We start from the raw sequence: 72,089 nt of genomic DNA on the forward strand, positions 1-72,089 counted from the left end.
ACTGACGAGGCGCTCCGATGAGACATGACCAACATAAGCGGGTCGTATTTCATTGACAAGATCAAGCAGATAGGACTATCCCACATAAATTGTTGAATACAAAGATTAATTATGTTTATACAAAGGTAGCAGCTCAGCGTAATGGCGCGCTGGGGGAAAGCGAGTACCAGAAGGACACACCAGCCCAACTACCAAGAACCAGGGGCAGGCCTTGTTCTCAACACTTTAGACGATTCAATACTGAAGTAGCATATCACCAGAAGCCGACCATCACGGACCTAGTGGTCCAATTGTTGCATACAACCTGGCCCAAGCCAACCCCAGCTTTGCGCACACAGCCATAGCTATCTACTCCACAGCTCCCGGCAACCTTAGATCTATCACCATGGCTCCTAACTTTGCCTACCTATTCCAGGGCTCTTGACAACCCTTGATCTATCACCATGGCTCCTAACCGTGTCGATCTTGCACCATGGCTCCAGCCTTGTCGATCTCGCCCTATGGCTTATAATCGTGTCGACTAAGCCCATGGTACTCCAAACTTCAAAGCATCCAACGACGGAGCAGAAGACAAGGTTTTATTAGCAGCCCCTACTAGTGAAAGACTTAGCGGTGAAGAAGCTTGTAATCCATTCAAATTCTTAGCTGATCACCAACCAAGCCTCAGAAGGGCACACGATGAAACATATAACGATGGCACAATATTTGAAGAAAGTCTGGAAGTAGCTCGATGCATTTTCGACTTACACCCTTACGTAGGTTTCACAAGCAGTTCGAAGTCTCAAGAAGATTGCCAAACAAGACCTAGCAGGCTGAGGATTATTTCAATTTTCTAGCAGTCCAGTATTCCTCAACTGCACTCACGACAACGACTTTCATGCTCTCTAGTGAGAGAGGGTAAACTAATCCCCCAACACCCATTTAGGTTTGCTCTCCAGTGTGAGGATAAACTAATTGTTCTCCAGTGCGAGAGGGTAAATCAATTCCCTAACACCCATATAGGTAAGCTCTCCAGTGCGAAAAGGTAAACTAATTGCTCTCCAGAGCGAGATGGTAAACTAATTGTTTTCCCCAGTGCGAGAGGGTAAACTAATTCCCCTACACCCATCTAAGTAAACTCTCAATGTGAGAAGGCCACATAGCCCAAAAGATCGAATGCTTGAAGAACTAGGCAACGAATAGTCAAAGGGTCGCAGCCACTTTGCACTCAACAGTTCGCTCATCTGACACTTCATCTTTAACAACTCCGATCTTGGTAGCTCCATCTGTGACTGCTCCATCTATAGTAGCTGAGAAATCAAACTCAAGCAGTTTCCTCATTTTTGGTAAGCAGCCCAAACCGTGGCACATGGCAAGCCAACTCCTGGCCCTTGCCAGCCGATATGTCGCACCACGCTGACAGCTGCCCCGTGACAGCACCACCTAAGAAGAAGCCAAGGAGAATTAAGTTTTTCTTACATTGGTGCGGCGCGAAAAAGACAAAGAAATCAACGGAAGACGGTTTTTTGCATAAGCAAGCAAAGAATAGTGCTAAAGAAGGGGAAACAAATATCCTCTAGTCTTCTTTTTTTCTTGTACGGATAAATAATTGCCCTCCGAAGTTGATTTAATCTCGTACTTAAGGTAGGCTTAAATAGGCTTTGGAGGTGAATTATTTCCCTTTCCTAGAAGAATCTAACTCCAAGTCTAAGTGAGAATCTACATCAAAGTTAGAAATCTCTACACCTGTTGCCCTTTCCTATGAGTAGCCCAGCAGGTGTGAGGGCATTTATGGAGCAAAAAATAATCGAGAAAAATTTGGAGGCGACACGTGGATTCTAGGGTACAAAAAGAGAAAATTACCCTCAAGGCACACCAAAGCTTCTACGCGCAAGCAGCGGACAATCATGACCCAATCAAGGTCAAAAGTGATCAAAATAGGTATTTATTCAAAACCTATTTCATCCATCCTCATCAAATCTCCCTCACAAGGTAACTCCCAAATTATTTCTCCTAAATTATATTAATTAGCTAATTAATTAATTTATCACTGAATTAATTTATTAATTAGCTAATTAATTGTAAATTACACCTAAAAACCACTAAATGTGGCCGGTTCCCATCTCTCCCAAGGGGGCCGGCCACACCCCTATAAATACCACCCCATTTTCTTCAAAAACCTAAATTGAATCCTCTTACAAAAATTCTCTAAATTCTCCAAACACTTTTCTCTCAAAATTCTAACTTTTGCATTAGAGGTTCTTCGGCCAAAGCCCCCCTTCCAATTTATCGTGGGCGTGTGAGGCTCTTGGCCTTGACCTAAGGTGTTAATTGTTTTTGCAAGTGCATTTTCGTCTAAGAACAAGAAGGAAGAAATTTGCATCCACACAAACTGTTGTTTTGCTTTTTTATTACATAGGGCAATCATATACTTTTCTTAAAAATAATTTAATCTATTTTGGATAAAAAATTCTATCACATTTTAATCGCTTTTTCAATATTTTTGTTAATTATTTTATTTTGCAAAAAAGAAGAAGCTAAGATTACATTGTTGTCAGACGTTGCACACAACTTTACTTCTTTGTAGTTCGATTCACTGCCCCAACCAAGAATTGCAGTTTTTACGAGCTTGAAAGTCAAGCTATTTACAGGTATATATTTGAATCAAAAAATCATTTTTTTTCTGTTCTTTTTTTAGATGTTTTAGTTTTGAAATTTTGTTTTCCTCTCTTTGCTAGACAGTGTTAGATGGTTTTATTCAGTCTTCAACTATTTTTGAAAATAAGTCTGGGTGTTCTGTGCCACTATAACACAAATATTTTCATGTGTGAAAATAAAAATTGTTATGTTGTTATGTAGTGTTTGAACAACACAGTGTTCATACATATACTTTGTTGCATCTGTTTTAATTTTCTTCTTAAAAAATGAGTGTAGGTTTAAGTTAGTCATTTACATAACTGCTTATAATGTCAACTGATACATCTTTTTTCCTTATTTCTATTTTCGTTTCCTTTTTTATCTTTCTTTTTTCTTATTTTTTTCATTTTTTGAGCGTAGACAACATCATCCTCAACAGTACCAGTGCAATACTTTTCTTTGTTGATCCAAAGACTCCAGAATTAAATTCATATAAATCATAACACACCTAGAATTATTAAAAGAAAAATAGTTATTCTTTTTATGCTCATTTCACTAATGTTAGATCAAAATTGTTGCAGGTTTTCTGGCTTGTCTCACCCTATTACAACACTCCCTCCCTCTAATTAGGCAAGAGAAACTGAAGTTTTCCAGACTGGAAAAAAGGTCACAATTGAAGAGTTGGGCTATTTGGATCCGGATTTATATACGGTACACATAATGCTTTTATTTTATCATATTAAATCAAAACAATCTTATTCACTTTTTACTTCTTTTACATAAGCTTTCTATTTAATGATTATTAACCATCTAAACATCTTTCTGAATATTTCACAGGATGATACATTTTTGTGCAAGGTATCAATTAAGCTGTTTAACACAACATATGAATAGTGATATGCTGCTTGCCTTACATGTGCCAAACAAATGTACAAGGGCCCAACGACTGTTTAACTGATGTGTCAAAAAGATCCAAATCAAATGCTGACTCCTTGGTAATAAGTTAAACACTATATTTCGGTTTTGTCAATTGATCATTGTCTCATATCATTCTTAAACTGAAACTTATCCTTTATTTTGTTTTTAATTACATATTTTCAGTTAATAGTTCATTGATCATGTAACCACATTACAACTTAAAAACTTAATAAAATTGGAATGCAACTTTGCACAGCCATCCTTTTATTTTTCATATGATTAGTATTAACAATCAGCTATAACATAAAAAAAATCTATGAGATTGCAGTTTTTGACTTATTACACCATTTATCCTCTGTAATTAATGTTTTTTTTTTTCTATTTGAATGAAGGTACAAAGTGTTCTTAGTCCTTGAATACGAAACAAATGAAATCAGTGCTCTCATTGTCAGCAAATCAGGCGAAAATGTCTTTGGCATGGCATGCAAAGATTTGGCTTTCAATCAATGATCAACAGATCAAAAGCAATTAACAAGTGAGTTTCTCAAACTTTTAGGCCAAAGGAAAAAAATTTCACCTCCGGTTTGGAAGCTAACAAAATTTGTTGAATTCAAATGATTTCCTCATCTCAAATGTTTTTGAGGACACAATGATCCAACCAACAACACCACAGTCTATTAGCAGAGAAATTGCAGTGTCTTTCACGACAATTTCATCGTCCACTACACTGATTGAAAAAACTGGAGAATCGTAGAAGAGAAAAAGAGATTCAATCAGGAGAGCCCTTTTTACAAAAGCTGAAAACATGTTATATTCTTACAACATTTTTTTCTCAATCTCTAATTATTTTCAATCTGACCTAAATCTATTTTTCCAATCTCCTTAATATGTTTGGCACAGCGAGACAGAGGAAATCTCTAAAGCAGATGTGCACAGGATTTTGATCAAGTTATGATCAAATTGTTGAAAAAAAACAGCTTCTCCAACTAGCGTGAAAAAAAGACCCTCCTCTACAAAAGAAAAACTAGGCAACTTTGCTTCATTCCCATTTTTTATGTGATGTAACCATATTTACACACACTTGATTACAGCTCAGTTAGCATTTACATTTTTTTTTCTCACATTCTTTTATTTGAAGTCACTGCCAGAAGGAAAAAACATTTGCCACTGTAGAAAACAGTCTTACCATCTTTTGTTAAAACAACAACAGTGCTTCTCCATATTTTTTGCGTGTAAATAGTTCGTTGTAACATCAATTCCCCTATTTTTTGTGCACATGAACAATTTGATGTTTTCAAATCTTTCATCTACAACTACTAATGCTGATAAAGACCTAGCATAGCTACCAGTGGGAAATATTAGACTAATCATTTTTGTACATCAATGTCAAAATGTTTCTTGATGTTTTTTGTATAAATTGTATAACTGTAGATAGTGGCCTGTAAAAAATATTCACTACATTATGTATGCAGTCTTTATTATCTTTATGTTAATGGTGTTAGTCTACATTTCTATACATCTATATTTTTGGAACATCTTCTATAGTTTTATTTTCGTTCCTGCAACAACGTGCGGGCACAATTTCCTAGTGTTTCCTAAAAGCGGCGGATGGAGCCCATAACTCCTTTTATTTCATCCAATTTTCAAGGATAGTTATTCACTGATGTACCTTAATTAGTTATTCACCATGTGAATTGGATTAGAATTTTCTCTTCTATTTCATTCTCATTCCCTCTTTTCTTCTCACACTTTTTATTTTATCTTTTTCTATAAAATATATTAACATGACTTAATAATGACTATTCAATTTGGAAAAAAGGGAAGTTTCTTCTCACACTTTTTATTTTATCTTTTTCTATAAAATATATTAACATGACTTAATAATGACTATTCAATTTGGAAAAAAGGGAAGGAAAAAAAAAAAAGAGATGAGAATCTTACTCCCTGTAAATTTGACCCACATGCAATGTATGTACCCAATAAGAGAATTACCATTCTAACCCCATGGTCAATACATTGAGAATTTGTGAGTACACACACGTTCACTTTCCAAATTGAATTGCACATTCCCTTTTTTACCAAACAGATTTGGAACCAAAATTTCCGCATAACCGTCACACTGCTCCGTGATGTTAGTTATCAATTCAATATCAAGACAGAATACCTTGTTCATTTATCACATGTGCCAAATGCTAAAGAAATTTTTTTGTATACTCCTACTCCCTACTGGTAAGGTATACGTGTTATTATATGAATGAAGAATATAATTGATATGGCGAAGAAAACAATATAAAAACAAAAGAAAGCGAAAGTAAAAGGAAAGGGGGAGTGAAGGGTCACCACACCAAGTAATCGAAAGGTGAATAAAAGCAGCGAATTCAGATCATGTGTCAAAAGAATACAATGGGAACCCGATCCGGCAGCCAGGCACAACAACCAGGTCTGTAGTAAATAAATAATCAACAGAAGGGTAGGCAGGACAAAAGATTAAAATAATGACTGCATAACAACAAACACCGTCCCTCCTTCCTCTCTTCTTCGTTTAGTATAATGCCAATACTGCCCATCCCAATGCCATGGATCCCATCACCTTGAGGGACCTGATCGTCATTGCACCACTCTGCATTTCCAATATCCACAGAATAAAATATTACAACAAACCCCAAGAAATAATCTTTTTTTAATTTAGCATATTAATAATTTCCTGCTATCAGGTGTTTACCACAATGACACTAGACACTACCCCTCATCTGTCATCTCTCAGTAAGATTCATTTCTAAATTTTTTGACCTAGGGGTAATTAAGTAAATTAATCACATATTTAACCCAACCTAACCACTACCAATGGTGGCGCGTGAGTAGTATGTAGAGTCGGTATGCCGTGGGTGGCGGGACAGTCCACCGCCCAGATCAACAGATCTGATGAATGTACAATAGGGAAAAACGTCTATTACACGCTTAAGGGAGCGCGTGAACAAACAGAAAAACAAAACGCGGCGTTTCGAGTGATAACAAAGGATTAGCGCGGCCTTTACAGTGACGTTATGAATCCAAGTAAATTTTGAACTGAAAATTCCAGATCTGGGTGCGCATTGCACCAACAGCGCATAATAGATCTAAACAGAAAACAAAAGATTAGAAACAGAGAGCATACCTGGTCGTCAGCTGCAGTTGAAGGACTAGGAGACGAAGCATCAGGGCTCGATGACGGTCCCTCCGGCGCCGGTGGGCTGGCAGTATCCGGAGTCGGAGCAGCCGCCGGAGACTTGTGCTTCGACTTCTTGCTGGGAGCCGGGGAAGGGACCTCAGTAGTAGTGGGTGCCTCAGCTGCGGGAGCAGGGGTGGCTGACGGAGGAGATGTGGCCAGTGGTGGGGAGCTGACCGGAGCCTTAGCCGGTGGGGAGCTCACTGGAGATGGCAATGGGGGTGAGACGGTAGCGGTAGGAGGAGTGGCCGCCGGAGTTGGAGCAGTGGCGGGCTTGGGTGGAGCCGACGCCGGAGTGGGAGCAGGTTTGGGGGTGGCAACTGGAGATGGTGACTTGGGCTGAGGAGCTGCAGCTGGTGTAATAGCTGGAGGGGTGGCGGATGGTGTGGCAGGAGTTGTAGTGGGTGCGGCGGATGGAGCCTGGCCTCCGACGCCGGCGACAAGAAGGCAGATGAGTGCGATGGTGAAGATGTTGTTCCGCTCCATCTCTATCAGATTTGCTATCGCAGGATTCAGAGAGAAAAATATTTAGAGAGAGAGTGAGAGTGCAATAGTCTTGACGAGAGTTTATATATGCCTGATCTCAACGGGAAGAAAAGGGGGTTTAATCTGGAGCGTACATCAAGCTGGACCGGTTTGGAGATGAGCCCGGATTAGCCGTTGGATGGATGCACAAAGACGAAGGGAAGGTTGGACTTGGGCCTCACAAAACAGAGCATGTATGCGAATGTAACGCTGTACAGTGTTGTTTGGAGGCGACACAGTCTGGCCTGGGACCCATCGGCTTCACCAGACGCATGTGACACGTCCACTACTAAACATACTTCTTAGCATCTCCAACCGAATGAGAGTTAAATGAACAGTGTCAGGTCATATTTCTTACCATCTTCAATCGAAAGGGTCAAAGGGTCATAGACCAAACATAACCCTGTAACAAAAAACCATCTTCAATTAAGGGGGCCAAAGGGTCATAGGCTGAATTAATATGGTTACTTAAATTAAACTACCTCAATAATTTTTTGATATGTAATCTCAATAATTTTTCAGATAGGATTTCGAATGATATGTGTCGTTACAGTGAGTAACTCTCCAGATTTCTTGTCAATATGTAATCTCGACAAAAACCATGAAGTAGACGTTTAAGTTTTATGTTGTTAAATGTTTTTTTTAATGTTGTTTAAGTTTGAATAACTCCTCCAAGTAGTACTAGGATGGAGATTGGGTTATTTAATATTGTTTAAGTTTAATGTTATTTAATGTTGTTTAGGTAGTTATAGGCAAAAATTAGAATTTTTTATTTTTATTTTTAAAAATTGTCCCAACAAAAAAAAAATTCAAATCCCACAGTCACCTAACGCTAGGTAGCCGTTGGATTTGAATTATTAGGCCAGCTCATGGCTAGTTGGTTCGGGCAAGCCGGTTGGCCGGATTTCACATTTTTTGCTTAGTGGGGCCCATAAGCCCTTTGGCCTAACCCTTGGTTGGAGACAATTTCGTGTCATTTCGAGCTATTTTTAGCCCTATAGCCCTTTGACCGGGTTGGTTAGAGATGGCCATAGATTATTTTCAAAAGAGATGTCAAATCTTAAGTGGAATGTCATGTAATCAAATTTGAAGGTAGGAGTTAGCTCGAACCGATGGATTGACATATGAATTTTCATATGTCAAATTTGACATATGAGAAAATGTGATGTCAAATAATTTTTTAATTATTTTATTGTGTGGATTTCATTAATGCTCAAATTATTTTTTAATTATACATTTCCATTGGAAATGCTCTTAGACTGTGAAATTTTAAACATAAAATTTAAGTTTGAAAACTTATGTGGCACATTGATTTTTTTTTAATTGTGTTCTCTAATCGAAATGTCAAATTTAAACTATTATTTATTACATTATTTACTTTTTATAGTTGTAATTGGTATTTTAAAACAAAAGATAAGTATAAAAATTATGATAAGCATTTTTTAATTACTACAAATAGATTTGAAGCCAATAATAACAGTAAAAAAAGACAATAACAATATTTTCCAACCGAGAAGCTAAATCTATGTGGCATGACATGAATGACATCTCTCCCTCTTGCTGTCAAATTTGACATCAGCTTTCATTACCAATGGAATGTTTAAATATTTTTATACTTTTTAATTCATTATTTTTCATTACCAATGCAAAGAAAACAAATATTGTCACACCCCGGCCCCAGGCAGATCACTTTCCGAGTCCTCTCTACCACCGTAGCACGATATAATCCGTTTTAGGCTTACCATTCCCTCACGGTTTTGTTTTTGGGAACTCACGAGCAACTTCTCAGTGGGTCACCCATCCTGGGAGTGCTTTAGCCTCCTTCTCGCGCCTCCTTCTCGCTTAACTTTGGAGTTCCTACGGAACCTGAAGCCAGTGAGCTCCCAAAAGGTATCGTGCTAGGTAGGGATGAGAATATACATATAAGGATTACTCCCCTGGACGATGTGGGATGTTGCAAATATGAATTTTTAGTTTATGTTTAAACTTTGACATATCGGATGGAGAGCAAAACCTTAAAGATGTCAAAGTGCCACTTAAGCTATCAAATTTAAATTTTATGTTTAAAATTTAACATCTTCTTTAAAGATGATCTTACTTATTTTTAATGATGACGTAACATCAATTATATTCTTATATGAAGCATACAGTTTACACTTTGGCTATAAATTAAATGTGCGAGTTTGTTTGATAATCATATACGATGTAACAACCATTTCGTTACTTGTCACAATTTTACTCTATACAAACAAATGAGGTAGCACATTTTTTTTTTTTTGGGTGTGTGGATTTTACTTATTCCACACTTTTTTTGATTTCGGCCATTAGATCGGATGAATTGAAGAAGATCAACGGACATAAATTAATAAGGGGTGTGTGGATAGCACAACCTTTTTTTTTTTATATACAAACTTTAATAAGGTAGCGGAGTTTAAATTAGGACTTCATAAGTGGTCATTTTACCACAGTGGTGGAAAATTATTGAGCCTTGCATGAGGGCGTGGGTTCAAACCCCATCAGTAGCTGATCTAATCTTCTAAAATAACAAAATCTATTGTTTGACAAAAAAAAAAAAACAAAAAACAAACTTAGGACTTCAAAAAACTTTGTGTGAGTACTTGTCCCAATGAAAAAACAGTAACTTAATTCAGTTAATCTTTTAAATGAAATTTAAACTTGAAGGGCATGCGCGTAGTTTTCTAATAGAAAAGATCAATTGTATTGGCGAGTTTGTGAAAAATTTGTTGAAGTTTACCTTTTTTTCTTGCAAATGGTGGAGTGCTAGGTGAATATGGTGTACCTCTTTCATACCATTTGTTACAAATTCCAACTATTCCACTTCTTCATTTATGTGTATTACATTGAACAACTTTTTCAATAGCAACGAGACTTACTTTAATTAGCGAGTTATCTCTGTTAGAGAATAAGTCCTACAATATTGTACACATAAATGTGGTCTCCTTCAGCATTACTCTTTTTTCTTTCAGTTGTGACAATTTAACAAAAAATAAAAATTATAAAACAAGTTAATGATAAATAATTAAAAATTCTTGATATAAATAGCAAAAATAGAAACTAAAAAGAAGGGCAACGGACCAGAATTATTATTTGGCATATTTTAGTCACAACTGGGTTTTGTTACAGCTGGTTCGTTTCAGATGGGGTCATTTGCCAGTTTGACAGACCACTTGGCGGCGGCCACGTGGGTCGTCGTGACAATAATATTATGTGGGGGTTTACTGTTGTTTGGCAACTTTAGTTGGATTTCTTCAGCACCGCCAAAAGTATATGGGCCCGGGATATGTTTGCCTCGGAAACCGTGATCAGGAAACGCATATTTTTGTCTGTTGGGTTCTACCTGGATTCTTTAATTTTTTAATAGAAAATGATGAGTTTTATTCTCTTTTTTTAATTTCTTTTATTTGTTTATTAAGAAGAATAATAATTAGGGGAGTCATAATGTTTCTAGTTCTCCCAGTTGACTTCCTTTAGCCAAACCGTAAATTTTCTTAGTGAAACTACGTCGATTGAAAATTTAAAGCTTTGTAGATGATATGAGAGTAAAATTTTACTTTAATAATTGTCCATCTTCTTCACTTAAGACTAGTGAACTTACCAAATGTTCACTTTTCAAAATATTAGGTAGTTATTTGGAAAGTTTGAAATGTTGTAATCAATTTAGAATCACCCCTAAAAGTTAGGTAGTTATCCCGTCTTTAATTTTTTTCCCCTCTATTTCTATATGCAAGAGATGAGATTCGAACTAGTCTGTTTCAAAATTGAGAAGATAGTTCTAGTGTTAATCTAAGTACAATGTCTTTGAACTAATTAAATACAATCATACAATGTCATATATTCTTCGAAGGACTACATACAATTAATCATTTGCAATAAAAGTATTTCTTATATTTATTCCAACAGTTTCCTCGTATGGTTTTTGGACTAAAATATTTTCAATGGATTCAAGTTTATTCGGTTAAGCAAAATAAGAGCCCCTTTTTTTACAATCTCGATAAGTGCAAATGTGAGCTATGCCAGTTTATATTGGTTTAAGGCATTGCACGCTTTCTTGCACTCTTTTACATTTTGTTTCTTATCTACCGTTATATGAATAGAGGAAATAAATTGGTATCGAACTCGACATTTACAAGATTTAAACGTAACACTTCTCACTTATAATTAAAAGGGAATACTATTAAACCGTAATACTGAGTGACCTCCCTCGTCATACATTAGCATACTGTAAAAATAGATGAGTTTTTCTCTGTTATGACAAAAAACAGGGTTGTGGATTAAAATTTCCATGCCAAGACAAAAATAAAAAACTTTAATCTTCTCTCATTAGTTACGTTGTAATTAATTTGTCTAATTTTTTGTATGGTTTAAAGGCCCTCGCTAGTCTGATTTTCTAGCTCTACTACTGATTACATCTGATTTGAACAAAAAAAAAAAAAAAAGAAGAAAGATTATATGTGAGGGGCTTTGGACTTCATTAGCCAGACATCAAAGGAATGGTAGGTATCACCAATCCAAGGCCCAATATCTTCGAGCCCAACCTCAGTTAAAGGGCTAGACAATGTATTGGTTTGGTACTGAGATCCTTTTATAAAAAGTGTGTATAAAAAAAAAATTGAGCTAAAAAAAGTGTTTGGTAAACACTTAAAAATAGCTTATTTTCACAGTTTTGGGTGAAAAAAAAAACTGAAAACGTGAAGCATACAAAATAAGCTTATTTTCACAACGCAACAGATCAGTTTTTTTTTCAAAGAATATCAATACCAAACCAGCCCAATAACATGTAGCCGCAAGTGGACATTTACTATAGTGGTGTAGAGGAATGTTGCCATTACACTACAACATGGATTCGAACCCCGTCGGCTCTCTAATCTAACAAAGTTATTCTTTGACCAAAAATAAATAAAATTAACATGTAGCTTGCCTTGTCTTTCTGTTCGTAATCTACAGTCTGTTGGACCTTGAAGATAGACAATAAGGGGATATGGGAAATCTCTGAAATGACTTTAATTTAGAATGTGTTCGGTAACATTTCGTAAAATAGTTTTCTTTTATATATTTTTTTTCACCTACCTTATATTATTTTTTTATTTATATTTTAGTTATAAGGCGATGAAAAATATGAACAGGATCAGCACGACAACACTCATAATAGTTGAGTTTTCAAAAAAGAAAAAAAAGGAAACTGTTGATGCACAAAATCAGCGAGGACTTTGGTACAACAAAAAGTGTTAAGTTTGTGACATTCGCTAGATTGCTCCGGTCACTAGTGTGGATAAGTAAATAAATGGATAGGGACAGGGAAGCAAACATAAGATGTACGTGGTTCACCCAGATTGACTACGTCCACGGAGTAGAGAAATTCTCATTAATTGTGAAGAGTTTACACAAGTACATAAGTTCAAGCTCTCCTTTAGTGAGTACTAGTGAATGATTTAGTACAAATGACATTCGGAAATATTGTGAGAGAATGATCTCTATTTATAAAAGAGAGTTTCTAGTTTCATTCTGACATTGACACGTGTCGTGTTGTGATTGACTTTTGAAGTTGACATGTGTCGCGCTATGATTGGCTTCTGATGTCGACACGTGTCGCGCTATAATTGGCCTCTTGGTTGGAGGGAAACTCTTCTGGGTCCTTAACGGTATAACGTTGACCGGTGCTCAGTAGTTTCGGGATTGGTCAAGTATGGTACAAACAGTGCTTCCTTAAGTTCTCGAGTGAGGGAAGCTCCTCGGTTAGGGACTTGCAAGATCTAAGCTATTGAGTAATCATGAAACTTTTAATTACTGAAGTGTGGTATCATTTTCACTTGCCTTATCTGTCTCATATGTAGATGTGACATCTTCTCTGGAAGTACTTTTCCTCCATCCAGGGGTGGTATCTTTAACCGATGAAGATGCACAAGGTAATGTATCAATTTCACTTGAATCTTACTTGTCTCATATGTAGATGTGGCATCTTCTCTAGAAGTAATTTTCCTCCATTCAGGGGTGGTAATTTTAACCGATGAAGATGCACAAGGTAATGTATCAATTTTACTTGAAGCTTACTTGTAGTTTTAGGCCTGGTCAAGTGCGATACAAACCCTATAGTAGGAGTCCCCCAAGTTGCCGAGCTAGGAGATTTGCCGAATGAGGTAACAGACAAGGTAAGCAATCAGACTTCCAAGCAAGCAACCTGGATCGGAGGTTCGACTTCGGCTTCTGGTTGATTGTTCTCCTTCTCCTTGTGTCGTAAATAGCAACAAGGATAAGGAGAAGCAAATGGAGAAGAAATGATATGAGATACTTTTGCTTTTGAAGAAGTAACTTTCCACAAACTTATTCTTGAACTGGGCTAGAGTGTTTTCAGGTTTCCTCCAGAGCATAAGGCCGACTCAAGAATTTGAGGGTCAAAACAAGTCCATCAAATCTAGAGTACGTTCGACCCTGATGATATGGGATACTTTTGCTGTTGACAAAGTAGTGGATGTATCGGCACGTGTTCTGTTACGCTTGTCTCCACATGCTTCCTTGTATCATTCTCACTTGCCCTATCTGTTTCTAAGGCAGATATGATATCTTCTCTGGAAGCATAAGATGTTGAAGATGAATACTCGAGAGCAATCCCAGGTAACAACAAGTAGTAGTGCTATTCCTTTGGCCTTGTTTTGCAGGTAAAAACAAGGCCAAAGGAAAAGACAGGGAAAAAACATGATATGAGATACTCTTGCTCTGGTGTGGCTTGTTTGCAGAAGTATTATCGGGAAGAAAAAAAGCTGAGTATTTCGAGAGACTCTGCTGAGAATGCCCTCTCGGATGTGAAGAATAGTTGAGCATGGATGTCGACATATATAAGAGTCTCCCTAACAACAAGTAGTAGTGTTATTCCTTTACACTTCTTGGTCATAGCAATGTAGTGGGAGCTGCAAGCTTAACGTGTTTTTACTTTGTTAGAGCAATTTGAAAAAGTGGTATGTGGTATCTGGAAAGCTGATGTTGCGTGTGAAGATTGCAGACAAGTTTTATCCAAGGAAATCTGGCTCTCGAAGTTCAGAGTGCGGTGCCTCTTCGGTTTTCGAACAAGCAATCATGTCGGAGATTTGGTTCTCGAGATTCAGATAATGGTGCCTCTTAGATTTTTGAGAAAGCAATGCTGTTGGGAGTCTGACTCTTGAGATTTGGAGAGCAGTGTCACTTCGATTTTTGAGAAAGTAATCCTGTTATGAGTCTGGCTCTCGAGATTCGAAGGGCGGTGCCTCTTCGATTTTTGAGCACGTAATCCTATTGGGAGTCTGGCTTTCGAGATTTGGAGAGCGGTGCCTCTTCGATTTTTGAGAAAGTAATCCTATTGGGAGTCTGACTCTTGAGATTCGGATAGCAGTGTCTCTTCAATTTTTGAGAAAGTAATTCTGTTAGGAGTCTGACTCTCGAGATTCGGAGGGCGGTGCCTCTTCAATTTTTTAGCAAGCAATCTTGTTGGGAGTGTTTTCTCGAATGTGAGTAAAGGTTGGCATTTTTGCCAGTTTGCCTTGCTACGGAGCATGAAGATTGACACACATTGAGACTTTCTAGTTATCAAGCAGTGGTGCTGTTCCTTTACCCTTGTGGGTAATAGTAGGGTAGCTGGACCTTCAAATTTATGTGTCTAAACTTTATCAGAGATCTTTGGCAAAGTTATATGTGGTACCCGAGAAGCTGATGTTGCGTGTGAAAAGTGGTGCCTCTTCGGAATCTGGAGAGTGGTGCCTCTTCGATTTTTGAACCAACGGCCCTATTGCCCTTTCTTTTATAAGGGCACCAATTATGTGCAAGAAGTACATTCAGATAGTTATTACTTGTAGGAATTTTCCCCTTACTTCAAAGATTTATTGCACCTCATTTCTCCTTCATCATTTCTGAGGATGTTTGGTCCATCCGACCGTCGTTTTGACTTGAACTTTGGTGAAGAGCCAGCCATGCCTTCTCAAGACAACATATGGTGCCCATCCTTCTTATCCCCTACTGGTCCTCTTACCTTTGGGGACTCTGTGATGAAGAATGATATGACAGCTGCGGTGGTGGCCAGGAACCTTCTCACTCTCAAAGATAACATACTACTTTCCAAACGGTCTGATGAGTTGGCTGTTAAGGATTCTCTGGCTCTCAGTGTTCAGTGTGCAGGTTCTGTGTCTAATATGGCCCAACGCCTATTTGTTCGAACCCGCCAAGTTGAATCATTGGCGGCTGAAGTGATAAGTCTTAAACAGGAGATCAGAGGGCTCAAGCATGAGAATAAACAGTTGCACAGGCTCGCATATGACTATGCTACAAACATGAAGAGGAAGCTCGACCAACTGCAGGAATCTGATGGTCAGATTTTACTTGATCATTAGAGGTTTGTGGGTTTGTTCCAAAGGCATTTATTGCCTTCGTCTTCTGGGGCTGTACCGCGTAATGAAGCTCCAAATGATCAACCTCTGATGCCTCCACCTTCTAGGGTTCTGCATAGTACTGAGGCTCCGAATAATCACCCTCTGGTGCCTCCTCTTTCTGGGGCTCTGCCGACTGCTGAGACTTCTCATGAGCAACCTTTGTTAAGGCTCCCTCTTGTTTGTTTATTTTGATTCATGTATATATACATATTTGTAACTTATCGGAGATATCAATAAACAAGTTTTGCTTCATTTCAACGTATTGTGTTAAATACATCAAGGCCTTCTTCACTAAGTTCTTTGAATTTTTCCTTTTATTGAAGTTTTGTGAGTGAAACATGTAGGTTGAGGTAGTGTTCCCTTAATTTCCCGAGTGAGTAAAACTTCTCGTTTGGAGACTTGAAAAATCTAAGTCACTGAGTGGTCGTGAGACTTCCGGGTATCAAGGTGCAGTAGCATATGGTAGAAGTCTCCCAAATCTCCGGTCGAGGGAGTTGACGAATGAGGCATTTCCTTTCTAAGTGGTAGCCCAAAATTCCTTCTTCATATATATTTGTTATGAAAGTTGTTAGGCCCAAATTAGAGGAGGCCTAGACAATTTTTTTTTTCGAATTTTTTTTTTGAATTTTTGAATTTTCGAATATATATATATATATATATATAATTTTTTTTTTTTTTAAAGCTTTGTAGGTGAAGTTTTGATGTTGAAACCTTGTAGGTGAAGCTTTGAGGTTGAAGTTTTGTTGGGTACCATGAATTGATTTTGCTTCACACTATCTTGATCAAGATAGTGTGAATCTTTTGTAAGTGAAGTTTTTGTGTTGAAGCTTTGTAGGTGAAACTTTTGTGGGTGAAGCTTTTGTGGTGGGGGAAGCTTTTGTGGGTGAAGCTTTTGTGGGTAAAGCTTTTGTGGGTGAAGCTTTTGTTGGGTACCATGAATTGATTTTACTTCACACTATCTTGATCAAGATAGTGTGAAGCTTTTGAGAATTTGTAGTTGTCCTCCATTGATGAAGCTTTTGTTGGTGAAACTTTGGAGTTGAAGCTTTTGTTGGGTACCATGAATTGATTTTGCTTCACACTATCTTAATCAAGATGGTGTGAAGTTTTTGAGAATTTGTAGTTGTCCTCCATTGATAAAAGCTTGACCTAAAAAAGCTTGACCTAAAAAAACTTGACCCACAAAAGCTTGACCCACAAAAGCTTCACCTACAAAAGCTTGACCCACAAAAGCTTCACCTACAAAAGCTTCACCCACAAAAGCTTCACCTACAAAAGCTTGACCCACAAAAGCTTGACCTACAAAGCTTCAACACAAAAGATTCACCTACAAAAACTTCACACTATCTTGATCAAGATAGTGTGAAGCAAAATCAATTCATGGTGCCCAACAAAGCTTCAACCTCAAAGCTTCACCTACAAAGCTTCATCTACAAAGCTTTAAAAAAATATATTTATTTATTTATTTTTTCGGAATTTCGAAAATTCAAAAATTCAGAAATTCAGAAATTCGAAAATTAAAAAATTCGAAAATTCGAAAATTCAAAAATTCGGAAATTCAAAAATTTGAAAATTTGAGAAAAAAAATTAAAAAAAAAATTTCGAAAAAAAAAAAAATTGCCCAGGCCTCATCTTCTTTGGGCCTAACAACTTTCATAACAAATATATATGAAGAAGGAATTTTGGGCTACCACTTAGAAAGGAAATGTCTCATTCATCAACTCCCTCGATCGGAGACTTGGGGGACTCTTACCATATGCTACTGCACCTCGATACTCGGAAGTCTCACGACCACTCAGTGACTTGGATTTTTCAAGTCTCCAAACGAGAAGTTTTCCTCACTCAGGAAATTAAGGGAGCACTACCTTAACCTACATTTTTCACTCACAAAGTTTCAACAAAAGGAAAAATTCAAATAACTTAGTGAAGAAGGCCTTGATGTATTTAACACAATATGTTGAAATGAAGCAAAACTTGTTTATTGATATCTCTGATAAGTTACAAATATGTACATATACATGAATAAAAATAAACAAACAAGAGGGAGCCTTCACAAATGTTGCTCAGGAGAAGTCTCAGCAATCGGCAGAGCCCTAGAAAGAGGGGGCACCATAGGGTGATTATTAAGAGCCTCAGTACTAGGCAGAACCCCAGAAGGAGGAGGCACCGAAGTTTGATCATTTGGAGCTTCATTACGCGGTACAGCCCTAGAAGACGAAGGCAATAAATGTCTTTGGAACAAACCCACAAACCTCTAATGATCAAGTAAAATCTGACCATCAGATTCCTGCAGCTGGTCGAGCTTCCTCTTCATGTTTGTAGCATAGTCATATGCGAGACTGTGCAACTGTTTATTCTCATGCTTGAGCCTTCTGATCTCCTATTTGAGACTTATCACTTCAGTTGCCAATGATTCAACTTGGCGGGTTCGAACAAATAGGCGTTGGGCCATATTAGACACAGAACCTGCACACTGAACACTGAGAGCCAGAGAATCCTTAACAGCCAACTCATCAGACCGTTTGGAAAGTAGTCTGTTATCTTTGGGAGTGAGAAGGTTCTTGGCCACCACCGCAGCTGTCATATCATTCTTCATCACAGAGTCCCCAAAGGTAAGAGGACCAGTAGGGGATAAGAAGGATGGGCGCCATATGTTGTCTTGAGAAGGCATGGCTACCTCTTCACCAAAATTCAAGTCAAAACGACGGTTGGATGGGCCAGACATTCTCATAAATGATGAAGGAGAAATGAGATGCAATAAATCTCTGAAGTAAGGGGAAAATTCCTACAAGCAATAACTCTCTAAATGTACTCCTTGCACACAATTGGTGCCTTTATAAAATAAAGGGCAATAGGGCCGTTGATTCAAAATCAAAGAGGCACCACTCTCCGGATTTTGAAGAGGCACCACTTTCCACACGTAACATCAGCTCCTCGGGTACCACAGATAACTTTGCCAAATATCTCTGACAAAGTTTAGACACATAAATTTTGAAGGTCCAACTACCCTACTATTACCCACAAGGGTAAAGGAACAACACCACTGCTTGATAACTAGAAAGTCCCAATGTGTGTCAACCTCCGTGTTCTGTGGTAAGGCAGACTGGCAAAAATGCCTAACCTTTACTCATATTCAAGAAAACACTCCCAACAAGATTGCTTGCTCAAAAATCGAAGAGGAACCACTCTCCGAATCTCGAGAGCCAGACTCCCAACATGATTACTTTCTCAAAAATCGAAGAGACACTGCTCTCCAAATCTCAAGAGTCAGACTCCCAACATGATTGCTTTCTCAAAAATCGAAGAGGCACCATTCTCTGAATCTCGAGAGCCAGATCCCCGACAGGATTTCTTGTTCGAAAACCAAAGAGGCACCGCTCTTCGAACTTCGAGAGCCAGATTTCCTTGGATAAAGCTTGTCTGCAATCTTCACAGGCAACATCAGCTTTCTAGATACCACAAACCATTTTTTCAAAGCGCTCTGACAAAGTTAAAACATGTGAAACTTGCAACTCCCATTACATTGCTATAACCAAGAAGGGTAAAGGAATAGCATTATTACTTGCTCAAAAATCGAAGAGGCACCACCCTCCGAATCTCGAGAGCCAGACTCCCAACAGGATTACTTTCTCAAAAATCGAAAAGGCACCGCTCTCCGAATCTCAAGAGCCAGACTCCCAACAGGATTGCTTTCTCAAAAATCGAAGAGGCATCGTTCTCCGAATCTTGAGAGCCAGATCCCCGACAGGATTGCTTGTTCAAAAATCAAAGAGGCATCGCTTTCTGAACTTCGAGAGCCATATTTCCTTGGATAAAGCTTGTCTGCAATCTTCACACGCAACATCAGCTTTCCAGATACCATATACCACTTTTTTAAAGTGCTCTGACAAAGTTAAAACACGTGAAACTTGCAGCTCCCACTACATTGCTACGACAAAAAAAGGTAAAGGAATAGCATTACTACTTGTTGTTAGGGAGACTCCTATATATGTCGACATCCATCCTCCACGGACAGGCAGACCTGCAAAAATGCTCAACTCTTCCTCATATCTGAGAGGGCACTCCCAACGAAGCCTCTCGAAATACTTAGCTTTCTTCCCCCCTCAATAATACCTATGCAAACCAGCCACACCAGAGCAAGAGTATCTCATATCATAAGGGTCAAAAGCAAGAGTATCCCATATCATGCTTTTTTCCTGTCTTTTCCTTTGCCCTTATTCTTACCTGCAAGGCAAAGAGAAAGAGAGCAATCATTCAGCACTTGGAATCAAGCTTCCAGTCAAGAATTGATTGCCTGGAACCCCTTGCCTGATTACTTACCTGGCATTGCTCTCGAGTACTCATCTTTAACATCTTATGCTTCTAGAAAAGATACCACATATGCCTGAGGAACAGATAGGGCAAGTGAAAAGGATACAAGGAAGCATGTGGAGACAAGCGCAACAGAACACGTGCCGATTCATCTATTACTTCGTCAACAGCAAAAGTATCTCATATCATCAAGGTCGAACGCACTCTTGATTTGATGGACTTGTTTTGACCCTCAAATTCTTGAGTCGGCCTTATACTCTGGAGGAAACCAGAAAACCCTTCAGCCCAGTTCAAGAATAAGCCTATGGAAAGTTACTTCTTCAAAAGCAAAAGTATCTCATATCATCTCTTCTCCATTTGCTTCTCTTTATCCTTGTTGCTGTTTACGACACAAAGAGAATGAGAACAATCAACCGGAAGCCGAAGTCGAACCTCCGATCTAGGTTGCTTGCTTGGAAGTCTGATTGCTTACCTTGTCTGTTACCTCTTTCGGCAAATTTCCTAGCTCGGCGACTTGGGGGACTCCTACTATAGGGTTTTGTACTGCACTTGACCAAGCCCGAAACTACAAGTAAGCTTCAAGTGAAATTGATACATTACCTTGTGCATCTTCATCGGTTAAAGATACCACCCTTGGATGGAGGAAAAGTACTTCCAAAGAAGATGCCACATCTACGTATGAGACAGATAAGGCAAGTGAAAATGATACCACACTTCGGTACTTAGAAGTTTCCTGATTACTCAATGGCTTGGATCTTGCAAGTCCCCAACCGAGGAGCTTCCCTCACTCGGGAACTTAGGGGAGCACTGTTTGTACCATACTTGACCAATCCCGAAACTACTGAGCACCGGTCAACGTTATACCGTCAAGGACCCAGAAGAGTTTCCCTCCAACCAGGAGGCCAATCACAGCGTGACACGTGTCGACATCAAAAGCCAATCATAGCGTGACATGTGTCAACATCAGAAGCCAATTACAACACAACACGTGTCAATGTCAGAATGAAACTAGAAACTCTCTTCTATAAATAAAGATCATTCTCTCATAATATTTCCTAATGTCATTTGTACTAAATCATTCACTAGTACTCACTAAAGGAGAGCTTGAACTTATGTACTTGTGTAAACCCTTCACAATTAATGAGAACTCCTCTACTCCGTGGAAGTAGCCAATCTAGGTGAACAACGTACATCTTGTGTTTGCTTCCTTGTCCCTATCCATTTACTTACTTATCCACACTTGTGACCGGAGCAATCTAGCGAAGGTCACAAACTTAACACTTTCTGTTGTACCAAAGTCCTCGCTGATTTTGTGCATCAACAGAACTTATTTATTTATAGGGTTGAATAGATTATGGAATTGTTGATCCTAAAAACTACCAAGCCTACGTGGCGCACATGCTAAGTAATTAATAAGCTAACTACATCATTCGGTTGTGTGCGGGGCGTGCCAACTCGTCGGCCGGGGAGTAAAATGTGTTGGTGTGGCGTTGATCGCATTGCTGACTTCTTGATCTTGCGACTGTGGCTGAGGAAGGAACACACTGAAGATGTGTTGGCGGAAAAAGAAAATAAAAATCTCAAGGTGTTTGAGAGGTTTGCGCAAGGCAATTTGTGTGTTGAATTGGACAGGGTTTGAATGTTGCACCCTCTCTTCTATTTATAGTAGCAAACCTCTCCCTGGCCGAGCTAGACTTATACTTGGACTAAAACTCCTCATCCTAATCTGATTAGTTTTTGCCGAATCTTAAACCCACTAGAACTTTGAACCGAGTTCTCAAACAAACTAGATTCATTTCCTAAACCTCAGCATCTTTAGCCTTGAAACTCCTTGTTGCATTAGGTCTCGACTACCTCATCGGAATGCCAATTATCTTTCAGATTAGTATATCTTTAATTATGTGAAATTTTATTTGAACTCATATTATCTTTTTCTACATTCAACTTATTTTCTATACCTATATTATTTTTAATTAAATACTTAATATCTCTTTAAACCCAAATTTACTACCTACACTAATCTCACAAACCCAATTCAAAATGTAAATTTATCTTTACACCCCTTTAGAAAATAAAATCTCAAATTGAATAATTTGGTGAAGCTTCTACTTGTTTATGGGAATTATTAAAGCTTTTTGGAGTTTGACTTCTGTGGGCAAGTTGAATAATTTGGTGAAGTTCGAACTTGTTTATGAATCTTCCATATATACTAATAATAATTTCATTTTTAGTTTCCCCTTCAGATTGTATAGCTTGAATTTGACAAACTATTGTGTTTGTTGAGAAGACTAGATGCACGGCAATGGCAAAAAGTTAAAACAAACTTCAAATTAATTAAAAATATATCCAGAAAGAGTATTAGAGTTTTTTTGTCGAATTTGAAAGAATATTAGGTTAAAAGGGTGAAAATCCTTCAGCCTCCATCCTCATCAACTCAATGCCATTGCTACTCCTCTGTATACTTCTCCATATGTAGAAACGTGGAATTATAATATTTGCCAAAAATGCATGAAAGAAATGAGGCAAGTAGTATATGCCTAAAGCTTCGAGGAAACCAAACTGCATGAAAGGATGAGAAAACATGAAATTATAAGATTTGCCTAAACCTTTGAGGAAACCAAATTGGTAGTGTGGAGGTTTTGCCACCATATACATTGCGAAACTCAAAAACCCATCTTCTCCACTCTAAAAAAAGTTTTTTTATTTTTTCATTTCTATGAGAGCTCTTGGGGTTTTAACCGGAATGAAGGTAGGATAAACATTGTATGATGGTAGGGTTTAATTTTTGGGAGTGGGTTTATTGATAAATATTAGTTTTATTGTTAATTATATTTGTACTTGATGGTAATTATGCAATAGGAAAAAAAAATTCACATTTAAAGTTTAAGTTGGGTGTAGAGAGAAGTTATATGGGTCCAAATAAAATTTTTCTTAATTACACATGGCATACAAAACCCCATTCAAGAAAGAACATAATTATCTGGAACAAATCGATTGATTTCAAAGACTATATGGACTATATGATATCGACATTATATCAATACCACAGTGTTATAAAGGACTATTTGCTAATTGCTATGGTATAGCGTTATTTGAGAACATCGCTACCGTAAGTGAATACTTGAGAGCATTTCCCAAATCAATTTGATATCAAAAATACTATTCTTACTATTTATTTGTATCATTTTTTTAATAAAAATAAAATCCCGACAAACCTTGCCTCTATTAAAAAGATGATACCCTATAGGTGTTTCGTTTTTCACAATCAGTCATTTTTTCATGAGACCTCATGACCCTTTTAGACAAGAATTGGAAACTCGTGACCCTTTTTGACGCTAACTTCGAACCCTCAATGGTGTAAGAAGTATTTATTTATTTTTTTTTTTGAACAAGCGATATTATCTAGGGTGAGAAAATAAGCTTAACCTCACAATGAACTGACAATAATGTAGTTCGAATTCATCTTTAACAAGAATCGAACCTAAGATCTCTCACTTAAAGGGAAGAACAAAGGAAAAAGAACAGAGGAAACACTAGAGAGGGAAATGCGGTCAACAAGGTCCCAAAAGGGGAAAAGAAGGTGAAAATAAATATGTATATCATGACAACTATTTATTGTGAATTGGAACTGCAAAGCAAATTTATTGTGATAAATAAAAACAAATGACGGGGCAACGAAAATAAAAATTACAACGTTATTGTCCCAGGGATCTGTACAACAAATCAAATAAGCGTATAACATGCATACACGTTACAATGATATAAGCCGGTGTAAGATTGGAAGAAATCTTGCCTCAAATTGACTCTCTCTCCGAAGAATAAGGCAAACAATCTTCCCGCTTACAACATTTTGCTGCAATAAGGTCAAATTCAGAAGGTCACGACATCGTATCAAATGATGCGTATATTACATGTGGGAGCTTCATTTGGATACTTGTATGTGCAAAACATTAGGCATCGTTCGGTGCCTTGGATTGAATTGGAATTGGATTGGGTAGCTCGTAAACTCTTAAGATATATTGATTACTGAAGGTTATTGGTGAATGGTATTTACATTTTTAGGGGATTAGACATGACGGAAACTTATCCCTTACAATCCCGCCAATTTGGGAGGGAGTGGAAGGGATGAGTTTCCGTAAGAAGTAATCCATTTTCAACCTTCAATTTGGCCACAATTTATTCATTTCTTCCTTCAACGTACCTTGAATCTAGTGGGGGTTGCGACGGTTGTCCAATCCACTTCAATCCTAGACACCAGATGAGCCCTAGTTTTGAGCAATCAGACATGTATACTATATTCTCATTAGATCTACTGATGCAATGAACTCACCTCTTCAGAACTTTCAGAAACTCAGTCATCATAAGTGCTCAGAGCAGCAACAACTGAACCGGTTGTGGCGAGAGTTGATTGCACATCGGGATGATCTTTCCAGGATGTTGTTGCCTTCAAACATGGATATAGCCAAGTCTTCATCGAATAAACAAACGAGTCTGGATCAGAGTTCAGAATGGCTTCCCAATCTACCTGTAAACCTTGTGGGATATTTCCTATGAACTCCATATTAGCAGCAAGAAATAATCCGAGCATAACAACAAACCCCACAGCAGCAGAGCCTCTTGAAAGAGGCATAAAATTGTACCTGAGACAATTACGTATGGATGTACTCTTTATTTAGAACTATATAATTTCGGAAAGACACACATGCCATATGTATGCATCAAGGTCGAATGATATACCAGTAATATGTCATCCTTAAGATCGCATCTCTCACTTTTTCAACCACGGTGAATTCATTAGATCCATAATTTTCACCGCAATAAGTGTTGCATATAGCCTGCAAATATATAGTCGAGACATGAACATTAGCTATTCATTCAGCCAAACAATTTGAAATAAATAAAGAAAAACACCATCAAGGATTGTTGATACACCGAGTGAAGGGCAAACAACAATATAAACAAATATTTTAGCATCTGTAGCTATAAAATTCTGCTCGTTGGCACCAGCCTAAAGCTCCAGTCTATCCAAGAGATTCACTCATGAAAGAAAATGTGGGATTGCATCTTAAGGTTCTGCTTAAGCAGGATATATGGTGGCTACTCGGGTACATAGTTCTGTTTATATATTAATTTATGTAGTGTTAGCAGTCTGGAATGAAAAAAGTATATCATCAGGAATGCGGGATTACTAGGATTATGAGTCTTGCATAATCCAAGAAGTAATAACTCTGGGAAGGTATCAGTTTTGAGCAATATGAAAAATGAGTGTTCACAAAGTTTGCAGAAGTGAGAGAAGTATAACACTTCAAAGAACATTTTGTTTCATGAGTCAGGCTACGTTACAGGTTGGATGTACGATTAGCTAGATCAAATTCAGATATACTCTATGCAAGATCTTGTATGAGCATTTCACTGGCCAACGCAATGCTCCGGAGATGCTATACATACAAAACTAGGGGTAGGGGATGGTAAGACGCACTTCTCATGTCTCACATTGTGATATCTGTTCTTCCCATACAAATGTATTGCTCGTATCAAGGATACAGGGAAACAACTTAAGGGATTTAGCATGTTAGATTACCCATATCTATTAAACAAAAGAAGGGACAGAAATACAATTAAACTTATTGGCTCGCATAGAAGGGTGTAGGGTAGGGTAACATACTTCCCATGCCTTCGCCATTTCTGCATCAAATTCATCCCACCTTGAAGGCGTACAAGGTGTTCTGATTGCAAATTCATATTTGTTCTCCCCCCTGGAATAGACATTTGATACATCCAGAAATTGAAAAACGAAAATAAGTAAATAAGGTGGAAAAAATAAAAGAGAAAGTTGCAAGCCAAGGAGCAAAAGACTACATTTTTACTAGGGTAATCCTTGTTCCTTCAAGTTGCCTCCTGAAATAAGTAGCCAGTCAGAAATTAGGCGTGACATGGAATTAAAATGTAAGGACATCAATTTTAACAATATGTAATCTTACCCCTCAAAGGCAGTACTATCGCACCAAGTAGACAACCAGAAGTCCTCACCGACCACTCTGTATAAGTCAGCGCAAGATTTTGCTTGCATAATCTGCATGGATATAACTATACTAGTGAACAACTATTTACATATGAAAGAAATTATTCTTAAATGAGGGTTAAACATGAAAAAGAAAAGCAAACAGAAATTACGTATTAAAAGTGACAATATTATATATGAATTTGATAAGAGTAGTCTTCAAGTCATAACATAAGATTTTTAAGAGTATAAATATAACATTGGTGAACTCACATCTTGCAATTTCCCATCCCTGGATAAATCAATAAGGTTATCGACCTTACTATACACATAAGATCTTTCCTTCATAATAGCCTTGGCGACATTTAATGTTCTGCCACATTGACAAGTGATGAGCAATCAAGGAAAGGCAATTGTTTGAACAGTTCAATACTAAATGGTACCAATATAGACCTTCACCTTTCAAAATTTGGGAAGTAGCGAACAACTTTTGCTTGGCCTAGGATCAATGGTGTATGAGACCCAAATCCAGCATTAAACTCTTCACTGAGTTGTGTAGAAATCCAGGTTCACATTAGAAGACAACATAGAAGAATATTTGACCATCTTATTTAATCATTAAAATGGAAATCAGATGGAATACCTTAGCTTGTTAATCCACACAACAGGATCGCATGGCTCAGAAATCTGCCGCCATTTGACAGCTATCGAATAAACCTCATGCCATGACATCATTGACCGTGCAGATGAATTAGCTTCTGTAATTCCATATGAGGTTGAGGTCTCTGAAGAGCTACTCGTACTACAACCAGCACCACCTCTATTCTGGCTGGGCAAATTAACTCTTTCCCTTCTCCGGCCTCGCTTACCAGACTTTGAGATGCTTTTATTATTAGAATATTTCCATTCCGCTTGGAAGGAACGCCATGCTTTTGAAACCTTTTGAGCAACCTCAATAGCAGCCAATCCTGCCATACGATGCTGGTAGACATAGAATATGAGAAACTCAATAAAATTATTGGTTGGTTAATTCAAAGACTTCATGGCATGGAAAACTAGACAAACAATGAAATACATTAAATTCTATGCATGCAGAGTTGAATGCTCAAAATGAGTCAACTGAAGAATGCCAAAAGCTACGACGTAATAATAACAATCTGAACGAAAAAAAAAAACAAAAAAAAAGTAACAAAAAAAACAATGCGGAAAAAGCTTACCTGTTTTCTTCTTAAAAAAAATATGGAAAATGCAGAATTTAAGTTTAACTTGTCTACACCAACACAATAGGTCAAAATTAACAGATTTTACAGTCAAGTACAGATATTAGCTCCTTCTTTAAAACTTGTTTGGAACAGAAAAGTTAATTCTTGTCTTTAAATTGGTTCAGTACAAAAGTAAAGTCTCAAATTACCCAACAAAAGCATGAGCACTTTCATTCATCAATTTTTGTTTGGGACAATGAGGCGGATAAACGGACCATGTAAAAGATGCTTCAGTTAATAGTGGAACCGTTCTTGATGTGCACCTCTGGTGAAATGTTTTGCAAATCTTTCAACTGAGCAATTTATTAACAGATGAAATACCATTTTCATCTTAAGTATGAGATAGGTGAAAGATTATGGGGCTTGAATGCATTGCAACATCTGCAGCTTCAATTGAATCTAACTGATCCAGATTGTTGAATTTTAGTGGGAAAAATAGAGGTGCAACTATTCCTCAGGCAATACAATTGCTTAAAATGATAAAAAGTTGAAACTAGAGAAAATGGAAAAACAGGAAACAAATACAATTAAGAAGCCACAATAATTGTAGACAAACTTCAAAGTTATCCAAATCACCTGACGTCGATTCGGTAAGAAGCCAGGACTATCATATTGGATTTTCCTTCCAATTGAATCCGCAGCTTGCAGAAGAGCAGCCTTCTGCTTTGTAACTGAAAATTCTTGCTTTCGAACCTTGCCCTTCTTCAAAGATTCACGCAGGGGAGGTTGTCGATAGACCTTTTCGCATACATTCTTGGGGTGCAATCTCTTGCACCAGTACTCCTGAATATTTGATATTGAACACACAATAAACATAACGTAGGAGAATTTGGAGAAATTGGTTAATGTTCCATTTGCATGTTGATTTGTAAGAGGCTGTGTTTAACCCTCTATTTCGGAAAACATGGTTGCATTTTATAGCTAAAAGAAATAGAAGTTGTTTTTAGGTCCTCTTTGAAAGCCATGACTATTAAAGTGTGTTTGGATGAGGGACTTTAAAGTTCCAAGAAACTTAAGGCTAAATGGTTAAAAATCACGACAAGAAGACTACCAATGCACTATTCAAGCACTATCAAGCTTCTTCTAGCACATCACAAAGAGACTAAACAAAGAACTTCCAAATGACACCTAGAAAGGTGTGTCATTTCAAAATTCAAAGTTTTCTTAAATGTATTGCACCTAGTTATTTTCTTCCTCTTATCTAATTGTTGCAGTGCAACCTACCAAATATAGCCCAAGATCCATGTTACTTTAAAGTCCCTAATCCAAACGTGCCATTAAAGTCACAGTTAGAGTTCCCTTTTTGAAGTAATAATTTAATAACTTTAGCATGGTTATATTTAGCCTCTTTGAAGTGGAAAATATTACATCTTGAAAGTTTCATATTTCAGCTTCAATTTCACAATTTGTCAGCTAAAAGAGATAAGGGAATAGCTTCCTGTGTAAATTTTATATTTCTCAGATGTCATTTTATACTTGATGCCTTTTGTGTAATTATTTACAATATGTCAATATGCATTTATTCAGGTATAACTGTGCCAAACAATGTAAAGTTTCTGATTTGAGAGGCATGCACTTGCTGAATGATATGTGATGCAATATTATCACAACAAACCTAGAATCAAGATCGAATATAAATTCTCAAGAGAGAATACCTTGAAAAGTGAATCAATATCTCCATCAATATCAAACCAGTAAAATTCACTGTTGATTTTTGATGCTGTGTATAGAGCAATCTCTTTCTGAAAACAAAACAAAATAACAAAGTTAAGCGTTTTAACATATAAGCAATGACTAGTTTGAGTTCAAATCAGGACATTGTCATTCATCAGTTCCCCTTGTGTGATGTCCTTGTGATTTGTCATGCATAAGTTTTCACTCATGAAAGGGATACTAATGTTTCATTCAATATGTTTGACAAAATCAAATAAAATGCGGGATGGAGCAAAGTGTCAAAGGTTTATTAAAGACATATGCTAGAACATGGAACTGCACACCAAGAGTTAGGCATATTACTCCGGATAAATTAAACCTGATAAAAAGCAAGGCATTGCAACACAAACTTCTCCATAGAGTCTAGCTCCAAATCAAGCACAGCATCGTAGTCCTTGACCTGTGATCAATATATAACTGAAATATGAAAAATATGTAGCTGATATTCCAAACCCAACCAACCAAAAAAATAACTTCTAATACCGCATGTCCATATTCTCCAAGGGCATGGTAGCAGGATGCCCGCAAATACAAGCACTCAATATTGGCACCCTCAATGCTCAACCCAGTTGACAAATCCTTAATAGCCTTGCTGCAGGATAGAATTCAGCAATAAATTACAGACTATTTCAAAAATAGCACCATGCTGCATTTCACTAACATGATACCACAAATTCAGACAGGCATCTCCAAGCGACATTAGCAACTTTTTCATCTAGCAATATCGTCAAATGTCATCATCCTTAATATAATACTAACTACACCCAATATGTATGGAGACTAGAAAACCAAGAGTATAGCACCCCACCACAAAAAAATAAAAAATAAATAAAAAATAAAAAATCAATAAAGGCTATTGTGCTTGTGGACTATTGTAGTGCCTAATTGGATTGTTGTATCACAAAAAAAAAAAAAATATCGTTCTTGCAACTGAGGATCACAAATTACTAAATCTATATATGATCAGTGCTTAAGTGGATTGTTGTATCACAAAAAACATATCATCCTTGCAATTGATGATCACAAATTACTAAATCTAAATATGATAAAAAAACACAGGTAATATCCAAAAATCATTTATTCTTCAGAAGATCATGCAAACATGTTAGGAGTAATATGGTTAATGGTTACATCAGTCAACCACTGAATCCAAATATATGATTTGGTAGAACGCACCTGTGTTCTCCCATCCCATGAAGCAGGAGTCCACGCAAATGATATGCTTTGGCAAACCTTTCAGATTTAGACAAAAAAACAAAGAAAAAAAATATATATATATATCTCCAATGTTAACACCAAGCACCTGAAGATCATCATAAACATTACAAACATGGATGGCTTAGTTCAGACAGAAAATGCTCACCTTCCATCAATTTGTAGAGCTTTCTGCAGACATTCCAAAGCCTTGGTTGGGTTTGCCATATCTTGATAGAACTGGAATAACCGACATGACAGAAGAACAATATTCGTTATAAGTTCTAACTGTTTGATTTGTATCAACCAAAATGGCAAGTCCTATTGACTCTATGAGTAATTAGGAGTGAACTAATAAACTGCTACAAAGCATCAGTTATGAACCTATTCTTTAGATTCTAGTTTACTATGAGTACTATGTCGTCATAGAGACATTGTCCCATATTGATTCCATGAGATTCTGCTTTTCACTATGAATGATGCCATTGGAATTGAGGATAACCAATGAAATGAACTAGGCACAAAGCTTTCTCAAACCTTGATGGAAATGCATTTGGCCTTGGTAAACAAAGAAATTTCTCATGGATACCTGGGTTAGCTGCACCCATGCCTCAAGAAAATTCTGATCCAGCTGAATTGCTTTCAAATGTGCCTCCTCAGCTTTTTTATATTCACCGATAGAAGACAATGCCAAACCCTAGGGAAGCCAATTACAATTTAGTCAAGACTAAATAGTACAAGATATATTCCAGGGTAAACAGCGTGAACAATCACTAGACAACAGAATCAACAGGAAACTGAATCTTGGAAGACTCACCAAATATGTGTAAGCAGATGTATTATCCTTGTCAAGTTTCACGCATGCAGATAGATCTTCAATGGCAGTGTAGAAGTCCTTGAACTTGAAGTTGGCAATTCCTGCAAAAATTACAATGCTACTGTCATTATCTGTCTATAAAAAAATTCGTTCTTTTTGGCTACTAATAAAAATACAGTGAATAGATTTCCCAATATGTGCAGTTCTAATGGCTATTGTGTCGTAGTATTGAGGTTATCATGCAATAGTCTCTATCACTTGCATATAAATTATCATTTAATATAACTGAAGACCTCACAATCTTCAATATCAAGCTTGTCAGTTATTAGACTATCAATGTCTCTAGAAAATTGTTTGCCTGCATCATTCTTAACATCTTAACAGCACTTAATGCATCAAAAAAGACAAAACGAAATACTGAAATTCCTGTAATACAATATCATTTTGTTCATATAAAAGATGAAGGCATTATATTAGAGCATTTGAAACTGAGTCCTAAGATATGATGATTAATGAAAAGATATGGGGGTTTGAGCTAGTTACCCCTTTCGTGCAAAATATCAGCTGAATTTGGTTCAAACTCTAATGCCTTGGACAAATCTTCAATGGCCTGGAATATGAGGGAACAGTACATGAAATATGCATGGCAGTTCTTGTCATAACAAAAAACTAGATATTTTTCTATTATTTTACCAATAATTAAGTCAAAGGAACAGTGTACGACCACGACCAAAATTTTCATTAGTTAAATTCAAAGACGATATGGTTACATGGAAAGACTAAGGTAGCATAAACACCTCAACAAATTCTCCCATGGCAGCTCGTGCTTGCCCTCTCCGTTTCCATGCCTCACAAGCTGATGGATTTGATTCCATGGCCTGAACAACATAATCAGATCAACTACTTGCATGTGAAGCCAAACTATTTTTATTCTTCTGTCAGATATTACTTAGTCAAATACCTTTGTAAAATCAGCTATCGCAGCCTCAAGTTCCCGTTGGAAAGCATAGGCTGTCCCTCTCCCTATTAGTGCCTCTGGATAGTTAGGATCCTCTTTCAATATCTGTGCATATAATTATACAAAAATGCAAATGCTCATAAAACTTGCTAATTGGCCCATAAAACAATGACACTCTAGCCCTGTTGTTCCCTATCCGCACACCAAAAAAGAAGAAGGGAAAAGAATACAAATGGAAGTCAAAGAAAAGCAAGGAAAGGTATAGATGGGAAGGCAAACTGAAATTGCCAGAAAATGTTTAGGATGACTCGCATGGAGTGAAGCTTTACCTGGTCAAATATTGATATGGCATGAGCATACTTCCCTTCATTAACCTGTAAAAGAGTTACACTATATGTTACACAGAATATAAGGTTTAAACCACTGGAACCTCAACATAAACAATAACTGTGCTCAAACAGAAAAACCGTTACCAAATAAAGCATTATAACATACCTCTGCTATACCCCTTGATAGTCGAAAATCCACACTTATTGACTTGGTCTTTGAAAGTCTAGCAACAGAGAACTTTTTATTTTTCTTGGACTCCTCGCCAATTTCATGACGTATATCAGATTTACTACTTAGTTTAGGGGGTGTGGGAGGAGTTTCTATTAAATCACTTGACTTGCTACAAATCATAGGTAATTTACTGCATGTATCACTTAAGTCTTTGCATGATTCAGAACTTAATTTATCATGACTATCATGATTCCCATTCATTTGGCTATCAAACTTCTTACTCCCTCCGGCTTTATCACCAATTCCATTCAATGCAACAAAATTACCATTAGACTTTCTATGGACCTCTGAGGTAACCGTTGATTCACTGCATAACTCTGATTCACCACTTAATTTATTGTCATTCTTATAAGTTTCACTAGATTTCCCATTAACATGAAGTCTTGCTTCGGATGCAAGGTTAGATGATGTTGAGTCTTTTGCTTGGTTTTCATATCCATTACTTTTGTCCTTCTTTGCAATTGTTAAAAGCTCTTCCAGTTCTAGCAACTGCTTCAAATCTGTAGACTGACGGAAGGCATGTTCATAGCCTTGCTCCCAAACCAAAAGAGCATCCTCTTTCCTTCCCAAAGCAGAAAATGCACGACCTAGACAACAAAAACCAATTCTAAGATCACAAATGCCTGAGACCCGAGAGTACTTCATGTCGAATAAAAAAAAGCATCAACTAAGTGCACACTGTGAGTGCACAATTATGCATGTAAAGAGCCATATGATTCTAACATAATGGAATTTTAGGTCAATTATAAATGTGCTGTTTCGGAGAGAGCATGAGTGTGTACATACAAATACATACATACATACATACATACATACATATATATATATATAATTCAATACTTTCTGTTAAATGTATTTTCGTATACAATGATATACATATATAAATAATTCAATACTTTCTATTAAATGTATTTTCGTATACAATGACGGGGAGTAAGCTCCTAATTATTTGAATAACTAACTATAAAAATACATAAAATTCAAGTTCCAATTTCCGACAGAACATTCATTAAAGCATTTTGAAGTAACTTTTAGATTAACAAAAAAAAAAAATTCTATATACAAGGACCGCTACAATCAACACCGCAAGTCATCTAAACAATGCAATTGTGATTCCTTAATATCATGCTTACAAATTCTATGAACTTTTCACTCTGCATCAACTAACCACTCACTTAATCACATATTCCATACACCTAAAATTCAAATTAAGACTACATAAAATCCATCCGGAATCTCTAATTACGAGTAACTAAACAGTTGCACAGTTAAGCTATAATCATCAGCTAATTACTCTAATAATCCTAAGTTAAAAAAAAACGATATAAACATTCCAAGTCAAATAAGAGCTCGAATTCGAGGAAAATGATCGGAGGAAAACCTTTGAGGATGTAAGCTTGAAGAAGCGCGGAATCCAGCTGAAGCGCCCTATCGCAGTCCTTAATCACGTGCTTGTGGAGCTCCAATTGGCTGTAACAGAAAGCTCTGTTGCTGCAATACACCAACATTCACAGCCACACAAAATCGATCAGAACACAATTCGATTAACAAATTGAAGATCAGTAGAAATCGAACGAGCGAGTGAGAGAGATATGGAGAGAGCGGCGGACCAGATATCTTGGATGGAAGAGGACTGGGAGAGGAGGGAGTCGAGGACTCGGATGGCCTTGGACCAGTCACGTGAGCTGCAGAGCTTGGCGAGCTCCGCCCTCTCGGCGATGGCGGCCGTCATTTCTGAGTCGCCGGAGCGAGGGATCGGGATGGCGCGGGGTCTGTGAAAGTCTCGAGTTTTCTCGCTTGTGTGTGTCTGTACCGTGTGTTCCTTTCTTCGCTTCAACGGCTCCAGCAAGAGGAGGAGTTAAAGAGGAATAGGGGTAAAATTGGGAATATGGAAAAAGTAAAAGTTGAAAACTGCGAAGGGGGGAGGAAAGAGAGGAATGGCTGTGGATGGGAGTGTGTGCCTACACGTGCGGGTCGCACGTGTTTCAAGATTTGACATGATCGGTTGTGGTTTGGCACTTTGTTTGACATTTTGTACGGTATCGACCCGGTAAAGTTGCAAACCCATAAACCTTGTTCATGTTGGATGGGCCTGATTTAATTTGGGTTCGTATGTACTTTGGACTGTTTTTCTCAGGCCCATTTTAGTTATCACAAGAAAATACAACAGATTTATATTAAAATTTACCAAACGATATGATGCAACTTTTTACTAACCACTTACCATTTATACTCCAAAACTTATTATTTATCAAAAGCAGTTTATGAAAAAGACTACTACAATACTAAACTGGCCTTCAGAACTTTTATGCGATCGTTTGCTAAGGTTAGGCTGGAATATACCTTTACTCGATGACTTATGCTCTAATTGTAAAATAGGAGAATGACTTGCATCAAACATGTTTATTGTCACCTGACGCTCCAGTCCAATAATACAATATTATGTGTAAGTTTTCTTATAGGAAATTGCATTATTTTTTTTCCTTAAAAGGATGACAACTGGTGGCAAATCAAGGTGATCCACCCCTTTCGGGGGCTGAGAAGACTCACAAAGGCATTTCAGCTTCCCCCTGGCCACAAGCCTGGTTTCCACACCAGCAGTGGGTTTCACACCCAAGACCTCCAATTTTTAGTTTGAAGGAAACCTCGTAATCCATCATTTATCATTGAGCCACCAGCTCGTGGTTAAGAAATTGCATTATTAGATCAAGACATGTCATGTGTGACAGTAAACATGTAATTTTGTTCCCAAAATATGCATGTTTTGACTACAACGAATGTGGGCATCCACAGATCAGCAAAGGAACGACAACATGCTATATAACATGCATGGCTCCTTGGGAACAAGCTTTCATACTTCCATGGTACAAAGTGGGAGATGTGGAACATTTACTTCCATTCCTTGTTATGACGTTGTCCATGTGTCCGATCGCATCACAAATTATCCACATAACTTAGAAGTCGAACCAACAGCCAACAAAGACAATGATTTTTGGAGATGCGTAGAAGCACAATTTACATGTAACAAATTCACTGACGATGAAAGTACATGTTCAATAATAGAGCTTGTATGTTTTGATCCAAAAAACGTTACATTATGTCATTATCGAATATGTCATTATCGAATCAAAACACCAAGTCGCACTCCACCCGAAGACCTAAACCCAAATTAACAACCCACCTACATAATCAGTTGGCTTTAATTATGCCAATTACGCTTTGAAAAATTATTACAATTACACGGCTATGTCATATCTGATGTGCTTGAGCAGCACCGGATTCACAATCTCCGGCGAGCTCAGTTGCGGAAGATGACCGTCTGACGACATGACCTCGACGATCGACTGGCCGCCAAGATTCTGGTGCAAATACTCGGACACAACCACAGGGACAGCAAGGTCTTTTACACTCTGTAATATGTGACATGGCACCGTGATCAACCCAAGCATTTGTCTCAGGTCGCTTTGGAATATGGTTTGTGCCACGCTAAGGGCAATGTCCGGCCGCATGTTGAATAGGGTCCGGCTGAACTCCTGGACCGCCACCGAGTCCATGTCGCCGCCCACCGCCAGCGGCGCAAATCCGGAGCACCATGCCTTGTAGTTGGACCGGATCGCCTCGAATAGTTGCTCCAACTCTTCTTGCTCGAATCCTCCGTAGTAGTCCACGTCGTTGAGATACCTATAAAAATGTTTCATTTTAATTAGTTGAATTGTTAATTGTGTTTAGAAAGTGCAATTAAATAACATAACAATGATTGAGAAAGATTGGAGAGCCAATATACTAATCAAAAGGTAGTTTTCGAAGATTAAGTAGTTGGGTTTGTGGGACTTCAGCTTAATTGTATAATTATTAAATTAATTAATCAATTATTTGAACAGACATGAACTAGTTTAACAAAAACAAATATATATCACATAAGAAGGTAAAATTGGAGAAATTAGTTAATAATTGATGGATCCTGTCGAACAAAGTTTCGAACAAATCAGTCTCCACTTTGTTGGACAAAGTAGGGAGAGGTCGAACTTCAAAACTCTCCAAATCACAAAAATAAAAAACTAATATCTTATTGGCAAAGGTAAATTTAGGATGATTAAGTAATTGGGTTTGTGGGACTTGAGCTGAATTCTATAATAATTGACTTCGTTTAGTTCCTAATTAAATGGATTAATTAGACGACGATATTTACCTAGGGGAGGCGGCGATCATGACGAGCTTGGTGAAGAGGTCCGGTCGGGTGATGGCGGCTATGGCTCCGATCATGCCTGAGACGGAGTGGCCGACGAATATGCATGACCCGACGCGGAGCTCCTCGAGAATGGCGAGGAGGTCGTAGGCGTAGCCTTCGAGGGTGGAGTAGCGCTCGAAGTCGAAGTATTCAGGGTTGGTGGTTCCAGCGCCCATGTTGTCGTACATAATGACGCGGTAGTCGTCGACGAGGTGGGGGACGAGGTGCTTCCAGACCGACTGATCGGTGCCGAAGCCGTGGGCCAGGACTAGGACTTGCTGACCCGACCCTAAGACGCGCACGTTGTGAGCTTCTTCCACTATTCCCATTGCGGCTCTCTGTCTCTTCTTCCGCTTTCTGTTGCTTGATTGTTGGTTAGTTTGGCTGACAAGTCCCAACTGGCACCACATATAAGAACCCTGGTGATAAGATCAGTGGGGGGAGTACTAATCAGCTACTGCTGGTGTACTGGAGCTTTCTGTGTGTTCTATTGACTGTTTTCACCCGAGTCTTTTGACAAAACTCCTAAGCTATTGGGCAATCCAATCCCCCAACCCCCAAAAATGGTTCATCCCTTCCTAATAGCCTGGGCTCCAGGGGAGCTCGACACAGCCCCCAGTCCCTAATCGCCTGGCCTGTGACTAGGTGGAGTATCGTTAAGCTGACGTCACGGTAACGTCAAGCTGACATCACGGTGGCATCAACCATGATTTTGATTATTTTGCCCCAAGCGTGTGCAATTCACTGCAATTAAGGGCGCCTCCCTCGACAGGATTTCAAGGGTGGGCCCACATGCAGGTGCACTAAGTGGCTCCGAATTAGGGGCTAAGTGGCTCTTCCTCAACAATTGGATTTTCAACGGCTATATTTTTGGGCCCAACGGCTAGATGACTTAAACACTTTGGACCATTGGATTTTATTTTATTTTTGTAATTCAATGGTCCAGATTAATTAAGTTAATAAAATTATAACAAATTATTAAAAAATTCAAACAAAAAAAATTATTTGGTGTGTTTTTGTAAGTTTATGTGTTAAAATATACCCACAAAGTACTTCTGGATAATAACATGTCGCGTTCTGAGATTAGTTAAAAATTCTATCTGAAATTAAAAATAAAATTATTTTTTAGTATCTTATAAAAAAAGTATATTAATACGAATTGGCTGGACTTTTCAATTTAAGGGCACAGAAGCACTTAAGCATTTACTGTTCACTAAAGCCAGTAATTGTTTTGCTTAATAGCTTGGGTGGTAATAGCCTAGGGTATATTTTAGGGGTGAAGTTGCTCTTAGAGCAAATCCATCGTTTCTAGGCCTCTTTGTGGAATAGCAACTCAATCCCTTTAAAAGAATAGTAACTGCCTGCAGTGATCAATAACTACTTAAGTGCATATCCACCCCTAAACTGAATAGTCTAGGCAATTCGTATTAAAATATATTGTATTTTTTATTTATAAAATAATTAAAGATACTTTATTTTTAATTTCAGCCAATAATAAAAGATTTTGTTGAAAGTATTTGAAAATATTGAAATGTAGTGTAAAGTGGAAGAACATGGTTAGTTATTTATAGAAAAAATTATAATTTTTATATTTTTAATCAATTTTTTATCTTTCTATAATTTTTTTTATAATTTAAATTGTGCTTGACGTCATAATGACTCAGCCTTGAGTCACATAGCCCAGTCACTTGGCCAATGGATTATTGCATGACTTCTCCATTGGGCTTGCCTTGAACCCAATTACCCAAGTGGGCATGAGTGTTTTGGAGAGGGGAGGAGTGGATGGGGTTGCCTATCCCTAAGGCAATTAGTAATGGTGGAGTTGCTCTTATAGGCCCTCGATTTAGGACAAGAGTAATACTACATGTTTGTACTATACTTGACCAACCCTGAAACTACTAAGCACTGGTCGACATTATAACGCCAAGGACCCACAAGAGTCTCCCTCCAACCAGGAGGCCAATCACAACGCGACACATGTCAACATCAGAGGCCAATCATAACGCGACACGTGTCGACATCAAAAGCCAATCACAGCACGACACATTTCAATGTCAGAATGAAACTAGAAACTCTCTTTTATAAATAGAGATCATTCTCTCACAATATTTCCTAATGTCATTTGTACTAAATCATTCACTAGTACTCACTAAAGGAGAGCTTGAACCAATATACTTGTGTAAACCCTTCACAATTAATGAGAACTCCTCTACTCCGTTGACGTAGCCAATCTGGGTGAACCACATACATCTTGTGTTTACTTCCCTGTCTCTATCCATTTACATACTTATCCACACTAGTGACCGGGGCAATCTAGCAAAGGCCACAAACTTGACACTTTCTGTTGTACCAATGTCCTCACTGATTTTGTGCATCAACACTACACGTACCACACATTTGTACCATCTATAGGGTAATGCTAGAGAGATCAAGTTTCTAAACCATATTTTGTAAATCAAATGATGTGGATATTGATGATTGTATTATTACTTAAGTGTTGATTAACATACTTATTTTCTATTGGTAACACATCATTTGGTTTGCAAATTTAGTTTAAAAAGTTGGTCTCCTAGCATTATTCATCTTTCTAATAGAGGTAGGGCCTACTAGCACATATGAGTGCCATCGTTGTTAGAGAGATGATATAAATATGTGATAAAAGTAGCATTTTTGTTAGGACAATTATAAGAACGCTAGTTGTACTTTTTGAGACGCTAGTTTGTAGCCTAGGAGAATTGACATGAAACAAGGACATTAAGGTGGTGGCGTTTTAATTTTTTCTTGCGATGTCAAGTTAAAAACACTTAGAGTTCATGCCCTTTTATCGTTAGAAAGTCCGCTGAATTGTTTTCTAAAACAATTACCAGAAAATCATGTATAAAAAAAGCTAAACACATGACAACATATTAGGTCATCTTTAACCGTAGGGGCTATGTTTAGCCCCTGTTCAGATTATAGCCTTGCAAGAAATTATTTTTTAATAAACAGTGTCAAACCATATTTCTATACCATCTCCAATTGAAGGAGGCTATTTTTTAGCCCCCTCAATAATTTATTATTTTTAATTTTGTTCTTTAACTTTATTGGTTAATTGAATTAAACTACCATATTTCTAAATAGTAATTCTCCATATTTCTTATCTTTATGTAATTTTAATAATTTTTCGGAATGCTATGTTTGTTTTGCTTCAAAAAAAAAAGAACAAAAATAATTAATTTCTCGGATAGGAGTTTAAAGAATGTGAAGAATTGAAATAAAATAAGGTAAACGAGTATAGAAGGGTGAAAAGGATGTGAGAAATGGTGTATAAATGGTTTAGATATTTATAAGAAAAAAATTAGATTTTTTTTTTAAATTTTAAATTTTGTCTTTAAAAAATCGAATTCAATGGCTAGTTAATGTCATCTAGCAAGTGAGTTGCTAACAGCTGGGCCCAACATTTGGGGTTGGCTAGCTAGTTAAGGATGCCTAGCCCGCTGGCCCTAAGGTTGGATTTTGGCTCGTGTGGTCTCAATTTTTTTTGCCCAGTTCTCCATTAGAGATGAGTTTTGTGTCAAAAAGGGTCATATTTTGGTCTACAACCCTTTGACCAGCCCGGTTGGAGATGACTTTATAGGATTGACAATCAACGAATTTGGTCTTCTCAATCCATATAGGTCTCCCTCTGCAACATAGTCCGACTATTTTTTATTGGGAAGAGATCCCCTCTGCATCTATCACCAAATCCTAGGGATCCGGAGATCCGGGCCCTTAAAATTTGATCCAACGGATACAAACAGGGGCTCCTCTAAATATTATAATAATTGTAATCGTTGGATCAAATTTTAAGAGTCCAAATATGCAGATCCCTAAGACTTGCTGGGAGAGATTCAGAGGGGATCTCTTCCCTTTTTTATTGACCACATAGTCATGCTTGAGGATAAAGTCAAAATCTTAGGTTCGTCTTTCTTAAATGGAAAACAAATTGATTCACATGTTGAAATACGTGAAAGTACAAAGATGCCAGGCTTAACTGATTAATAGGTAGATGTATCACTTAAATATTGATTTATGACCACTTTAGTTGTATAATTACGTTGAGATACTGAAACTAGTCACAATTAAATATCGAGTTAGATTGTCTACCTTCCTGTTTGGGGGTTCTTCCCATCCTCTCCTATTTTGTACGGTCACAGTTAAACCACGTCAACATTTTATATTAATTTTTTTTATAGAGATAATAAGACAAAAAATAATAAGAATATAAAATATTGACATGACTTAACCGTAATTGCAAAAATAGAAATAGATGGGAAGGGCACCTAAATAACAGACAATCTGCCTCCATCAAACTCACTATAAATATGCGTTGTGCTTGCACTCTAGTTAGACCTGAGACCTCATCTAATAAAGTAGAGGACAACCGCTAAACTCAAAGATGATTTGGTCCCGATATACATGTGGATTAGGCTTTTCATAGTACTTTAGGTGAGTTTGATTTTTATATAGAAGAATTTTGGACCATATAATCCCTACAATATATTGTTACATTAGTGTGAGATGCGAGTTATGTTTATTAATTGTGAGTTATACCTTTTTTTTTTTTACTAATTTACATTTGATGTATATAATCAATTTTTCATGAGTTTAATATATTGAACTTATATATATATACACCTTATAGTTATAGAGTGACCGTTTACACATTTTTTCGGACCAATGTACTGGATTTTTCCCATTATGACAGTGAAACGATAAAAAAAAAATGCCGATTAGAAAGGCAAGGCCGACGCTTTATTAATAAGGGCTAACCTTAGATCATGTACCTTGACAGGTGCAGCCACGACAGCTTGTTTCTCAACCCCAATAGCTCTTGTTCTTCTTCCTTCTCAGAGGTCGATTAAGCAACTTCAGTGACCCCCATGGTTAGTCTTTGTATTCTTATGGGCCACTGCTTCCACAACAGGACAGAAGTAGAAGTGAGTGTTTCACAGGTAGAAAAGCTTCGACACGCTCAACCGGGTTTGGATCATTTGACTATGGCTCTGCATTCTTTACAGTCATAAGCTCGATCACAAGGGTCCAAGTCAGGGTCTCCATTCCCATACCCCAGGTATGTGTATAAAGTTACCAACATAAGTTTACTATTGTACAGAACCAAAATATAGTGCACATCTAGATGATAATAATTATATATATATATATATATATATATGTATGTATGTATGTATGCATTGAACTCAATAACTTAAATCACTATAAGAGAACTTAAAGTTATATTACTATAAGAGTTTGATTCTTATTTAGCATAAAATTTAATTTTCGGGTCCACTGTGAAACAATAATTATATATTGTATGTCTACAATTTTTCCGTATTAAAGTTCATATGTAACACATTCGATATTATCGCATTAAAAGGTGAGAGAGTGAGCTAAATCTCACAATAGGCTAACCATAATAATTTGGTTTGATTTTATCACCGAAGACTTTGGTTCAAATACATTTTCAGTTTGCATTGAATCTAAAAGATCTCATCTATAAGTAAAGAAAAATACCACAAGACTATACCGTAGCTAGATTTAGAAAAAGAAAATTTGGAAATTTGGATCTCAATGTCTATCTGCAAAGACATCTTTCATACATAAAAGGCAATCCAATCCAGTTATCCAACGCTATAAATAGCCACTCTAAAATGTGATCCTTTTGAAAATTCAACTCCACTAAATAAAGCAATCATAACATACATAACCATCTTCATCTGTGGACCTAAAATAATGAATAATTATTAGCTGTCATATTCTGCCAACTGGACACCTCAACCCAAAGTGAGAATTTTCGCCTTCAATCATTTTTGATAGTGCATGTTACAAATTGGGTTCAAGGAAAGGAAAAGGCCAAACGCCAAGTTGAAGAGTGGAGAAAGCTACAAGTCCAAGGGAGACTATGAATATTTACCACTACAAATAATAGGTAATTTGGTGCATGAACTCTATCACCTGTTCCATTGGATGTGATAAAATTGTTAGAAAATAATAAGTTTAGGATTTGGGCTCAACCCATTAGAATTAGGTTTTGTTAAAGATTATGGTGTAGTATTATAAATAGGATGTCTGTTATTCACTTTAGCATAAATCAATCAAGATATAATCATTCAGTTTTAGCCATCCCAACATTATTGTTTATTAACAATATTTTTACTTTCATTTTTTGTTGTTCATCCGTTTGTTTGTTCTTTTGTATGTGGATTCTAATTTTCAACTTGGTGCTAGAGTAGGCTTCTGCTTCTGTTTTTTGTTTTTTTGTTTTTTTTTTCTAGTGTATCAATTTGTTTGTCTCCGTTGTTTGTTTTGTCTAGTTTCATTCTGTTAAACTTTTTTCGTTTTCTAGTTTGAGTTACCCTTTGTTTGTCGTTCATAAAAAATTCAAAATAAATATGTTGAAGTCTTAAGCCAGAGTCGTGCCCAGCCACTGGAGCTACCACACCAGTGCTGCACCTTTGTTTCACACCGCCATCATGCTAGAGCCTTGATGTCGCTGTCTGCTTGAAGAACTCGAATCTGACGACCACAATACTGTTTGCTACATGCTGCCTGATTGAACTTGTGTGACTCCTATGCTTGAACAGTTGTTATCTTCAAGTTGGAGATTGCCACCCATTGATGCTTGCCGTTGTATCAGATGAAAGAGTGAAACTGATACCAGGTGGAATAACCTATACTTAAAAATCTATGTATGTCCTTGTTTGACTAGTTAGAACACGAGTCAACTAAGACCAAATGATTAGTTTAACAACAGCAGAAGCAATCAATTTAAAAACTTGAATTACTAAAAAGTTTCTAGTTAACTAAGATCTAGTTCAGTATAGATTCAAACACTGATTAACTTAGTTGCAAGGACAAGTCATGATGATCGCATATCATACACAAATATTGAGGTATAAAAGCCGAGAAAAACAATAATCAACACATGATATTTTTGGCCGGAAAAACCCACCTCTGGGTTAAAAAACCGGGGACTTTCCACTAAGCCTAATCCACTAGTGTAAACAAGATTCATACAAAGTATCCATACAAGCTCAATTCCTAGATCCTTAATCTATGGCGCATCTTATACCTTTGTGCAACCTTGACTTACATGAGATGGACTCATTCGGTCTTTACGAAGTGATAGCTTCTCCTAAGCTCATCACCATGTGGCACCTAGAACCAACACAATCAATGCAAATTATATGAAATCTGGATTTAAAACCAGTCAGTTTCTCCGACCAAATATTTGAAAGAAGAGATTGACAATAATCCAAAACTTGATCTAATTGAGAAATTTAACTCAAAAAGCTAGATCAAGAACACAACACAAAACAAGAGAACTAATGCAACCTAGATGCACAATGATTTTGGTGTTTTAACACATAAGAACAATTTTGTGGCTGGGTAACTATAAGAGGAAGCACTAAGCTCAAACTCACTTTTTAATGAATGTAAAATATTATAGCCAAAGAAACAAAGGAGGCAGCTAGGGTTTTAACATGGTAGCTGCCATAATTTCTATCCAAACAAGGACAAAGGCCACTTGTGAATGTAGAGCTTGATCTGAAAGGCTGAGATTTCAACCTGGAACAAAGATGTCAAAAAGCCAAGGTGGGCTGACTTAAAAAGAGTGTCCAGACAATTGGATGGTAGTGACAATTTCTTACTAGACAACATGACTAGACAAAAAAAAAACTCCAATTAATGCATGGAATGTATAAGAGTGATCAAACCTTTTGTGATGATGAATTGTCTTCGACCAATACCTTTGGACACAATATCCAGCAAGATAGACCAATAGTAAAGTTGTATAACCAAAGACAATCTAAGAGCATGTGTGGTATCATTTACAATTTTTGACAAGGAAAGCCAAATATCTAAAACTTGACTTCACAGAGAGTTATGAATGATTTAAGTGAGGAAGTTCTAAAGTTGGTGATCTGCGATTAAAGAAGATTGGTACATTGAAAAGTGATGTATTTTAAGCCTTGACCGTATTCTGAATGATGGGGCCATTACCTTGATGAGAATGTTTTTGAATTGTTGGGAAAAAGGAAAAAAATACTGACTATTTGTTAGGCATTTTGAGGCCTACATGGATAAGTTTTGTTGAAGTTTGTTTGCCTGTCACTAAAGTGCTTAGACTTGTGACCACTCGAGCGATAATTTTTGTTTCTGTCTTTTTGTTGCTACAGTTGGGATATGATAATTCTCATCCGTTTAGTGACGGAGGCCATACTCTCAACATCTACCTGTTGGAATCTGAATATATCTGTCTGAATCTATATGTCAGCTTGCTTGCTTGCCTGCCTGCCTGCCTGTTTGTCCGTGCTGTAGAGCCTTCATGTCTGTTTGTCTACATTGCAGAGCCTGTTTGTTTGTCCGGTTGCAGAGCCTGCCTTCTTATATGCGTATCATAGCCTACCTGTCTGTCCGATTAACGGAGCCTGCATTTACATCTACTTGTCGAAAAACTCATGTTGTTTACCGCCATGCCTGTTATCACTTTAGCATAAGTCAATCAAGATGTAATCATTTGGTTGTAGTCATCTCAACATTCTTGTTTCTTTAACAATATTCTCACTTTTGTTTTTCGCTTTTCATCCGTTTGTTTGTTCTTTCATATTTAGACTCTGATTTTCAACTAAAATTACCATTAGACTTATAAGTTTCACTACATTTCCCATTAACATGCGGTCTTCAAGAAAAATGATGGGAGAAAACAATTTAAGAATGTAAGCTTGAACATACGCATGGTCCAGCTGAAGCGCCCTATCGCAGTCCTTAATCACGTGCTTGTGAAGCTACAATTAGCTGTAACAGAATGTTCTGTTGCTGCAATACACTAACATTCACAACCATACAGAATCGATCAGAACACAATTTCATTAACAAATTGAAGATTAGTAGAATTTGAACGGGCGAGTAAGAGATATGGAGAGATCGGCGGTCCAGATGTCTTGGATAGAAGAGGACTAGGAGAAGATGGAGTCAAGGACTCGGATGGCTTTTGTTAAACATAATGCACTTCCCCTATAGGTTAGTTCTATCAATTGTTATGCAGAGTTGTGTCTCATGGGAAGAGCTATGTTTATGAAGAGTTGTATCTCTTTAGAAGTCTAGGGTTGTGTCTGTAACTCTTGGAACTAATGCAAAAGTTATGCCTATTATGAAAAGGTCTAAATGTTATTATAAATAGCCAATAAGATGGCCTAGTGTTGTAATCAATTTGTAAGCAGTAAAGTCAGTTATGCAGTACAATTGAAAACTACTGATCTTTCCTCCAACAGTCTTGGACTAGTCATGTGAGCTGCAGAGCTTGGCAAGCTCCGCCCTGTTGGCTACGATGGCCATATTATTGGTGCAGGGTCTGTGAAAGTCTCACATTTTGTCGCTTGTATGTGTGTGGGTTTCTTTTGTGTGCTCCTTTCTTTCGCTTCAACGGCTCTGGTAAGAGGAATAGGGGTAAAATTGGGAATAGAAAAAAAAGTTAAAGTTGAAAACTGAGAAGGGGGCGGCAAGGAAGAGACGAATGGCTGTAAGCAATAAGGTGGGCATAAAAATCGCCAAACTGTAGAACTGAAATGTAACAAAATATATCGAGTCAACTAGAAGAAGTGAAATCGCTCTTGAGATTTAGAGCAGAAGCTTTTGATTCCAATCAAAGTCAACTAGGAAGGAAAAAGTGAGGGAGGAAAGGAAGAATGCGATTCCACGTGCCAAAAGGAATGTGGTAGGAATGTAATAACACAAACTTAGTACTGGCAAAATAGGAAGAACATTGTGCTTATGAACAATGTTTAGTTCATTTTGAGTTTTAGTATATATTAAATTTCACTTATTTTCATTAGGTAAAAAGATGCCATTATTCATTCAAACTAGTAACTTTGAGGAGCAGACATGGAACACATATCTCAAATACAATAATGGGTGATTGTATCATTTGAGCTAAAAAATGCTTACACGGAGATGATGAGATAATCAAAGATTCAAAATGATTAAAGGGTAAATATTCAAATGTAGCAGGTGAAGGAACAATCAAACCTAGATCTCATATACAAGAATGAATATTCATAATTATTTGGGTAGCAATCTCCATGAAAAAAATGTAAATCTTTTCAATTCTCATAGAATACTTAATATTTTCATCAGTTCTTAAAATGACAATGCGTTCCCTTTTTATGTTTCACACACTCTTTCACTTGTGAAAGAAACCGACCACCACTACTTGCAACTACCACAACCATCACGGCCAGCACCCCTACATTACTACCACCATTACCACCCCCAACGCCGCCCCTTCCCCTAGTTGCCTTTACACCCCACTCACCACACTCCACCATCGTGTGTGTGTGTATGGGTTCAGGGGTGATGACTTTCTTAGGCTGAGATGAACACCACTATCTTCGCCACCATGAACCATGGGTCCCCACCAACCCCTCACCATCGTTTCCACCCTCCACCACCATTAACATCATGATCATTTTAGTTAGTACACAAAAAATAAAACAAATTTATATGAAAATTTATTAAACGATATGATACTATTTTTTTGTCCCACAACACTGATAAAATACAACTTACCAAATGCTTAACATCTTTATTTTACAACTTATCATTTTTAATGTGCAACAAAAACAGTTTATTAAAAGAACAAAAACAATACTAAACTGGTCTTTAGAACTTTTATGTGATCGTTTGCTAGGGTCATGCTGGAATATGACTTAAACCTATGCTCTAATTTTAAAATAGGAGAAGAACTTGCATCAAACAGTTTACTGTCACCGTAATGTTCCGGCCCAATAATATAATATTATATGTGCATTTTTCTTCATATAATATTGTATTATTAGATCCAAACGTTACGTAAAAATAAAAATTTTACATGTAAGAGTCAGCGTCGAAATATGCACATGTTTTGAGTACAATGAATGTGGACATCCGTAGATTGTGGACATCCCATGTGAACATAGATGTTCATGCAACTGCTCTCATGACTCATGAGTAATCAGTCATGACAAGTGTATTACAAAATTTAGGATCCCATTTTTCGCTCGCCTTTTAACTTATATATAACATGCATCCCTCCTTGGGAACAAGCTTTTATACTTCCATAATACAAAGTGGAAAACGTCGAACATTAACTTCCATTCAGGGCCGCTTGAGAAAGTGCAAGTGGTGCCACCGCAAGCAAGGACGAAATTAGAAATTTAACTAAGAGGGGGCACTTGAAAAAATTTGAGCTCATTTTTCGGACAAATAAAGCTAGTTCTTTAACAAATGGTAAAAAAAATAATTACAAAATGCCTAATTTTATTACTCTATTGTCTAATTTTCTCTTTAATTGTTGACAATCTAATGCACATTTGTACTAATTAACCAAATACATGCAACTCAACAAGGTTTAGACATTAGTGCGTGAGAAAAATATACAAGACGGAGGGCATTTAAAAACTAAAAGAGGATTTTCACAATTTTAATATGATTAATTGAATAATCCGCAAAGCAAAAAAATGAGAATAATTAATTAAATAATTTGTAATGAAAAAAAAGGGATGAAAGGGGGCATGTGCCCCCACTGGGCCTTACCTCCCTCCGTCCATGGCCACACAGGGCTCCTAAATTGGAGAAGCAGAAGTTTTGTTTTTGTATGCATGTCTTATATATATAATTTTAATTTTAAATTTTAAAATGATTTCTGACCTCACGATGTACAATGAACGATCACGATCACGGGATCCGGATCCTTTTCCTCTTATGACGTTGTCCATGTCCTATCGCATCACACATTATCCATATGACTCCGAAGTCAAACCAACAACCAACAAAGACAACGACCTTTTGAGACATGTAGACAAAGACCGATGTTGTATTTTATGTATTCAATAATAAAGCTTGTTTATTTTGCTCCACATAACATTCCATTATCGAATGAAAACTTCAAGTTGCACTCCACCCGAAGATTAATATTACAACTATGCCCTGAAAAAAAAAAACATTAATACAATTAGGCCCTTATGTCATATTTGATGTGCTTGAGCAGCACCGAAGTTTGGGATGGGCAAACGGGCCCTGGGCCCGCGGGTAGGGGCAGGTACTAACGGTTCTAGGGGGTACGGGGCATGCCATATTATTTTATATACAAAACAGGGTGGGGCAGGTCCAAGTAAACAGAGGGGCGAAGCAGATCCAATTTTTTGAAGACACAGGCCTTCAGCTCGAACCGTATCTAATAAACCTGTCAATCTCAAATCCCACACACACACCACATCATTTTCTCCCAGACACAAATTGAAACTCTTCTCCGTAGTCCTCCCTCTCGATCTCTCTCTCCCAGAGTCCTCCATCTCGATCTCTCTCTCCCATAGTTATCTCACTCGATTCTTAGTCTCTCTCAGTTGAACTCGAAGGAACGGAAGCCGAGCTTTATCTGACTCATATTTGCATAGAAGCCGAGCTCTGTTGATGGTCTTTAATTAGCTCATCTTCCCAACCCTCCTTAATCAGCCTTTTTAATTCCCAACTCGAAAGCCTCATCGACTCTTTTTCCTTCTCTCCCAAGTCTAAAGTCCAATATGTTGACAATATCGTCGATCCGCCACTTCCCAACACCTGCAAGTCAAGAAACCATTAGATCCGACAAACCAAATACAAGTAAGTGTGAAGGAGTCGGAGATTGGGAAAAGGTGGAGACTTGTCACCAAATCGTGAAGCGGCGGTATTGAGGCCGATTGAAGTTGCAAATAGAGAGATGACTGAAGTTGCGAACAGAAAGATGATTGAAATTGAAGACATTGACGATGGCAAATGCCCAGGTGATGCAACTATTGGGAAATGTGATGGTTGCTTCAGTTTTTGATTTGGGAGTGGGGAACAGTAGAGAAAGATAAAGAGAGAATGAAGATGATACGAAAAGGAGAAAGAAAAAAAAGACAGTGACAGTATGCCTAAAACTGAAGAAAAAAAAAAAAATAATTGGACCCGTGGACCCACTCCGAACTGGCCCGTTTCAAACGGGACGAGTTAGGTATAGTTCCCAAACTCAAAATCTCTTTACCCGACCCGGCCCGCCCCATTACTATTTAAAATGGGTAGGGTTCGGTTCCTCCAAATTTAAGCCCAGCCCCGCCCATGCCCAGCCCTAACTAGAGTTACGATATTCGAAGAGCTCAATTGCGGAAGATGACCGTCTGACGACATGATCTCAACGATCGACTCGCCGTCAAAATTCTGGTGCAAATACTTGGAAACAACCATAGAGACAACAAGGTCTTTTACACTTTGTAAAATGTGACTTGGAACCGTGATTAACGTAAGTATTTGTCTCATGTTGGTTTGTAATACAGTTTGTGTGACGCTGAGGGCAATGTCCGGTCGCTTGTTGAATAGGATTCGGCTGAACTCCTGGACCGCCATTGAGTCGATGTCGCCACCCACCGCCAACGACGTGAACCCGGAGCACCATGCCTTGTAGTTGGACTGGATCACCTAGAATAGTTGCTCCGGATCTTCTTGCTAAAATCCTTCGTTGTAGTCCATATCGTTGAGAAATTTTTAGTTGTGACAAGAACATAGATTGTATACCACGTGTTTTTATGCAAGTGGTGAAATTTTTTAATTTTTAAGTTATTAATCTTTTAACACACATAACCCACCATTTATATAGAAACACGTGGTGTACCACCTAGTATGACAGTCACACTGAAAAATCTCTCCACGTCATTGAGAAACCTATAAAAATGGTACAATTTAATTGGTTGAATTGTTAATTGTGTTTTGGAAGTGTAATTAAATAACATAAAAATGATTGAGAAAGATTGACTCTAATTAAATAACATAAAAATGATTGAGAAAGATTGACTCTAATTAAATAACATAAAAATGATTGAGAAAGATTGGAGAGTCTATATTAATCAAAAAGGTAAAATTCGAAGATTTACTTATTCAACTAGATGGATGGATCCACGTTGAGCATACATGTACTAATTTAACAAAAAATTTCTCACATAAAAAACAAACGAAAAAGGTGAAATTGTAGAAAATTAGTGACAATTGACTTAATTAGGTAATCAAATTGATGGATTTGCTCGAATAAATTTTGAACGGCCTCAGTCTCTACTTTGTTGGAAGTGGCCGAGCTTTAAACTCTCCAAATCACAAAAATTAAACTTATATCTTATTGGAGAGGTAAATTTGGGATTGTGGGACTGAGCTGAATTTCAGAATATAATAATTGACTTTGATCAGTTCCTAATTAAATGGAGTAATTAGACGACGATGTAGGTTTACCTAGGGGAAGCGGCGATCATGATTAGCTTGGTGAAGAGGTCGGGTCGGGTGACTGCGGCGATGGCGCCGACCATGGCGGAGGAGGAATGGCCGACGAAGATGCATGACTTGACGTGGAGCTCCTCAAGAATGGCGAGAAGGTCGTAGGTGTAGCCTTCGAGGGTGGAGTAGCGCTCGAAGTCGAAGTATTCAGGGTTGGTGGTTCCGGCGCCCATGTTGTCGTACATAATGACGCGGTTGTCGTCGACGAGGTGGGGGACGAGGTATTTCCAGATGGACTGATCGGTGCCGATGCCGTGGGCCAGGACTAGGACTTGCTGACCCGACCCTACGACCCCCACGTTGTGAGCTTCTTCCACTATTCCCATTGCGCCTCTCTCTTTCTTCTTGCTCCCTCTGTTACTTGTTGGTTTGGTTGACAAGTAATAACTGGCACTACATATATAAGAATCCTGGTGATATGATCAGGGGGGGTACTGATCAGCTACTGTTGGTGTACTGGAGTTTTCTGTATTTTATGGAGTTATATACACAAGACCATCGATTTAGGACAAATATAAGAACGCTAGTTGTAGCCTAGGAGAATTGACATGAAACAAGGACGTTAACGTGGTGGCGTTTTAATCTTTTCTTGTGACGTAAGTTAAAAACACTTGAATTTATGGCATTTTAATCTGTTCATACTTGAATTTCTTCATGGCTATAAAAAATTTTGATGCCCTTCTCTCGTTGAGAAGACTGATGCTTTTGTTTTTTTTTTTTTATAACCATTTTTTTACCAAAAATTCAGATGTAAAAAAAATTAAAACACGTAACACCATGTTATAAGGTTGACAAACAACGAATTTAGTGTTCCCAATTCATATTAGTCTACCTTCTGCCAAAGTCATACCTTTTTTTATTGACCATCGTAGACTCATACTTGAGGATAGAGTTTGAGAGTCAAAATCTTAGGTTCGTCTTTCTTAAATGAAAAAACAAATTGATTAATATGTTGAAATAAAAATGTGGTTGAAGGCATGAAGATGGTGAGCTTAATTGATTAATAGGCAGCTGTATCACTTAAATATCGATTTATGACCATTTTAGTTGTATAACTAAGTTAAGCTACGAGACTAGTCATAACTAGATATTGGATTATCAAACTCACTATAAATATGTGTTGTACTTGCACTCGAGTTAGACCCGAGACCTCATCTAATAAAGTAAAGAACAACAACCGCTAAATTCAAAGATGGTTTGGTGCCGATATACATATTGATTAGGCTTTTTTAGACTAAGTTTTGGTGAGTTTGATTCTTATATCGAAGAATCATGCACCATATAATCCTTACAACATATTGTTCCAATAGTATGAGATGTGAGCTATATATATTAATTGTGAGCTATACCTTTTTTTAGTCATTCTCTTGTTGGTCAATTATTGTATATTGAACTAAACAATTTAAGTTTTGCTCTCTCCCAAAAAGCTATCCCTCTTTCAACCAAACCCTAGTCGTCAACCCCTTTGCCGCTAGCTTCTGGCTATGGTTGGGGGCTGGCGGCATCGTCTCCCCTCCCTTTCCTAGCTCTTCCTCCCTTCCTCTTCCCCCTTCTTGCCCATCTCAACCATCCTCCACCCCTTGCCATTCTCGTTTCTTCCAATCTCCTCATGCCAACCCCTCATTCCTGACCTTTCCCTTCCTTCTCTCCTATCCCTTGCTTCTCTCCCACCATTTTGGGTGCATATATCCATGGATCTATGCCCTATACCTTGACCTGGGCCATGCCCTTTCAAAATTTTCTTTGATTTGGCGCTTGATTTCCTAGTGTGGGGTTTTAGATTTGTGCTGCAGGTGGGTAGGATCCCCTCTCGTCAACTAGGTACCATGGTGGTGTCACCCTCCTCGACGGCTTCGATGCTCTTAGCTCTAGAGGATCGGCTTGGCCTGGGAGCTTGGCATGTACGTCTTATTGCGGCTCAGCTCGACTTGTGCGGGAACGCTGGCGTCCCACTGTTCGAAATTTATAGGTGGCCTTGGCCTGAGTGCCTCATTCCCCTTGTTATGAGTTGTACATCAGATCCCTTCTCGGTGTAGTAAAGTTCCTCTCGCCTTTATTCACCGCAATGGCTCTGGTGTTTTGGCTAATTTAGTCTTCGCCTTTGTGTGTTGTGTATTGTGAGTCTCGTCTGCTAACGATGACTTTGACGTGGTCTCACACTTTTGCGATGAGTTTTTGTGTCCTCGCTATTCAACGATGACCGTTGTGTCTACTGGTATCTCTCTGTTGCAGCTATCGTTTATTGTGACAGATCTGTACTGGTAGTTCTTGTACACTTGGCACTTGTGTGGTTGTGTTTGTGGGTATCTACTAGGGGTTTACTGTTATTTGTCTATTTTGTGCAAATTCATTCCAGATCAGTTTACTTATCACTGGAATTATGTACCCAATGACACTCTATAATTGTTTGGTGTTGATTAATGAAAGACTATGCTACTGTTTCTTGTCAAAAAAAAAAAAACTAAACAATTTAAATCACTATCATAGAACTCAAAATTATAACTCAGTGTAAGAGACTCTTTATTCTATAAAACTAGCACAAAACTCAATTCTCGGGTCCACTATGAAACAATAATTATACATTGTATGTATACATTCTTTCGTATCAAAGTTCATACGTAATACATTCAATATTATCTATATAAAAATGTTGGAGAGTGAACTAAATCTAATAATAGGCTAGCCATAATAATTTGGTTTGAATTTGCTTTGGACAAAAATCGAACCTAAAACTCACACTTACAAATAAAGAAAATACCACTAATAGTGCCATAGCTAGTTTTAGGAAAAGAAAATTTGGAATTTGGATCTCAAACAATCAACAATTATTAGCTATTATATTTTGGCAACTGGAGATATCAACTCAAAGTGAAAGAGTTTTGGTCCCTAATAACTGATGGTACATGTTGCAGGTGCATCCAACCACTAGTAAAAAAAAAAACCCTTGCGCGGCAAAACACACATCATTGCCCAAAGTCACTTTGTGTGACGAAACTTTAAACTTCGTCACGCAAAGTCTTGCTTAATGAAATTATAAACTTTGTTGCACAAAGTCTTTACAAAAATAAATATAATAAAATAAACCCTTGCGCGACGAAACACACATCGTCGTGCAAAGTGACTTTGTGCGACGAAACTTTAAACTTCGTCGTGCAAAGTCTTTACAAAAAAAAAAAAAAATTATTTTTTAAAACTTTGTGCGACGTAATTCAAATATTTCGCCGCCTAAACCAATTTATTTTCAATTTTTATTTTGTACGTATAACACATAAGAAATTGAACGGTATATATATTTATTAAGTAGCTTTAAATTTATTATTGTAGTTCTGATCGGGTTTTTATTGGAAAAATATATTATTGTAGTTCGGCTCGGATTTTTGTTAGAAAAATGTATTTTAAATTGACGATCGAATTAGTTCATTATATTCATATAGGGTCAAGGAGTGTAGCTGTAAAAAAATCATCAAAATCGGAGTTGAAATAACCGTTAAATCGTGATTTTTCGTTTATGACTGTCAAAAAGTTTTATCCCAATCCTTCATCTCTTAATGATTGTTTTTTGTTATTTTTGGCGCATATGATCTCGAAGTATATACAAACAATTTTGACGGTTGAATCGTTGAAACTAGTTTCATAGAATGCATATCTTATCAAAACAATAGATTCACTAACACTTAGAGTTTATGTATACTTTCATTAAGTATAACATAAGATTTTGTGGTATCCATTAATGTAAATATTTTAAATTGAAGATCGAATTCATTCGTTGTATTCATATAGGGTTAAGGAGTGTAGCTATAAAAAATCATCAAAATCGGAGTTAAAATAACCGTTAAATTGATATTTTTCATTTATAACCTTCGAAAAGTTTTGTCCCGTTAATTGATCTCTGAATGTTTTTTATTTTTTGCTTATGCAATCTCAAAGTATATACAAACAATTTTGACAGTTGGATCGTTGAAACTAGTTTCATAGAATGCGTATCCTATCAAAACAATAGATTCACTAACACTTAGAGTTTATTTATACTTTCATTAAGTATAACATAAGATTTTGTGGTATCGATTAGTGTAAATATGTTAAATTGAAGATCAAATTCATTCATTATATTCATATAGGGTCAAGGAGTGTAACTGTAAAAAATCATCAAAATCGGAGTTAAAATAACCGTTAAACCATGATGTTTCGTTTATTCATATAAGTGTAGCTGTATATATGTGTCGTGCAAACCAATTTATTTATTTTTTTATATTATAAATTTTAAAATATATTTTTTTTTCATAAGTTTTTATTATTTTTTTTAAATTTGCATGACGAATATCAATATTTCGTCGCCTAACTGATGCAGCAATCAAAACGCAAATCAGTTAATTAATAAATCTGGATACCGATCCTCAAATGGAGAACGAATGTTAAAACAAAAACACACAAAATGCGTAACTTTTCCTTGCAGATTTGTTGATTGTCAAAGACAATACCGAATTTCACAAATCCTAAACCTCTTGTTGATTCACTAAGAATGCCAAGAAGTTTATCACACGAACGTTGTTGATTCTCTGCACAAGAATGGCCAATGATCGTTGGGGTGTCTATACCTCATTATTTCCGTTGGAATATCTGAGTTGATAGAACAAGAACAAAAATGATAAAACCCTCTCAAACTGCACTCAATTTTCAATTCAATTTATCATAATCTTCCCCTAGAATACAAAATACTCCTAATTTATAAAAACTCTAACCCCCTCTTAATAATTGCTGATACATGCATCATTACTAGAGTTAATGAACTCATTAAGATTAACCCCACTAACATATATTTATTACATTAAATAAAGATTGAGTCATCTAGCATCACTAACCATTATTTACTTAATTTTTATTTATTTTCATATTTTATATTGTTAAACTAATTTTTTTTTTATATTTTATTTGCTTGACGAATACACATTTGGTCGCCTAAACCTTATTTATTTTAATTTATTTATATTTGTAATTGTAAAATAAAATTATTTTCTTTTTTATTATTTATAAAAATTATTTTTATAAATTTTGCGTGACGAACCAAAATTTCGTCGCACATAATCCTTAAATTTGGACTGGAGCCTAAAATGGGACACAATAATTTTTTTTAAGACTTTGCGCGACCAATATTTCGTCGCGCAAAACTTTGCACAACCAACACTTCGTTGCATAAAACTTTGCACGACCAACACTTCATTGCGGAAAACTCTAAAAATTTGGGCAGGCACCAAAAATGAGACGCGGGAAATTATTTTTTTTTAAAATTTTTTAAGACTTTGCGCGACCAATATTTCATCACACAAACTCGTATCCTTCGTCACGCAAAGTGATATTGCTTTTAAAACCAAAATAACTCCACCATTTTCTCAATGTCTTTCTCTACTCTTACCTCTCCTCATTCTTTCCCTCTCCCCAAATTCGACCATCTCTCTCACACTCACTCCTCTAACTTAATCTCTATTCTCTCTCTTCACTATCTCTCACTCTCGCTCACTCTCTCACCTCTCTCTCACTATCTCATCTAATACTTTCACACTCACTCTTCCATCTCATTCTCATTCACTCTCAATCAAGGTATTAAATATCAATGATATCGGAAATATCGGTAATTCGAAAACACGGAAATATCGATGGAAATATCGGGATAATATTGATATCGATAACGATAAAAATAATATGGAAACCACGGAAATTGTAAGAAAAACTTGGAAATTTTTATTGAAACTTTGCAGGATGTTTATTTAATCAATTATCTATTAGTTTATCACAAAAAATGGGAAGGAAATGCATTGCATAATGGATTTAACTGATTTAAATTAATTATATAGCAAGCTGACAAACATTGTGAGGGTAGAAAATATTTAATGATTTTATTTTAATATTCTTTCTCTGTTTTGGACGTTGGTCCGTGGGACCAACCCACGTGACCCACTCTCTCGGTTCCTCTTCCCCGTGTAGTCATCAGACTCAAACACTCCATCTCTCTCTTTTGTAAAGTTTTTCTATCAATTATTTTAATATTTTATTTAATTTTCTACTCTTAATTCGTGTGCCTTGATCTTGGTTTTGTCATCCCTTTTATATTTTTATTTACTTTTCTTTCTTTCTCCATACCATATTTTCCTATCCCCATTAAAACTCTCACTTTTATCACTCTCACTCTCTACCATCTTTTCCTCTCGCAGCCTCCAGAACCTTTCCTTCCAGTGTAAAAAAAGCACAACCCTACTCTCCACTTCTCTTATAGCCGATCCTCATTCCAGCTTCTCTCATCTCAAATCTTCGAGAATAACTCCTCTCTTCCTCACATCAAACCACACCGAGCCCAGCCTTGCTCTCTTAAATCCAATAATCAGACCCCACCCTCCATTCTGCTGCCATAACTTGAAACCAAAAGGTCAGACCCATCAACCTCAGGTTTGATAAATCAAACCCAAACCCTCTCGCCTTGTGCTTTCATTTGGTACCTAGATCGGGGTCTAGGGTGGTAGTTTGCAGTCGGCCGGAGCTGTAGAAGCTCTGGTGTTCTTATCTGTTCTTCCTTGTTGGTTCCTGAGGAGCGCAGGCCTTTCAGGCCGTTTCCCATAACCCTCGGGCCTTAGGCCTATTATGAAGGTGGAGCGATATTATCGATAATATTAGGCCTATTATGAAGGTGGAGCGATATTATCAATATTATCGATAATTTCGCGATATTATCAATAATATCGATAATGTCGCGATATTTTGACGATAATTAGGTGGATAAGTGTCAAAATATCGCCCTCTAACAAAAACAATATTATCGGCGATATTTCGCCGATAATATCGACATTTTAGACCATGCTCTCAATCTTTCCAAAAGGTATATTCTCCCCAAATTTTAATTTTTTTTCATTAATATGTGTTTTTGGAGTTAGTTTTGAGTTTGGTGTGGGGTTTGGGGTTGAGTATAGGATGAGGAGTAGAGTTTGGGGTCGGATTTAGGGTATACCAATTTTAGGGGAGATTATGCCAATTTTTTGTTATTTGACCATATTTTTTTTCGTAGGGAATCGTGGAGACTTTGACAGCTAAAGTTGAGGATTAGGACGCTATCGAAACATATCCCCCGCCACTACCCCCACAATAAACTTGTGTTAGGATTTTATTATTGTACTTTGTTAATTTATGTGTACATTTTGAATATATTATATATATTGGATAATTTGATCACTATTTTTCATATGTAATTCTATTTTGAATATGTCAATTTAAATTAAAGTAATTAAAAAACAAAATCATACAATTAAATTAAATTAAAAAAGTAAAAATTCGAAAAGCCTTGCGCTACCAAATATTTCATTGCGTAAACAATTAATATAAGCTAAATAATAAAACAAAAAGTCAAAAACCTTGCGCGAAAAAATATTTCGTTGCACAAAATATTAAATTAATCTATTTTAATTAAAAAAATTTAAATAAAAATTTTAAATTTAAAATATTTCGTTGCGCAAAGCTTTGCACAACGTTAATCTTCGTCGCACAAACCATATCGTCACGAGCTTTGTGAGACAAACCATGCGCGACCAAGATTTCGTTGCGCAAGGTTTTGCGCGACGAAATTGTACTATGCGCAACAAACTTATTTCGTCGCGCAAAGTGTTTTTTTGTAGTAGTGGACTTAAAGGTTTTTTTTATTTTTTTACAAACGATATTACAATAAAAGATGAAAGAGTGAGTTAAACATCACAATAGGCTAGCAATAATGTGGTTCAAATTCGTCTTTAGCGAGAATGAAATATAAGATCTCTCACTTAAAATGAAGAGGAATACCACTAAACTGTAATACTAAGTGACAACAGACACGAAGTTGAAGAGCGGAGAAAACTACAAATCCAAAGAGAGACTATGAAAATTGTATTTGTTTAATAATAAGCAAATTAGTGATGTAAGTTTTGGTGATCTTGATTGTTGATGGTCTACATCTGGTTTTATGCGAGAAAACCGGGTACCACAGGTGCAGCAGACGGCAACGAAATGCCATGGCATAAGGGCAGTTATAGTTATGGCGAACTTTTTGCCACATCTACACTGATTGAGTATTCTTCATCTTCTTTTCTCTTTACTAAAAAATTGCTCCCTATAGATAATTAGATATCCCATCTATAGAGCTGGTACAATGGATCCCTTCCAAAAATTTCATATGCTTCTATTTTCTAAATAATCATCATGCATGACTTACGTTGCCAGAATGTAACTGACACACCCCGACCTAAATCAGGGCATGTTGGCCGTCACATGGGAGTGACGTAACCATATGCACAGTGCGGAAGCAATGGATATAGAGAAATATGAGAGAATAAAAAGCAAATCAACTAGAGTACTAGCTAAGATAGAGTGCTAGTGCAAGATTAAGTGTGAAATACACAACCAGAGCATAAATAGTCTAAGTGCTATCAAGCAGGACAAGTACTAATAACACAACACCCGAGGGTGATCCTACATGGTGATGTTCTGTCAGTACCCCCATCAGAATCCTCGTGATCCACCAAAACACTTCTACCTAAAACCTGGAAGGGCGCAAAACAAAAAGTGTGAGTAGACAAAAACAAAGCTTTTCCAAAATCATTTCATTCTCAAAGTTCTAACTCCTCGCCGTAAAACCTGTATAATTTCCCAGAAAATAATAATAATAATAAGTTGTGTTTGAAATCATACTCAAGATGAAAATCCATAGAAGTATACCATGCTAAAGTATCTCAATGCAATGCTATAGGTAAACTAAGCAAAATATATAAACGTCAAATATCGCATCAGCCAAATCTCTCTAACTCAAACTACACTGCTGAGTATATAGCTCATAACCAATCTCAATCATATCAAATCAAATCAAATCCTGCACACGAGTCGGAACCACCAACAGTGGTCAATATGACAAGACTAGGTGTAAAGTAAATATGCTCTAGTGCTACAATCATGTGAAGGCTATGCGAATGATCGCGGGTCACTTACGAGTCAAAACCACCTAAAGTGGTATGTACGACAAGCCTGTACACCTAACTTGGATCCAAGGTAAACATACGGTGCGAGAGGTGAGCATCACGTGAAGGACTGTGCCCTAACTATGGGCGGGAGCATTAACACCGGGTGCAAGTTTATGAGCTCTCATCACATCACATCATCTCGCATAACTGAATTAATCTCACATCTTTAATTTATAAACTTACCTGGCACTTACCTGTGCGTCCGCAGCACCAATCATGAATGTATGCAACTACTAATGAATAATTAAAATAGATAGATACTTGCATGGCATTTTCAAAACATATATTCATTTAAACATATTTTCTGGGAAAAATCTCAAGTATATAGGTATATAAGAAAAACCAAAAGCCCACTCACTGGTATGTTAAAGGGTCGTAGCCCCTGAGCCTCAATTAATGGCGTTTGTCTTCAGGATAGGTCTCACATATATGCGAAATAACTAAATAAACGTTATTTAAAGCACATAACCAAAACTAGGTAATAACTTCTCATACAATGCTCAAATGGGGTATTTGAATATACCACCATGACCTACTCAACCTCAGGAACATCGCCATATTTTTAGAATTTTTTTTTGGAGTTGTCACGAGCCATCACGTGTCGGCGAAGGCACGGCCAGGCACGTCGCCCATGTGCGGGCACGTGCCAGGCACATTGACAAAACAGTTAACGCTGTTAGGGAATATTTCGTCAAAAGTAGCATATTCCGTTAAAACTAACCTAACACTGTTAGAATATTCCGTCATATTCTCTGTCTTCTTCTTTCGAACTCCGATGACTGTCGCCGTCGTTGGAAAACTGAGAAATTTTCAAACCTTAATATCTTAGTCCATACACAACCAAAATCCATGAAATTTGTACCAAAATGAAGCTTACAACGAGTAGAACAAAACCTTACCTTTCAAAAGTCCTAAAACCGACGAAAACTCATTGGAAAATCCCTCGATAATTCGGCTAAACCTGCAACTCGTCGAAACTCAACTTCCCGACGTCCAAATCACTTAATTTTTCTTTTCCGAGCTTCGTGAAGACGATCTAAAGCTTCCTATAATCTTATAATCTTTCAAAAACTCCACATTTATGTGTGCATGAACAGTACTTCAAATCTGGGTTTCTAATTCTCGGGTTTTCTGACAGCTTCGCGTCCTAAAATGGTACCACTCGACTCCTAAGCTTGTAAGAAGTCCAAAGACACCAACCAAAACCTCGATCGGCGACTAGTTGAAGGGTTTTGAGGTTTGTACGAAAATGGAAGGAAATCCGAGAGGGAGAGAGAGAAAGGGTCAACGGGTTTGTTTGGGTCACCAACCAAAAATGAAAGGAAACTTAGTCCTAATTGGGTCCAAACAATTAGGACTTAAGATAATTGGCCTATTTCACAGAATCACAATCCAACGCTCAAGGGCAAAATCGACATTTCACGACATCGATAAAAATAATTCATGACGGGCTGTCACAGTAACGGTGTAACTTAAAATACATATTCAAGCAACAATCAATGAGATCTCATTATTGAGTTTTTACAAAAGTTTAGGATATAACATAAAAGTGATTAATGATATGAGGAACAATACAATTCTCTAAGGCCATCTCCAACCGAAGGGTCTAGAGGGCTAAAGGTCCGAAAATAGCTCGAAAATTGTCTCCAACCGAGGGCTAGGCCAGAAGGCTCATGGGCCCCATGAAATCTGAAATGGCTAAAGGGTTGGTTGGAATTTTTTGCTTGCTGTCGGTTATAACTGACACAAATAGCATGGAAATTTTTTAATCTAATGACTATTTGACAGAAATAGTGTCGGTTATAATCGACACAAATATGAATTTTTTTTAATATAACGGCTAGCTGACATCAACTAGCCGTTATTTGTTATTTTTTATATACTTTTACATTTTTTTTTGGTTTTTTGAGCCATTTTTTTTAATTCTTAAAAATTCTATTTTTTTCCTATAAATACCTAAACCTTTCATTAAATTGAAGTTCTATTTTTTTGTTTTTTGGGCCAGTTACCATTATAGTTTTTAAATATAAGTTGTAGTTTTAAAATTTAAGTTGTTGGATTTGAATTTAAGTTGTTATAGTTTTTAAATTTAAATAATAAATTATGTTTGGCCCTATGACCCTTTGGCCCTCGGTTGGAGACGGTTTTTTGTGAAATGGCTAAAATGAGCCTTACGACCCTTTGACCCTCGGTTGGAGACGGAGGCAAATATGGTTTTGTACTGTTCATTAAAATATTAATATCTTGGAGGGCCAGATGGCTAAAACGAGCCATCTGGCCAGCCCTCGGTTGGAGATGGCCTAATTGGCAATATAAGTAATAGTTCAATTTTGTATAAGCACATACAAGGTCTCTTATCTTCCTATATCTTCCTAGTGTGACATTGGTACCTCAACACGTAAGTCTAACACGTAAACAACACTTATTTAGTATGTAGAGCACTTGTGACATACAACATCCTGCTTTGAATGATAAAAAAAATTAAAATTTCACTGTAAAACTAATTGATTGGGGGGTCCCAAATGAATTGCCTTATTCGAAAAAAGCCCTGTTCTTTGGAAGATATTCTGCATGGTTCCACTTTGCAAGAACTTCAAACTGTCCTTGAATATTAATATGTATATTTTCATAAACAAAAAAAGAAATAATTTTTTTATCTTAATTAATTATTTATGAGTCACCGGTTCTTATTTCTTTTCTTTTGAATTTTGTGGACAAGGGAACATACCTCAGACCGATCAACCCATTATTGTGGAGTTTATTGGGAAAATATTGAATTAAAGTCATTCATGTGTGCCGATATCCTTATGGTTGACTTAACAATTGATCGACAACTTAGTAGGCCGCTCTGGATTTGAATCAGCGTGGACATATTGCGAATGAATTTACAATGTCCCCATTAACCACTCACACATCGACCCAGGAAGATTCAATTCCAGGCTTATTGATCATCCACGATCAACTTTCTTTCGTAGTGCCCTACCCAAGAGGAAGTCAAATCCCATCTGCCTCTTTGAAAGAAAGAGAGATGTACTGAACCATGAAACGACAATATAAAAAGTAACTAGTATAAACATGGGCAATTCCTTATTTTCCGACATGAGGTTGATGCTCTCAAAAAAAAAAAAAAACAAAAAAAAAAACCCCTAAACTTGCAATTTGTGGGAAGGTCTATGTTTAGAGAAAAGAAAAAACAATGGATATAACTATATATTGTATGATGCCACTTGTAGGTTGTAGCATGTCAAATTCGTATCAACTCTTTGTATTTTTTTTTTTTGTTTGAAAAGCAACGATAGAAAATTTCATTAATCAAAAGGGTTGAATACGGCAAGTACAAACAGGGAGAGGAGAGAGAACTCCCTTCACAACAACTATCAACCATTACATTCCAATACATAAAGGTCAACCAAAAGATCCGGCGATTCCTCAAATCAAGGCCGGAGAACCTCACAGTTAAGGGCAAGTTTTGCAAGGCGGTGGATCATCTCATTAGCCTGTCTTTGAACATGGGCTGAAAATCTCTAGTGATCGTAGACAACAGAACTTTAGCATCTTCAATAATACGACCAATGATTGATCTATTAATTGAAGACTCGCATAAAGCCATCACAATCTGGAGGACATCACTCTCTAAAATGGATCTATTATCAAACTAATATCGTCGTTATTTTTATTTTGTTTGGTTCAGTCGCCGTTTAACATGCACCTATTATCAAACTAGCATATGTTTGCACACTTTGTGTGCGTTAATATTTGTTTGTTTGTAAAATGGTAAGGAGATAGGAAGTGAGAGAACGTGTGAGTGGAAAAAGAGGTTTTTGTTTTTTATTTTTAATATTAAATATATGCTAAAAATCACTTATAGGTGAAACTTCACTAAAAAATAGTAAAATTTGGTTTTGTGAAATTAGAGTATTGCCCATTATTTTTTCTATGATAGAATATTAAAGGCTTATTATATTAACACTCCACAAATTATTGAATAAACTTCATATATTTAATGCACCCCACATTTGCTTTTTCAATGAAAAATTATCTTAATACACCCCACATACTTCCCCATAATACCCTCACACCTCACATTCATTGTTTACGTGCACCCCATATTTTCTATACACCCCACATTTCTCAAATCTTATAAAGCTTTTAATTTGGATAAAAAATGTCGACTGAAATTTTGACAAAAGATACCGCCTGGAATTTAAAGCATATGTGGGTTGTTTTTAATTCCACCATTAAAACCCATGTCGTCTGTTTTTAATATTTGGTGGTAATTGTAGGTGTTTAATTCTTCATGTAATCTCTGCGATCCCTAAAAGATGAATACGAACATAGAAGCTTGAATAACACAGCAAAAGCAAGATTAAATAATTATCGTTGTCGTCAAAATCACTAAAACAATAAAGAATATGAAGTCTTACCTCATGTGAAGCTTCTGACATCGATTTCGTGTTTCATTCATCAAAAATAATTTTTTTTCAATCAACATGTTTGTAGTTTCATTGGTTAGGGTTTTGTTCAACAATGGAGGGTCATAGGGATTTTGGTAGTTGAAGAAGATAAATAATACGTTAAAAGTGATTTGGGGTATATTTAGAATTTTTTTTTAAACCTAATAAGGTCAAAATTGTCATTGCATAGAAGGGTAAATAAATAATTTAATATTAAATTTTAATATGGGTTGCATTCAAAATTTTGTGGGGTGCTAATATATAAAAGTTTTATCACCCTTTTTTGTTGACAAAGAGAATTCTATAAATAGGTTGTTTAGATAAATATTTTAGATCTCTATCTCAATAAGTACTAAAAATTTATAAACCTATTAAATTAAAAAATATTCACCGACAGACTCTTAACTTGAGGATTTAAATTATAATCTCATAACTGAGCGTTTTACTGCCCAAAAAAAAATATGGAAATTGTATTAAATTTTTGGGGCCTTTTGATATAGATGCCTCAATTTCAAATTTTTTGAATCAAACATCTACATCTTTTAAAATTTTGATCAAACATTTTTATACTAATTTTTGATTAAAAATGATGATTTTTACTATATTTAATGACTTATTATATTAGCACCCCACAAATTGTTAAATAAACCTCACATACTTAATACACATCACATTTACTTTTTCAATTAAAAATGATCTTAATACACCCCACTTCCTTCCTCATAATACCCTCACACCCCACATTCTTAATATACACCTTACATTTTCTATACACACCCCACATTTTTTATACACCCCACATTTCTCAAATCTTATAATAGTCATTTTTTATTTTGTCGAATGATTTCAAACCATCTAAACTGTAGTTTGCCGAATGATTTCAAATTGAATGATTTGAAAAAATGTTTAGGTTCATTTGAATGTTTTTCAATAACAATAATAATGATTTCAAAGCTTTCGAAACACCAATTTCGTGTTCCATTCGTCAAAAATAATTTTTCTTAATCAACATGTTTGTAGTTTCATTACTTAGAGTTTTATTCAACAATGGAGGGTGTGAAGGGTTTTGATAGTTGAAGGAGATAAATAATACGTTACAAGTTAATTTTATTATTATTTTTTAAACCTAATAAGGTCAAAATTGCCATTGCATAGTAGAGTAAATAAGTCATTAATATTAAATTTTAATGTGGGGTGCATTCAACATTTTGTGGGGTGCTATCACTAATAAGGTCAAAATAATACGTTAAAAGTTAATTTTATTATTACTTTTTAAACCCATTAATTCGCAAATTAATATCACAAATCTCCTAGAACCACAACAAACATCTTATCGTATCACAATTCATTTGAAAAGAATTTTTTTTAAACTCAAATAATTTTTTTATTTGAATTCTAAAAATACTTAAACATCATTTTAACATACAATTATGATATACTAACAAGATCCTCTTCGGATCATTTTGATGAGAATCTTGGAGATCCGTGAATTGTGTTCATTCATCATACATCGTGCAGTCAGTTTTTGTCAAGTACTATTTGTGTTTAATTTTAAATAAAAATATTTAAAATGATTTCTGACCGCTGTACGATGAATGAACATGATTCACGGATCTCTGGAATCCTCACAAAGAGGATCCAGCAAGGACCGGATTTTATGAGATATAACATGCACATATATTAAATATAACGTACCAAATGATTGGCACATTATATAAATTTTATTTAGGTACATATTAATATTTTGGTACGTTATAAAATATTACTTTGGGTACCTTATGCAATTCTTTATTTGGTACGTTGTGTTATCCTTATTTTGGTACGTACCAATTTATTGGTACGTGTTGTGTTATCCATATTTTAAGTGTAAAAGAACTCTTTTTTTTTTTTAATCTATATAAAATGCTGAGTTGAAAATTAAAAAAAAAAATTATATTCCATCCAATTAATCTTCATCTGATTGGATATAATTGAATCCTTAAGTTGAGGAAGAGATGAGATTTCATAAAAATAGCAATAAATTGATTAATATTATTGAGTGCATTTTTTATATGAAAGTGAATTTAAAAAAACAAACTTAAGTTAAAAATATACCTGGAATATAGCGTTTAATCAAAAGTAAATGCACTTTGATCAAAATTTAGAAAGTAACAAATGTTTAATCTATAAATGTCTAAAACGAGGTATCTAATTCATTTAAGTTTAGATAAAATAGTTACAATAAATAAAACTTAATCTCATACCTCAATTCAAATTGTCAAACTTTTATATCTCATAATGCACATATCCTGTCAAAGAGAAATGCTAGGAGACTTTTTCAAAGTTTCAATGAAGCTTAAAAAGAACGTTGGAGTGGGCAGCAATTGAAGCGTCCGAGTGTGGCTTGGCGGAAGAAGCTCTCTTTGCTCGCAACAATGGTGATGACGCGTACAGCGGGAAATTGGAATGGACGTGGATTGTCAACAAAATTCTCTGGCGAGTTGCCTTCCCCCTCGTGGATCCCAAGACTATGAAGTCTGTAATGACCTAAATAGTGCGATCCCGTTCCCTGTGGACGCATTGGGGTTGGATTTGAACCTCCCCCAACGCCAAAGGATAGCTCACGGCAGAGTTGTTCAAAACATGCCGCAAGTTTTGTATCCATGGCAGTGGAAAAAGAGGAAAACGCCGAAGAAATCAACGAGTGAATCAATTGAGGAAGAATCGCAATTGATGCTTTGAGGGCAGCTATACGAGCCTCGATGGACGAAAGACTTGATGGTTGGGTGTGGCGAGCATGCACAGGAGGGAAACCAGGATTGGAGAGGGATAATATCATTGATACGATGCGATTCTCAAGCCTTAAACAGGAATTACTTACTTACAACCATCCTCTCTAGTTCATATTTTGTCCAAAGATGGTCTCCCTTATCCCCCCTAATTTGGTTGGAGTTGAGACTATGGAGTTGTTTAGATTGGACCTCATCCCTGCTTTTGTATCGTGCTCTGTCTTTTCCTAGTCTTAACTCGGGGGCGAGTCCTTTGTTGACTCTCTTCTTTCTCTGTTTGGTTATTGTAAGGTTTCTTCTCTTCTCTCTGTTTTGGCTGTTTTGCCTGGGCTTTGCCCTTTATGAATGGTTCCGTTTGTCCAAAAAAAAAAACGCCCTAATTGTAATTAAGGCAAACTCAACAATACAACACAGTTCATATCAGGATGGCCTTGGACCCGTCATGTGAGCTGCAGAGTTTGGCGAACTCTGCTATATCGGCGACTGTGGCTGCCATTTCTGAGTCGCCGGAGCAAGGGATCGGGATAGCACGGGGTCTGTGAAAGTCTCGCGTTTTTGTCACTTTCTGTGTGTTTGTTTTGTTTTGTGTGTTCCCTTCTTCGCTTCGACGACTCCAGCATGAGGGGTTAAAGAGGGGTAGGGGTAAAATTGGGAATAGGAAAAAAGAAAAAGTTGAAAACTGAGAAGGGGACGGCTAGAAAGAGAGGAATGGTTGTGAGCACTAGGGTGAAACTAACGGTTAATAGCGTCTACGACGGTGATGCGGTGGTGATGGTCTTGACGATAGTGATGGAGGACGATGGTGGTGAATTGGTGGTTCTGCGTTCGGTGATGTCAGCGAGAAGAGAGATGAGTGGGATTCGGGAATCGATCGAGGAGAGATAGGAGTCAGATGAAAGTTTCTAGAGCATTTGAGTAGTAAGCCCACATGGGCCATTGTATTACTTTTTAAAAACAATGTGGGGGTGTTTGTTTGACCTCCTTAGCTTTCACTGGACTGAACTAGATTAAAAATTAGTCTAGTCTGATGTTTGTTGCTCTGCAGGATCAACATTAATGGGATAAAAGAGGACTCGCCTAGGCTAAGGACAGCGCTTGGCGGTCTTAGCGAGCCCCCCCCCCCGCATACCATAGGACTGGCTAAGAACTAGCTTTGTCCTCCTCACTTTGCTCCCTGCTCCATCATCTCTCGCGTCCTTTCTCATCCTCCTCGCCTTGAACCCAGAATCACAAACTAACAAGACCTCAAATTTGAATCTCAATCGGAGAATCCATGAGCTGCGTCATCTGATTCACCTCGAACCCAAATTAGACAAGGTCGTCGATCGCACATCCGTCCTCCTGGACCTTGATTTTAGACGGCACGGCTCTTTTCTGTGAGAGTATCTCAACCATGCGGCCATGCCCATCTCAGCAGAAGCTCAATCAGGTCAGAATTTTTTTCATCTTTCTTGTGATTTTCAGAAAAGGCACAGATTGCATGGGTGATTTGAGTTTTGCATGAATGAGTTTTGTTTAAAATGTTTTTTTGTTGTCATTTGGAGCAGGTGATGAGAAAAAGGCTATGTGAGATTTGTGTATCACTATCAGAGAGAGGGGATTATCCTCCCAGAGACCTCCCACTCCTGTTTTTTGGGGGAAGACGGTAGTACTGAGAAAAAGAGGGAGAGGGGAGGGAGTCAATGGGCGGAGATAAAAATGAATCAGGGAAGAAGATGATTCTAGCCAAATGATAAAATAATAATAAAAAAAATTAGTAGATTAGATTAAATTAATGATAAAATATTGTATATATAGATTTAATAATATAATATTAGAGTTCTACTTCTTAATACGGCACTGCATCAAACGCTTCACTAAGTCAGTTCAGCTTAGTCTAGTCTAAGCCAATCCAGCTTAGTCCCTGAAGCTAGTCCAGTCCGAGATAGTCCGGTGCAACAAACGCACCTTGTAAGTATTGTTTAATGCTTATTTTACGATAATTTAAATCCATCTAGGCTCCTGCCTAGATCTCACCTAGGCACCTAGCTGCTAAGTCCCAGTCCGCTATTTGACTAGCGCCTAACATTTTTTAGGATATAATCCTAGCCAATTTAAGTTTCTTACATTGGCTTTGATATTATTGCTTACAACCGGTTTGGTGGAGAGACTATTTTCTTTTATGAATATTGACTCAAAACTTTGCACTCTCCAATATAAAAGCTACCGCTTCGATTGAACCTTACACTCTTTTGAATTTCCCCCCTCCCCTCTGCAAATTCTGGCTTCGCCACTGCTAGGGTGGGCACAAAAATCGCCAAACCGTAGAACCAAATTGAATTATAAACAAATATATCGAGTCGACTAGGAAGAAGTGAAGCCGCTCCTAAGATTTGGAGCAGAAGCTTTTGATCTTTCCAATCGTAGTCGACCAAGAAGGAAGAAGTGATGGAGTAAAGGGTGAGTGCTATCCCACATGTCAAAAGGAATGTGGCGGGAATGCAATAACATGAACTTAATAGGAGCAAAATAGAAAAAACACTGTGCTTATGAACAATGTTTTAGATCATTTTGAGTTTTAGTATATATTAAATTTCACTTTAATATTTTCATTGGGTACAAGGATACCATTTTCATTCATTCTAGCAATTTTGAGGAACTAGCAACTTTGAGGAGCTAGCTACTTTGAGAAGCGGACATTGAACACAAAATCTCAACTACACTACTGAATGATTGTATCATTTGAGCTACAAAATCGCTGCACAAGAAGATATACCTTAGAAATGAACAAACACTTTTGACAAAAAAAAAAAAAAAAAAAATGAACAAACACTAGGCAATATAAAGGGTTACATGGAGATGATAGATTCAAAATGATTAAGGGCTAAATATGCAAGCATAAATATTCATAATTATTTAAGTAGAAAGCTCCGTGAAAAAAAATGTAAATCATTTTAATTCCCATAGTATATTTAATATTTTCATTAGTTCTTAAAAATAACATTGTTTACCTTTCTCTTTTGTTTCACATACTCTCCCTCTTGTGAAAGAAAGCGACCACCATCACTTGCAACTACTACAACCATCACGGCCACCACCCCGACATCGCTACCTCCATTACCACCACCAACGTTGTCATTTCCCCATCACCATTGTTGCCTTTACACCCCACTCACAAGAAAGTGAAGGTGTTCATTTGTGATGACTTTCTTAGGCTACTATACCATTAGAAATGAACACCTTCACTCTCTTCACCACCATCATCCCACGGGTCCCCATCAACCCCTCACCATCGTTTCCGCTATCCACCACCATTAACATCATGTTCATTTACACCAAATAAAACAAATTTATATTGTTAAACGATATGATACTATTTTTTTTTTCACTCACAACACTAATAAAAATATGACTTACCAAACACTTAACATCCTTAGTTTAGAACTTATTATTTTGAAAGTACAACAAGAGCAGTTTATTAAAAAAAAAAAAAAAAACAAAAACAATATTAAATTGGCCTTTAGAACTTTTATGTGATCGTTTCCTTGGGTCTAGCTGGAATATACCGTTACTCAATGACTTGAACCTATGCTCTAATTCTAAAGGACTTGCATCAAACATGTATACTGTCACTATGACGCCTAGTCTAATAATTCAATATCATTTGTAAATTTTTTTCTTAGAACATTACATTATTAGATTAGGACACTATATGACGGTAAACCTGTTATATGTAGTTGGTTTCCGAAATGTGCATGTTTTGAGTACAGTGAATATAAACATCCGTAGTCATCAAAGGAACAACGAAATTTTTGTGGACACCCATTGTGGACACACATGTTCACGCCATGCAACTGCTCTCATGACTCATTTTTTGCTCGCTAAGAGCAATTCCACCCCTAAAGACTTTGTGTCAGCACCCAGCGCATTTATCCACTCAAGTGAACATTAATAGACCTCAATGAACAATAATAGGCCAAAGCATCTCCACTCCTAAAAAAAATGCGCTAGCACCCAGTCTAAAAATGCACTAGCACAAACGGCAAAGAGAGGGCCACGTCGCCATGATTGGGGTGATGGATGAGTGTGCTAATAGCGGGCCCTGCCACCTGCATTCCTGTCTCCTACTCGCACCCACTTGCAAGTGAAAGCCACGCGCCAGCCAAATAGGCCGGTCCCTAGGTCAGTCAAAAATAGGCTGGTCTATTGCCTGGCTTGGACTAGGTGCCATGCTAGTTTATGGGCTAGAGTGGATGCACTGACCCCCAGCCTGGTTTTTTGACTAGGTGCTGGCACATTTCACCTCCGGTGGAAGTGCTCTAAGTTTCTAAAAGATATACCCTTAACTATATGTATATAACATGCATCGCTCCTTGGGAACAAGCTTTTCATGCGTCCATAGTACAAACAAAGTGGGAGACGTGGAACATTAACTTCCATTCCTTAATCCTTCTTATGACGTTATTTCTGGGTCCGATCGCATCACACATTATCCACTTGACTCCAATAACAAAGACAAGGAATTTTCTTGCATGTAACAAGTTCATTGAAACTGTACTATATTTAATCAATAATAAAGCTTGTTTATTCTGCTCAACATAATATTACGCTATCAAACCAAAACACCAAGTTGCACTCCACCGAAGACCTAAACCTTAATTAATTACCCACCTACATATTAGTTAACTTTAATTACTATAATTAACACTTTGAAACAAAATTAATACAATTATGCCATGATATCATATCTGATGTGCTTGAGCAGCACCAGATTCACGATATCAGGCGAGCTCAACTGTGGGAGA

The 72,089-nt window shown here is 37.0% G+C and overlaps 4 protein-coding genes, 1 long non-coding RNA gene and 1 pseudogene across 6 annotated transcripts in view; 1 reads left to right on the forward strand and 5 right to left on the reverse strand.

Moving 5' to 3' along the window:
- Positions 1-5,894: 5,894 nt before the first annotated feature.
- LOC126584178 (classical arabinogalactan protein 4-like) lies at positions 5,895-7,299 on the reverse strand. Its single transcript, XM_050248647.1, has 2 exons — positions 6,689-7,299; positions 5,895-6,154 (listed from the first exon to the last, which is right to left on the reverse strand). Exons 1-2 carry the CDS (start codon positions 7,223-7,225, stop codon positions 6,077-6,079), a joined length of 615 nt encoding a protein of 204 aa, XP_050104604.1. The 5' UTR covers positions 7,226-7,299; the 3' UTR covers positions 5,895-6,076.
- Positions 7,300-23,562: 16,263 nt separating this feature from the next.
- On the reverse strand, positions 23,563-34,343 carry LOC126584141 (suppressor of RPS4-RLD 1-like). Of its 2 annotated transcripts, XR_007610001.1 has the most exons (25): positions 34,103-34,343; positions 33,874-33,983; positions 32,427-33,079; positions 32,261-32,305; positions 31,935-32,036; positions 31,771-31,851; positions 31,517-31,583; positions 30,974-31,074; positions 30,746-30,853; positions 30,326-30,396; positions 30,139-30,195; positions 29,446-29,554; positions 29,282-29,362; positions 28,905-28,991; positions 27,826-28,032; positions 26,631-26,968; positions 26,447-26,533; positions 26,261-26,360; positions 25,968-26,059; positions 25,846-25,884; positions 25,652-25,742; positions 24,724-24,821; positions 24,317-24,626; positions 24,188-24,233; positions 23,563-23,839 (listed from the first exon to the last, which is right to left on the reverse strand). XR_007610001.1 is itself a non-coding variant. In XM_050248612.1 (24 exons), the coding sequence occupies exons 1-23, from the start codon at positions 34,222-34,224 to the stop codon at positions 24,338-24,340; spliced, it is 3,135 nt and encodes a 1,044-aa protein (XP_050104569.1). In that variant the 5' UTR covers positions 34,225-34,342; the 3' UTR covers positions 23,563-23,839; positions 24,317-24,337. The 2 variants fall into 2 exon arrangements, 1 of the variants encoding a protein (XP_050104569.1); XM_050248612.1 differs by lacking the exon at positions 24,188-24,233 and having other exon boundaries at positions 34,103-34,342.
- A 1,183-nt stretch (positions 34,344-35,526) lies between these two features.
- Positions 35,527-37,119, reverse strand: LOC126584168 (probable esterase KAI2). Its single transcript, XM_050248639.1, has 2 exons — positions 36,682-37,119; positions 35,527-36,173 (listed from the first exon to the last, which is right to left on the reverse strand). Exons 1-2 carry the CDS (start codon positions 37,047-37,049, stop codon positions 35,729-35,731), a joined length of 813 nt encoding a protein of 270 aa, XP_050104596.1. The 5' UTR covers positions 37,050-37,119; the 3' UTR covers positions 35,527-35,728.
- A 4,532-nt stretch (positions 37,120-41,651) lies between these two features.
- Positions 41,652-45,997, forward strand: LOC126584219 (uncharacterized). The gene is made up of 3 exons (XR_007610017.1): positions 41,652-41,812; positions 42,559-42,670; positions 44,922-45,997. It is a non-coding gene; the product is annotated as an uncharacterized LOC126584219 (long non-coding RNA).
- Positions 45,998-49,787: 3,790 nt separating this feature from the next.
- On the reverse strand, positions 49,788-51,456 carry LOC126584187 (probable esterase KAI2; annotated as a pseudogene).
- Positions 51,457-71,826: 20,370 nt separating this feature from the next.
- LOC126584209 (probable esterase KAI2) overlaps positions 71,827-72,089 on the reverse strand; it is a 2,848-nt gene continuing 2,585 nt past the window's right edge. The window contains exon 2 of the mRNA XM_050248672.1: positions 71,827-72,089. This exon is cut by the window's right edge and continues 369 nt beyond it. Coding sequence (XP_050104629.1) covers positions 72,014-72,089 — 76 coding nt within the window. The 3' untranslated portion in view covers positions 71,827-72,013.

This window comes from Malus sylvestris, chromosome 2 (assembly GCF_916048215.2).
Source record: "Malus sylvestris chromosome 2, drMalSylv7.2, whole genome shotgun sequence".
Taxonomy (NCBI): Eukaryota; Viridiplantae; Streptophyta; class Magnoliopsida; order Rosales; family Rosaceae; genus Malus; species Malus sylvestris.

Excerpts from the sequence above, each read along its gene's own strand:
- LOC126584141 (XM_050248612.1), bottom strand. The coding sequence starts at position 34,224 with ATGACGGCCGCCATCGCCGAGAGGGCGGAGCTCGCCAAGCTCTGCAGC. Across the intron at positions 32,306-32,426 it reads TATCAAGGGGTATAGCAGAG|GTTAATGAAGGGAAGTATGC; the intron begins GTATGTTATAAT and ends ACTCTTTTACAG. Across the intron at positions 30,854-30,973 it reads CATCTGCTTACACATATTTG|GGTTTGGCATTGTCTTCTAT; the intron begins GTGAGTCTTCCA and ends TGGCTTCCCTAG.
- LOC126584168 (XM_050248639.1), bottom strand. The coding sequence starts at position 37,049 with ATGGGAATAGTGGAAGAAGCTCACAACGTGCGCGTCTTAGGGTCGGGT. Across the intron at positions 36,174-36,681 it reads ATGATCGCCGCCTCCCCTAG|GTATCTCAACGACGTGGACT; the intron begins GTAAATATCGTC and ends ACATTTTTATAG.
- LOC126584178 (XM_050248647.1), bottom strand. The coding sequence starts at position 7,225 with ATGGAGCGGAACAACATCTTCACCATCGCACTCATCTGCCTTCTTGTC. Across the intron at positions 6,155-6,688 it reads CAACTGCAGCTGACGACCAG|AGTGGTGCAATGACGATCAG; the intron begins GTATGCTCTCTG and ends TTGGAAATGCAG.